The 71,705-nt window shown below is 46.9% G+C and overlaps 1 protein-coding gene and 2 long non-coding RNA genes across 3 annotated transcripts; 1 reads left to right on the top strand and 2 right to left on the bottom strand.

The window, feature by feature from the left end:
* Positions 1–14,176: 14,176 nt before the first annotated feature.
* Positions 14,177–32,488, bottom strand: LOC129633032 (uncharacterized). Its single transcript, XR_008704844.1, has 3 exons — positions 32,284–32,488; positions 20,888–21,143; positions 14,177–14,390 (listed from the first exon to the last, which is right to left on the bottom strand). It is a non-coding gene; the product is annotated as an uncharacterized LOC129633032 (long non-coding RNA).
* An 8,025-nt stretch (positions 32,489–40,513) lies between these two features.
* LOC129632976 (uncharacterized) lies at positions 40,514–59,479 on the bottom strand. Its single transcript, XR_008704780.1, has 4 exons — positions 58,446–59,479; positions 54,560–54,693; positions 41,404–41,573; positions 40,514–41,253 (listed from the first exon to the last, which is right to left on the bottom strand). It is a non-coding gene; the product is annotated as an uncharacterized LOC129632976 (long non-coding RNA).
* Positions 59,335–70,962, top strand: STC2 (stanniocalcin 2). The gene is made up of 4 exons (XM_055554736.1): positions 59,335–59,789; positions 61,826–61,968; positions 64,401–64,612; positions 69,814–70,962. The coding sequence occupies exons 1-4, from the start codon at positions 59,639–59,641 to the stop codon at positions 70,214–70,216; spliced, it is 909 nt and encodes a 302-aa protein (XP_055410711.1). The 5' UTR covers positions 59,335–59,638; the 3' UTR covers positions 70,217–70,962.
* The last annotated feature ends 743 nt before the right edge of the window (positions 70,963–71,705 follow it).

Below are 71,705 nucleotides of genomic sequence, written 5' to 3'. Positions count from 1 at the left end.
TCCTGGTTGAAAATGCCTGACTTGAATCTAATCATCAACCTAATCATGAGAAAACAATAGAAAACCCAAAAAAAGAAACAGTTCATTTTATAAAAAGTGACTGTATTCTTCAAAAGTGTCCATATTTGGACTTCCCTGGAGGTCCAGCAGTTAAGACTCCATGCTCCCAATGCAGGGGGCCTGGGTTCAATCCCAAGCCAGGGAACTAGATCCCACATGATGAAACTAAGACCTGATGCAGCCAAATAAATAAATATTTTTTAGATGTGTCAATATCATAAAGTACAAAGAAAGACTATAAAAAAATGGCCAATATTAATAGAAGAACAAAAAAGACATGACAATTAAAGGCAATATTTGATCCTAGATTGGAGGGGGAAACTCTACAAAGGACATTAATCACTTAATTGACAAAAAATGGAATATAGATGGTAGACTAGATCAAATTAGCAAGTCAATACCACATTTAGAGGAGCTGATAACTGCTATGCCTATGTAAGAGAATATCTTTACTTTTATGCATTGAAGAATTTAGATGAGCGGGGACATGATGTACACCGCTGCTGCTGCTAAGTCACTTCAGTCGTGTCCGACTCTGTGTGACCCCATAGACGGCAGCCCACCAGGCTCCCCCGTCCCTGGGATTCTCCAGGCAAGAACACTGGAGTGGGTTGCCATGTCCTTCTCCAATGCATGAAAGTGAAAAGTGCAAGGGAAGTCGCTCAGTCGTGTCCGACTCTTAGCGACCCATGGACTGCAGCCTACCAGGCTCCTCCATCCATGGGATTTTCCCTACTTACCTTCAAATGATTCAGAAAAGAAAATTACATTTTACCTGTATAATAAGATTACATTTCAATGGACATGAGTTTGAGCAAACTCCAGGAGACACTGAAAGACAGGGAAGCCTGGTGCCATGTGGTTGCAAAGGATCAGACACAACATAGCTACTGAACAATAACAAAGATTACATTATATCTATAACGTGTATATACATACATACATGTATATACACACATATATAACAAATATTAAATCTGGAGAAAGGTTATCTGAAGATTCTTTGAACTACTATTCTTGTAACTTTTGTGTTTAAAAAGAAGTTGTTGCTTCAGACTAAAAAGTTGGAAAAAAATTATGTAGCTATACGTAATAGCATAGAGCTCCAAATACACTGCTGAGCGCAAAAGGAAAATTTGCAAGATAACTCACTCAGTGTGATGAGTTCCCGTATTATATCCATTTGTACATAAGTAATTCATAAAGAAAGGTCTGGAGAAATACCTACCAAATTGATTATGTAGTTTACCTTTGGGGAAGAGACTAGGAAACCAGGATAGCTCTCATAGAACAGTTCATCTGGGGACCTCCCTGGTAGGCCCAGGGGCTAAGACTCTGCACTCCCAAAGCAGAGGGCCCAGATTCGATCCCTAGTAGGGAACGAGTCCCACAGGCCACAACTAAAGATTCTGTGTGCCACAATGGAGACAGGGCACAGCCAAATAAGTCAGTCAATAAAATTAAGAATAGCTCATCTGCAATATCTTTATTTTTTAAAAGAATTTGTGAATTGGGCTTCCCTGATAGCTCAGTTGGTAAAGAATCTGCCTCCAGTATGGGAGACCCGAGTCTGAAGCCTGGATCAGAATGATCCCCTGGAGAAGGGATAGCCTACCCACTCCAATATCCTTGGGCTTCCCTGTGGCTCAGCTGGTAGAGAATCCACCTGCAATGCAGGAGACCCCGGTTCGATTCCTGGGTCAGAAAGATCCCCTGGAGAAGGGAAAGGCTACCCACTCCAGTATTCTGGCATGGAGAATTCCATGGACTGTATAGTCCATGGGGTCGCAAAGAGTTAGACACAACTGAGTGACTTTCCACTTTCATTTATGAATTGCTTATGCAATTAGAAATAACTTTTTTAAAAGGCTAAAGTTGCCTTGCTCTCAATTCCCACTGGTGACAAGGGTCATGGCTCAAGTTTTCTGAGACAGTTCTCATTTAAATATTTGAGCCCAGTCTCACATACAGCAGTCTCAGAAAACCTCCAGCTTTGGGGTTTGAGAAATCTGGTCAGGAAATGGCAGCGGCATGGAGTGTTTGGAAAGACTTCAGAATCAAACAGAACTAGTTTGCACCCTTCCCTCCATCACTCACCAACAGTGCAGCATTAAGCAAGCTTCCTCTAGGAACCTCACTTCCCTCACCTGAACAAGAGCAAAGAACGCTTCTAGAGCAGCGACCAGGCTTTATGTACAGTGTACATAAGGCATGTGTCCTGGGGCTGGTGAGCATCTGTTTATTGTTACTTACTCCACCTTTCTTAGTGAGCTGCTTCTTGTCCTCTTCCCCTGTGAGCCCAGTGGCTCTTTAAAGAAGGATCCATCCCCTTACTCATTCTCTACTCCCAAATGTGCCCCACAGGACGCTCTGTACATTGTCACCTGACTAACTCTTGCTGGCAGGGTAAATAAACCCTAGCGCCACAAATCTGGAGCAACATGAAGTATGCTGAGGCCTCAGGTTCACAATGATCACATGTATGGAAACACGGCTTCTGAAGTCACTGTGAAGAAATCTGTAAGTGCCAAGAAGATGAAGACATGACCAATGACCTCATATGTTCCAGAGGTGAAAGAGCAGAGAACATCCCCCCAAACCAGACGTGTAACAGGTATTCAGTAACAGGTATTATTTTTAAATATTCTGTGGTCAAAAATGTTGAGGAAATGCCAAACTAGGTAAAACTAAATGGGCTATTTACTGCAGGACTTATCAGCTCCTTTTATGTGCTAATGTGTGCCATGAATGTCCAACAGTGTAATTTGCATTACACTACAAGCTTATTTGACACCCCCCCCACAGCTTTTTCTAAAGGATCTCAGTGTTTAGATCCCATAAAATATTCTTTATGACTGTGGCTCACCTCAGTCAGCTGAGCTAGATCTGACTGAGGCTCAGATCATGAACTCCTTATTGCCAAATTCAGGCTTAAATTGAAAAAAGTAGGAAAACGACTAGACCATTCAGGTATGACCTAAAGCAAATCCCTTATGATTATACAGTGGAAATGACCAAGACATTCAAGGGATTAGATCTGATGGAGTGCCTGAAGAACTATGGTTGGAGGTTCATTACATTGTACAGGAGGCAGTGATCAAGACCATCCCCAAGAAAAAGAAATGCAAAAAGACAAAATGGTTGTCCAAGGAGGCCTTACAAATAGCTGAAAAAAGAAGAGAGGCTAAAGGCAAAGGAGAAAAGGAAAAATATACCCATTTGAATGCAGAGTTTCAAAGAATAGCAAGGAGAGATAAGAAAGCCTTCCTCAGCTATCAGAGCAAAGAAATAGAGGAAAACAATAGAGTGGGAAAGACTAGAGATCTCTTCAATAAAATTGGAGATACCAAGGGAACATTTCATGCAAAGATGGGCACAATAAAGGACAGAAATGGTATGGACCTAACAGAAGCAGAAGATATTAAAAAGAGGTGACAAGAATACAGAGACCAGATCAGATCAGTCGCTCAGTCATGTCTGACTCTTTGCGACCCCATGAATCACAGCACGCCAGGCCTCCCTGTCCATCACCAATTCCTGGAGTTCACTGAGACTCACGTCCATCAAGTCAGTGATGCCATCCAGCCATCTCATCCTCTGTCATCCCCTTCTCCTCCTGCCCCCAATCCCTCCCAGCATCAGAGTCTTTTCCAATGAGTCAACTCTTCTCATGAGGTGGCCAAAGTACTGGAGTTTCAGCTTTAGCATCATTCCTTCCAAAGAAATCCCAGGGCTGATCTCCTTCAGAATGGACTGGTTGGATCTCCTTGCAGTCCAAGGGATTCTCAAGAGTCTTCTCCAACACCACAGTTCAAAAGCATCAGTTCTTCAGCGCTCAGCCTTCTTCACAGTCCAACTCTCACATCCATACATGACCACAGGAAAAACCATAGCCTTGACTAGACGAACCTTTGTTGGCAAAGTAATGTCTCTGCTTTTGAATATGCTATCTAGGTTGGTCATAACTTCCTTCCAAGGAGTAAGCGTCTTTTAATTTCATGGCTGCAGTCACCATCTGTAGTGATTTTGGAGCCCAGGAAAATAAAGTCTGACACTGTTTCCACTGTTTCCCCATCTATATTTCCCATGAAGTGATGGGACCGGATGCCATGATCTTCGTTTTCTGAATGTTGAGCTTTAAGCCAACTTTTTCACCCTCCACTTTCACTTTCATCAAGAGGCTTTTGAGTTCCTCTTCACTTTCTGCCATAAGGATGGTGTCATCTGCATATCTGAGGTTGATATTTCTCCCAGCAATCTTGATTCCAGCTTGTGCTTCTTCCAGTCCAGCATTTCTCATGATGTACTCTGCATATAAGTTAAATAAACAGGGTGACAATATACAGCCTTGATGAACTCCTTTTCCTATTTGGAATACAGAGAAGAGCTATACAAAAAAGATCTTCATGACCCAGATAACCACGATCACTTACCTTGAGCCAGACATCCTAGAATGTGAAGTCAAGTGGTCCTTAGGAAGCATCACTATGAACAAAGCTAGTGGAGGTGATTGAATTTCAGCTGAGCTATCTCAAATCCTGAAAGACGATGCTATGAAAGTGCTACACTCAATATGCCAGCAAATTTGGAAAACTCAGCAGTAGCCACAGGACTGGAAAAAGTCAGTTTTCATTCCAATCCCAAAGAAGGGCAATGCCAAAGAATGTTCAAACTACCGCACAATTGCACTCATCTCACACGCTAGTAAAGTAATGCTCAAAATTCTCCAAGCCAGGCTTCAGCAGAATGTGGTCCATGAACTTCAAGATGTTCACGTTGGATTTAGAAAAGCCAGAGAAACCAGAGATCAAATTGTCAACATCTGCTGGATCATCAAAAGAGCAAGAGAATTCCAGAAAAACATCTACATCTGCTTTACTGACTACGCCAAAGCCTTTAACTGTGTGGATCACGACAAACTTGGAAAATTCTTCAAGAGACGGGAATACCAGATCACCTGACCTGCCTCCTGAGAAATCTGTATGCAGGTCAAGAAGCAACAGTTAGAACCCAACATGAAATAACAGACTGGTTCCAAATTAGGAAACGAGTACATTAAGGCTGTATACTGTCACCTTGATTATTTAACATATATGCACAGTACATCATGAGAAATGCTGGGCTGGATGAAGCACAAGCTGGAATCAAGATTGCTGGGAAAAATATCAATAACTTCAGATATGTAGATGACACCCTTATGGCAGAAAGCGAAGAACTAAAGAGCCTCTTGATGAAAGTGAAAGAGGAGAGTGAAAAAGTTGGCTTAAAACTCAACATTCAGAAAACTAAGATCATGGCATCCGGTCCCATCACTTCATGGCAAATAGATGGGGAAACAGTGAGAGACTTTATTTTGGGGGGGCTCCAAAATCACTGCAGATGGTGACTGCAGCCATGAAATTAAAAGACACTTGCTCCTTGGAAGAAAAGTTATGACCAACTTAGACAGCATATTAAAAAGCAGAGACATTACTTTGCCAACAAAGGTCCGTCTAGTCAAGGCTATGGTTTTTCCAGTGGTCATGTATGTATGTGAGAGTTGGATGGACTATAAAGAAAGCTGAGTGCCTAAGAATTGATGCTTTTGAACTGTGGTGTTGGAGAAGACTCTTGAGAGTCCCTTGGACTGCAAGGATATTCAACCAGTCCATCCTAAAGGAAATCAGTCCTGAATATTCATTGGAAGGACTGATGCTGAAGCTGAAACTCCAATCCTTTGGCCACCTGATGCGAAGAACTAACTCATTGGAAAAGACCCTGATGCTGGGAAAGATTGAAGGCAGGAGGAAAAGGGGACAACAGAAGATGAGATGGTTGGATGGCATCACCAACTCGATGGACATGAGTTTGAGCAACCTCCAGGAGGTGGTGATGGACAGGGAAGCCTGGCGTGCTGCAGTCCATGAGGTTGCAAAGAGTCAGACACGACTGAGCAAGTGAACTGAACTAAAAGTATGCTTTGAAAAATACTGCTTAGAGTTGTTTCTCCACTGTCAGTGCATAGTAAGAATACTACTTAGTGGAAATTTAACAATATAACTTGCCTACCTAACCCAAGAGGGCAAAGGGGTAAACTAAGTTAAGAATTAACCAGGACATTTTTAAGGGTCACTGTCAATTTCCCTCGTATTTCTCCTGTTCCTTTGCCCTGCTGGTCCAAGAAACATGTGCAAAGAACCCTGACCAAAGAAAAACAAAAGGTTATATTTATGACTGAAAAGACAGACCCCAGTATACTTACGGCTTCACTTAATCTTGTTCATTCCAGGCTACCCAAACAGCAGATAGGACAAACGACTGAAATAGCCAGGATTTTGCACTACGGTCACGTCATGGACCACACGTAGAAATGCTTGTCCCTACACCAGCCAACTGGAATAGTTAAGCAAATGTTCCATAGGGTGGGGCTAGGAAGGCCAAAAGTCATACTCATGCTCATTATGACCTCAACAGATAGGCAATGTGACAGTCTGAAGTGTCACCTTTTTATTTATTATCTCTGAGTAAGAAAAATCTGTTACATTAGCCCATCCAGCATTTATGCCCCCCTTTTCGGATAACAACACACCTTTCTTTTGGGGCGTTGTTCTTCCCCTTTTCTCCCTACCCACCCCCCAACACTGCATGTCTTGATGGGCCTGTTAATCCAGGCACCCTGTGCTCCATTGCCCAACGAGTGTGTACTGCACCCAAGATACAGTCAGTTAGACCCTAGGTCACCCAGAAATTTCAAAGCTAAAATAGGACATGCCCTCATGCACTCTTTCATGTCTGACTCTTTGCAACTGCATGGACTGTAGTCTGCCAGGCTCTTCTGTCTATGGAATTCTCCAGGCAAGAACACTGGAGTGGGTTGCCATTTCCTTCTCCAGGGGATCTTTCTGACCCAGGGATCAAACCTGCATTTCCTGTGTCTCCTGCATTGTCGGTGGATGGTTATCTGGGTCAACTTTGCAACTAAGCAAACACCCAGGTCCCCAGAGCTGTCCTGGGTCCCCTCCTTTGCAGAAATTCAGCTTCTCTTCTGATCCTCTGAGATGGGAGTGAGATGAAAGACCCCAATTAGAGTAACAACCTTTTGCTTTCTGCTTCTGTTATCTTGCTTTAACAGCTGCTGCTCATCATTCCCTGCTTTCTCTTCTGTGATCTGGCTTGCTTGGCGGGAACTTGGGCTGCCTGGGGAGGGGAAGAATCTGAGCTGTTTGAGCGGGAAAACCCTAAAGACTTGGAAGTTTGCGGTGTATAAAAGATACCCAGAAGAAAGTGTGGGCACTCAGCCTCTGGAGGCGACCCCACTGAGCCTGCATCGGTGCTGAATAAACCCTATTGTTCTGCACCTCCAAGTGGCACTTGTATCCTTCCATGGTTCCTACAATATGAGCGCCCCCAAAAGCCTGCCAACAAATTTCCAGAGAGTTTCCGTTGCTTGCAGCTGAAGAACATGGCTCAATACACTGAGCAAAATAATCTCAGCAAGTTATGTCCAACTCTTGGCGACGCCATGCACTATAGCCCACTAGGCTCCTCTGTCCATGAGTTTCTCCAGGCGAGAATATTGGAGTGGGTTGCCCTGCCCTCCTCCAGGGGATCTTCCCAACCCAGAGATCAAACTCACATCTCTTATGTCCCCTCCACTGGCAGTCAGGTTCTTTACTACTAGCGCCACTTGGGAAGCCCCTACCTCTCCTTTCCTTGGACTAAAAATCTGAAAGTGACCTGAAAGCTCCCCTGACAGCCTAACCTCCACATTCCTCATAAAAAGGATGCTTGGGCCTCACAGTTCACTAGTGATGGTCAGCCTGCCTGTGTGTCCTGAGCAGATTTTCACACAACTTCCATTTTCCACGTAGATACAACCTAAACTGCTCTGGGTAGAAGGTCTGAGTTGTGACTGTTTTTCCTCCCCTCCTGGGCCAAACTGGCCCTCCACCACCATTTCTCAAATGCTGCGCCAGAGTGTGTATACGCTGTAAATGGTCCAGGGAGCCTGAGCATGCCCCCACAGCCTGTCTCTCAGCACAGCTTTCGGCTCCGTGTTCTGAAGGCTCTTGCCCTCGGTCAGGAGCTCCAAGTACGGAGTGTGGCAGTGCCCGCTCTCCGGCTCCTGTCAGCGGCTCACAGGGGATCACCGGGCCAAGGACATTCTATTCTGAGTGTGGCCCCAGCATGTTTCATTTCATCAGCAAAGCACGAGTTTATTCTGGAGCAAGATGTTTTGGGCATATTCACAGAGGTCAACGAGCAGTAGTACTTCCTTATATGCAGAACACAAAATCATCACGTAAAAATCTGACCCAACTGGCAGTATGGGGTTTAAAGTAAACAAACTCAGCCTGAAAATGACCTCGCTGGGCTGGCCAAGTTTGCACCTCAGAGTCCCAGGCTGCAAGAGTGGTACAGAGTCTGTAAAAATCAAACTGCAGTGATCTTCGGTTCTCTGGCAGAATGGCTGGGAACCAAAGCGTCCATTTTTCTCTTAGAATGGGAGGCCGTCACTGGCTGCTGAGCATACGCTGCAAATCCGTGTCCCTTAGAAAGAGCAACAACAAAGGAGCGTCAGCTCAGGTTCTTCCCTGCAGGGCGGCCCAGGGCTTTCCGAGCAAGGGCAGGAAGGGAACCCAGACTTGCCCAGGCTTTCCAAGGGAGCTGAGAAGCAGCTGCCCTGCCCACAGCCAGCTGCTCCGCCCTGTGTCTTCTCAACCTACCTTGTAAGATCAGGCCTCAGGCCCCTCATCTGTAAAATGTGAGTAAATAAGAGACTGCACAGAGAAATGCAAATCAAAACTACAATTAGGTACTACTCTGCACCAGCCAGAATGGCCATCATTAAGAAGCCTACAAACAATAAATGCTGGAGAGGATGTGGAGAAAAGGGAACCCTCCTACACCGTTGCGGCACTAGTGGTAAAGAACCGCCTGCCGGGGCAGGAGACGCAAGAGACATGGGTTCCATCCCTGGGTCAGGAAGATCCCCCGGAGGAGGAAATGGCAACCCACTGCAGTATTCTTGCCTGGAAAGCCCTATGGACAGAGGATCCTGGCAGGTTACAGTCCGTGGGGTCGCAAAGAGTTAGACGCAACTGAAGCAACTTAGCTTACTTGCACGCACCTACAGTGTTGGTGGGAAAGTAAATTGGTATAGCCATTGTGGAGAATAATATGGAGGCTCCTCAAAAAACTAACAATAGAACTCCCATGTGATCCAGCAATCCCACTCCAGGGCACGTATCTGAAGAAAGCTGTAATTCAAAGATACATGCACTCCTATGCTCATGGTAGCACTACTCACAACTATGAACTGTGACATCAAAGCAATATAAATGTTCACCGACAGATGAATGGATAAAGAGGATGTGGTAAATAAATACATATGTATATATAATGGAATACTACTCCGGCATTAAAAAGAATGAAGTAATGCCATTTGCAGCAACATGGATGGACCTAAAGATGATCATACTAAGTGAAATAAATCAGAAAGAGAAAGACAGATGCCGTAAGATACCACTTACAGATGGAATCTAAAATATGACACGAATTAACTTATCTATGAAACAGACACAAATACAGAGAACAGACTTGTGGTTTCCAGGTGGGTGAGAGGTGGGGAGGGGTGAATTGCGAGCTTGGAATCAGCAAACCATTACAACATAAAGAGTAAAATATAAGAAAACAAGATTCTACTGTACAGCACAGGAAACTATATCCAGCATCCTGTGATAAACCATAATGGAAAAGAGTATGAAAAAGAATGTGTATATATGTATATATATAATTGAATCACTTTGCTGTACAGCAGAAATTCACACACCATTGTAAATCAACTATACTTGAATAAAATAAATTTTTAAAGAGAAGAGACTGCATTAAAAAAAAAAAAGTCCTAGTCAGAGGACTGGAGTTCTGGTCAGAGGATGGATTGAAGATGTTCTGAAACACAAGCTTGCCCCAGATCACCTGGGGTGCTTGTAAAACTCAAGATTGCTAGGCCCTACTCCAAGAGACTGATTTAGTATGTCCGGAGGAGGTCCAAGAATATGCAATGCTAACAAGTTCTGAGGAGCTGATGCTACTGCTGGTCTGGGGACCCCACTTTGAGAACTCTTGGATTAGAGAGAATAATAAAAAACTAGGGGATACCATTGGGATGCTATTGCAATACTGCAATCATTAAGAGCTGATGGAGTAAAATGATGTCAGTGAATGGAGATAAGTGGTCCAGAAGAGTTCTATCCTGGAGGTACCACGGAGAGGACTAGCCAATAGCTTAGATGTTGGGGATGAGGGAAAAAGAAACATCAGACACTCTTAGATCTCTGGCTTGATAGTGGCAGACACTGAAATGGAATCCTTAAGCAGGGATGGATTTGGAAATAAGGGCTGGGATATTATAACTCTGAGATCTCTGCAACTACAAAATAATGTCAAGCAGGCAGGAGGAGCCTTCTGGAGGACAGCATCCATATCTATCTTGCTTTCCATTATATTCCCAGATCTGAGGCCAGGGCTTCTTGGTATGTAATAAATATTCAGAAAACCTTTGTTACAGGTTGAAAAATAATAAATGGAGGCTGAAGAATTAGGTTAACCAAAGACACTGGGGTACCAGATGGCACCATGTTTGAGGAGGCTATAAACAGTCACTCTTAAGGCATCACCACTGGATCAGCGGCACCATGGCTCCATCACTTCCAAACCTTGGCATGTATGCTGAAGTGGGAGGTTGGGGGCAGAAGAAAAGACAGAAATGAGCTCCCCAATTCACTGTAGGGGTATTTAACAGTCAGATATATCACATTTGAGTCTTTCTTGGGTGGGTTTTGAGATGGAAAGGTTTGAACTGTGAACTTAATGAGCATGAAGGCCAGAGGAATCTAGCTAACATGGGTTTTTTAGAAAATAAATCATGGGAAAATCAAGCTGTGCAACTCACAGAAACGAGGCGGGAGGGATGGGGAGATGGAGGAAAGATGGAGGACAGAACAGGAAAAGGGGCTTAACTGAGACTACCTACCCACCAAGGGTGAAGGGGCCAGTCTGGATTCCCTGGTGGACCTTGACCCTGAGGTCCTCACCACATCTGAAACATGGATGATGGACCCTCAGCCTCCCCTCTTACCAAGTTGTAAATTAAAAGGCTGTAATTCCAGCTAGGGGTTCTGGTGACATCATAAACCACAGAACCACAAGCTCAATTCACCAGAAGCCCCAAGATGGAATTACAGCCTTCTTTCCTAATCCAGGCAGCTCTGGTCACTGCCATTTTTTCATGATATAATAGAAGCGAGCAATATTTTAACCATTTGCTCATGGCCTTCATCATCTAGCAGCTGGGGGTCCCTCTCTCCTCTCCTCTCTCCTCCTCTCCCACCCTGACACGTGCCTTCCTATTATGCGGTACCCTTTCCCCTTAAGGGAGCATCCCCTGCTTTCCGAGGCTGCCCCTCCCCAGACCCGCTCCCCACCCCTCTCTCCTCCACCTCTCTTCTGTCTTCTGGCTCCTCTAATGGACTAGCTACATCCTGACTTCTACCTTAAATTCACTTTTCAAAAGAAGCCCCATCTCCTCCATGTCTAGGACAAGGTCCTGGAGAACAGATCCCAAACTGTCTGGAATAAATTCCCCAAAGCAGCCTAAACTGGAAGTTGTGAATGAATGAGGGAAGTTTTTAGTTTAAAGACGAATCTTTCTGAAAGCAAATGAATGCTTCCAGTATCTGTTTGTTCTTGGTGTGGGTTTGAGTCCTAACTTTGATCAACGTTTGATGACACAGTGTATATCTGGGTACACATTACATCTACCCCTGCTTCCCCATCTTAAGCCAATGGTTGGTACTTAAGTTCTTACGGGAATCGCATGTAAAGGGAAAAGCCACAAGGAAGGGTAATAATAAAAGCAGTTATCTGAGGGGTCGGGGAGGGAAGGATTGGGACTTTGGGGTTAGCAGATACACACTATTTATACACAGAATGGATAAACAACAAAGTCTTACTGGATAGCACAGGGAACTATATTCAACATCCTGTGATAAACCATAATGGGAAATAATATTTTAAAAGAGAATTAATACATAGGTATGACTGAATATTTTTGCTGTTCGGCAGAAACTAACACAATACTGTAAATTAACTATGTGTCAATAAAAACAAAAAAGCAATTATCACTTAATGAATGATTCCTATATCTCAGATGGGCTTCCCTGGTGGCTCAGTGGTAAAAAATTCGCCTGCCAATGCAGGAGACCCGGGTTCGATTCCCATGTTGGGAAGATCCTTTGGAGAGGGGAACAGCTACCCACTCCAGTATTCTTGCCTGGGAAATCCCATGGATGGAGGGGCCTGGCAGGCTACAGTCCATAGGCTTGCAAAGAATCTGACACGACTTAAGAGACTAAACAACACGATCTCAGATACTTACATTCCTCATCCCTTGCACAGAGGTATTATTTTCCTCATTTTATAGGAGGAGGGAAACTGAGGTTCAAAAACATTGAGTATTTTGCCCAAAGTTTCACAACTACTAAGAAAACCCCTTGGATTTGACCTTCATCCAACTCAGAAGTCTCTACCGACATGCTTGGTCAGTATCCCCCCACGCAAAATATTTTGAGAATAAATGTTGCATGGGTCTCTAAAAGGGCTTAACAATTGATATTCATGAACAGGGGTTTTTTAATTCACAGGGGATGAAAATTCTACACAATTTTAGGGTACAATAGGAAGCAAAAAACACATTCCACTGGTCTGTGCATTTTGCAAAAAACAACAAAGTAAATTATTTTAAAAAGACTATGACTTCCCCTAAACCAAAACCAAACAAACAAAAAAACTTAATTCCACACTGATATAATTTGGCAGGAATAAGGTGGACCAGTGACTCTATAGGGGTGTCAACCACAAAACATCAGTATTTGAGACGGAGCTTTCCAAAGAGCTCATATGCACGGGTCTGCCTGCCCACGCTGTGTGCGCCATGCAGTGCAAACCCTGGGCACCTAGGGGCTGGCCCCCAGCAGGAGAAGCAGGCCACCTGGGCATCTTGGATGTCCTCCAACGGCAAGAGGGAGATAAGGTGCAGAGAGTCAGTGCTTCAGGGGTTAAAGAACTGCACTCAGTTGCTAAGTCATGTCTGACTCTTTGCAACCCCATGGACTGCAGCCTGCAAGGCTCCTCTGCCCATGGGATTTCCCAGGCAAGAATTGGCTGCCATTTCCTTCTCCAGAGGATCTTCCCAGCCCAGGGATCAGACCCGTGTCTCCTGCTTGGCAGGTGGATTCTTTACTACTGAGCCACCTGGGAAGACCTTTAAAGAACTTTCAGTTCAGTTCAGTCACTCAGTCGTGTCCGACTCTTTGCGACCCCATGAATCGCAGCATGCCAGACCTCCCTGTCCATCACCAACTCCCGGAGTTCACCAAAACTCATGTGCATCGAGTTGGTGATGCCATCCAGCCATCTCATCCTCTGTCGTCCCCTTCTCCTCCTGCCCCCAATTCCTCCCAGCATCAGGGTCTTTTCCAATGAGTCAGCTCTTCACATGAGGTGGCCAAAGTATTGGAGTTTCAGCCTCAGCATCAGTCCTTCCAAAGAACACCCAGGACTGTCTCCTTTAGGACGGACTGGTTGGATCTCCTTGCAGTCCAAAGGACTCTCAAGAGTCTTCTCCAGCACCACAGTTCAAAAGCAACTTTATAAAAAATATAATGATGCTACCATTAAACAGAGGCTGCAGCTCACCTACTTCACAAAAGAAAAAGAAACACATTGGGGATCATTTCAAAATGCTATCTGCAAACATTTGAGAACACAGCAGTCTTGGTTTTAGAAAAGTTGGACTAGAAGAGGAAAAAATAAAGAAAGAGAGCCAGTTCTCGTCTTCAGAAAATGCATCTCTGCCTAGAGAACCACGTGTTTGGATGGTTAAAGGAAGACGTGTGAGGTAGTGACCTAATTTTTTTCCTCTAGCATCAGGGATCATAAATAACATCTTCCCAGAGACTACAAATGGGGAAAGACCGTCAGCATATATTATATGAGGTTACAAAGTGGAAGTGAATGCCATGTGAACAAGCCGGCGCCCTGCTTCTGCAACTTCAAAGTGAGATGACCAAATCTGGTGATGAGAACAATTTATTCATTCCCAACAACAAACATTTGATTACCAAAATAATCCCATAGCATTTTGCTGAAGAATGGAAAATCATCATCAGCTTCTAAATGTAGAAAGACAATGAATCTGAAAACACCATGTGGGTTTTCCTCATAGACTGAATGTCCAAGATCGCACTGGCTCTGCACACAGACCTTCAGGCAAAGCCAGCCTTGATCAACTGCAGAGAAAGCAACAAGAGTTCTGATGAGACAGTAGTTAAGAGTACAAGCTCTGGGGCCAGGCTACCTATGTCCAAACTTGGCTGTGTGATCCTGAACCTTCAGTTCCTTCAGTTTCCTTGTTTGTAAAATGACGATAAGATTGGCCTATCCTGAGACTTCCCTGGTGATCCAGTGGTTAAGAATCTGCCTTCCAATGCAGAGCACACAGGTTCGATCCCTGGTCAGGGAACTAAGATCCCACATGCTGTGAGGGGCAACTAAGCCCACATGTCACCACAAAGAACCCAATGCAACCAAAAGAAACAACAGTACCCTACCTCATGGGCTTGTTGGGAGGATTAAATGAAATGCTTATAACAGTATGCAGTAAACACTCAAAAGTGACAAATATCATGAGCCTTTTCTACCCTATTACTACGCTTTTGTTGGCTAGAACTCTTGCCAGAGGTAGAAAATCAGTCTCAAACTTAGCTCACTTAACTGAAAAGTCCAGAGGAGTACCAGTCGCAGGTGTAGCTTGATCCTGGGACTCCACTGGTATTGTCAGGCCCTGATCTCTCTCTCTATCCCCCTCTCCATCTAGTCTCTCCTTCCTCTGGTGTAGCTCCATTCTCAGACAAGCTTTCCCTTCATGGTGGCAAGATGGTAACAGCATCCCCCTATATCCGTCCAAGTTTAAGTCCAGCAGGAGAAGATGCAGCTTATACCTCAGTAGAGCCTGCACAAACTTGAGAATTCAGTCTGATAACACCAGTACAAATCATTGCTCTTCATTTTACTGATTACTGACAAGGTTGAGCACATTTTCATTTTCATGGCATTCATCTCACTAAAGGGTGTTAAGCTCATCATTTACTGAAAAGCTTCATATTCATTATGTATAATACGAGAAAAATGTGTATTTTCTGGTTTACTGAAGGGGGTGTCCTGGATCTGCCAAAATTAGAGGCTTCTCCCTTTTGAGTGGCAGAGGATGAGATGGTTTGATAGCATCACCAACTCAATCAACATGAACTTGAGCAAACTCTGGGAGGATGCGGAAGCCCGGCATGCTACAGTCCGTGGGGTAGCACACAGTTGGACACAACTTAGAGACTGAACAACAACAACCCTTTCCTGCCCTTTTTTGGGCAGAAGACTTTCACTCTGATGATCTGTTGGTCTCCTGAAGCATTCTGTTAAAATAGTAATTTCAATGTTGCCGTACCCACACTCAACTCCATCTGAAAACTGAAACCACAGCAATGCCCAAGCCCTTTCATCTCCCATAGTCTTCACCCCCAAGTCCCCACCTGACACCCTCTTGACTGCTGGGGCTGTTAGATTTCCTCCAAGCACCAAGGAGAAAGTCTGGCTTTAGCTGTTCCTGTTCATTTTGGCATCATGTTAGAGCAAGTCCCTGCTCTTTTCTAAACACTTGATGGAAACTTGCTTCCTCAGCTGCCCAAATCCCCATCCCTCAACAACAAAGTGCTAGGAGAGCTAACCTACCAACTTTTCTGCACAGATTTTCTGAACACCACGGTTCCTGGGGGTTTGCTGTTTAATGTGCCTGGGAAGCTGGAGGCCAAGAATTTTCCCCACCAACATACGTGGTGCCCTTGGCTTTGCTCCCAAGCTATTTTGGACCCAGGTAAGTCCTGCTCTCTTTAATGACTGGACTCAAGTACACCCGAATCTCCAAGACTGGGCTTAGTCATTCCTGCCTTTCTACTCCCAGGCCATTTGGCTCACATCCAGAAGAGTGCTGGGCTGAGATTGTTGGCTTTCTCACCCACATCTTTTCCCACCTGCCTACACCTAGCACAGCATCCAACACCGAGTTCCAGCTCGGCACATGCTGGCTGAATGAGTCCCCCCTAGCGTGATGAGATACACGTCTACACTCAAGGACCTTGTCATCCTCGTGACCCCACTTCAGGACTTCCTGAAGTGTGGTGTACACCCTCATGACCCTAAGTAAGAAGCAAGGACACAAGATTGGACTTTCCTACTCTTGTTTTACCAAATTCTGTGCCACTGAACATGGCCCACAGTGCTATCAGAGTGCCAGTGTGGTAGTTGTAAATATGAGGAGGAAAGTAAGCAACTTAAGAAATCACTTCCTAAGTGCTTCCAATGTGCAAAAAGCTGAAAGGACTGTGAGTATATGTATCAGTCATATTAGCCTAGGTTTTGCTGCAGTAACAAACAATCCCTAAATCCTAGTGACTCTTAACAACAAAAGTTTATTTCTTGCTCATGGAACATGTCCACTGTGGGTTTGACAAGGGTACCCAGGCTGAGAGAGCAGCTGACCATCTCAATGGTCAGTCAGCATTCAAGACGGCATAAAAACTCTGGGCCATCAGGTACCGGCAGTTCATTGCACAAATCAGTTCCACCCACAACTCATTTGCTGGAACCAGGCCCCACCCAATCATAAGGGGACCAGAAAATACAATCCTGCCATGTGTTGGAAAAGGTGGAACTGGAAATATGTGGTAAGCAGCACTCATGTGGCCCATAATAGGTAAGTTATGGGCCTTAGACTTTGATGGAGGAAGAATTACATTTAGGGGAGGAATTAAAACATTATCAATCATGAAAAGGAAGAAAGAAAGGTGAGGGTGGGAGATGCTAGCATGGAATAAGCAGGTCCCAGCATCCCATGAAGGAGAAGGCAATGGCACCCCTCTCCAGTGTTCTTGCTGGAGAATCCCAGGAACGGGGTAGCCTGGTGGGCTGCCGTCTATGGGGCTGCGCAGAGTCGGACACGACTGAAGCGACTTAGCAGCAGCAGCAGCAGCGTCCCATGAGCATGTGATTCAGTCACTGAATCTAGAGCTATTGTCTGTTACATGTGTCATGTGTACCTGGTAAATGCGTGTGCTAAGCTTTTGGTTCAATTAGAATGCTCAGGTTAGCAAAGACATCCACTCTGGCCAAAGATGGGTGATAACAGAAGGCTCCAGAGGAGCTCACAGAACTGGAGGGGAAGTAGATGAAGCAGGCTTTCCAACAGAGATCAGACCAGCTCCAGGGTTCTCAACAGCAAGACCAAACCACAGCCTCATCAGCTCCAAGTGTGTCCTGTCCTCATGTCAGGCAAGAGAGGCTATGGCGTGGCTCGGGTTCTGGTGCAGATCAGAGAGGGAAGGCCAGCCACATTAAGGCGCCGTGAAGTAGGGACCCCAGCGAGGGAAATGAAGGTGCTGCTTCCAGAACAAGGGGGGTGATCAATGATGGCTCAGGCAAAGCAAATGTTCCTAACAGCACTTTAAATCCAAATGGATTATCACAACCATACATGGGTACTGCCTCCCCGTTTACACAAGAAGAAGCTGAGCCTTAGCGCATAAGGAATGTCCCAACATTACACAGCTAGTAAGTGTCAGAAGCCTGATGCTGTGGGGACCCCAGTGTCTGTACCTTTACCATCATTATCTACTATCTGACACTGATCTGGTGGCTTTTTTTGTTGCCATTTATCATGACACATCAAAATGAGAAGGAGGACAAAACGGTCACATTACCACTAATCATGTGACCATCACATCTGTAGAACACTTTACTATCCACAAAGTGTTTTCACATATATGACCTCCTTGTTCTTACACAGTGTGAGGTGGGCAGACCCTCTATCACCCATCTCATATATTGGATAAAGATGTGGGGTCCAAGACTGCATTTCTAGGTCTTGTTTCCAGTTGGAGGGGATGGCTTGGATCTTTCCTGGCAGGTGTGGGACTTTGTCTGCTGGTCTGCGGTGTAGGGCTGGCAGGTTATGGTCAGCTTGGGGCCAGAGGGCAGGACCATGGTTGGAAATGACCAGGCACATGAGGTGCGTGGGAAGCCAGAGCCTCTGAAGAAAGAGCTTGGTCTCAGTCTCTCCAGGAGACTCTCAGGGGAGTTCTCCACGTCAAGTGCATGTAGGTCTTACTTAGTGGTGTTAGTGGAATTAGGGAAGCGCAACTGTAAGGAAGCTCGGCTCCTAACCCTTCCTGCATCCCTAACAGACTTGACTCAGGAGGCCCCTAGCAAATGTTCCATGTTGTAAAACAAAGCAAAAAGCTAGTCTTCATAGCCTTCGGGGTGTCTGTAGAAGTGAGTTAACAATAAAAGAAGAAAGGAGCTATGGGTATTAAAGCTTCCCTGTCACTACCTTCATCTTCCTGCCTGCATGTAACCAGTCCCTTCTGTTCCTCAAAACTTGGAGGCAGTACGATATACGGTGGTTTGGGTTGACCAGATGTCTCTAGTATCCCATTATCTGGCTCCAAATTTCAGTATCATCATTTTCTGTTCTGTGATTTTGAGTTATTCATTTCTCTGAGTCCATATCCCCATTAGTAAAACATACCTACTTTATGGGCACAAAGATAAAGTGAGCTAATCCATGAAAAGAACCTAGAACAGTGCTCAGCACATAGCAGACTTTTAGAAGCAGTCTAAATAATAAATCAGAGACTGACTGACTTCTCCAAAGGTAGACAGCTAGCCAGTAGAGGAGTCGGGATCCAGACCCAGATCAGAGTCTAGATTCTAAATGATTCTTCCTGCCATGCCATGATGCCTCTCAGAGCCATGCTACTTCTCACAGGGTTATTAATCATACAAAGGAGGGGCTTTGAGTTTCTGGTAGATACAGGTAAATTCATGTCTTATTTCACTTTCCACTGAAGCTCTCCTATGATTCATACCTTACCTTCAGTGGACTTTTTACCTCCATGAGGCAAAAGCATGATCCTTAATTTTTTTTTCCTTAAAGTCACCTAGCCTTGAACTTGTCAGATCTGCCTTGACTCCTTAAAGGATGCTCTGTAAGCTTGGGAACAACAAAGGAAATAGTGTTTTTACACAGCATATGCCCACTTACCTAGAGGAGAAAATTCTTCCACAAAAAATCTCTAGCTTGACCCTGACACAAACTTATTTGAGTAATCAAAAGACACACTACTATCTCTTATAACAGGGAGTCAAGAGATGGTATAGGCTGCAGGTATGATATGATCAGGACTCTATCTGAACTCCTCGGGCTCTCTGGGCTCAGCCTTCCTCCACACATTGACTCTGAACTTCACGCGGGCATATGGCAGCCTGTACAAAGGGACTTGCTTACTCTCCATACCCAGGGAGAGAAAGAAGACTGTGCCTCATTCCATCCTGGGCCACGCACCCACCCCAACCTAATAACAGTTGCTGGGGCAACATCATGTGATCATCAGATCAAATTCAAATCCCTCAATCAGTTATTGACAATCACCCTCAGGCCAATCAGGGCCTTGAGGTGAGGATGGACTCAGATTCTGTGGGACCCAGGGGCCTCAGGGGAGGAGTGGAAACCAGAAAGCCAGGCTCTATTGGGCTGGAGAAAGGAAAAGTAGGTGCTAAGCACTCAGGCAACAAAGCCCATCCCACAAGGATGGTGGGCAGCAGGGGACACACAGTAAGAAAGTCCTGTGCCCAGGAATCCAGGGGGGAAATCTCGTAAGACGTCACAGCTCTTAAGTCAAAGGTCTAATATGAGATCAACACATTGAGTTTAAGGGAAAAGTATCATAATAGTTACTATTTACTGAGCAACATCAATTGAACATGGAGATAGGTACTTTCCCTGCATCATGCCGTTTAACTGTTTAACCCTCACACCAGCCCCTAGAATTTGGAGTTTATACTCCTATTTTATAGCTGAGAAACAAGGCTTTGAGCAGTACCGTGCACACAACTGAGAGAGAGAAACTAGGACAACAAACTCGGATTTCTGTGTACAAAAAGCCCCAGCACAACATCTTGCTTATTATACTTCGAGAAACAAAAGTAGGATGTGTGAGTTAATTTCACGTGGCTCTAATACCATTGTCAGAAAGCAGGAAATAAATGACCTTCAGCCTCTGGGCCCATGGGGAAACACACACACACACACGCACACACACACACAAAACATTGTTAAAATTTAAAAATAACGTGCAAAGTGGAACCAGAATAACTGTGGTGATTAGGAGGAAGCCACCATACATTCTTCCTAAACACAAAATCCTACTTAGATTTGGGGCAGGAAGGTGGGAATCCCTCTCCCCCATTCCAGGGCTAGCTTGTCATGTGTGGACACTACTATGAGAGTGACTTTAAGAGGTTGTTTTATGCTAACATAAAAAAAAAGCTACCTCCTTTGAAAATGAGGTATCTTTTGGTCCAGCCTGTCTGTCATCCAGGTTGGCATTTACAGCATTTAAATGAACATGTACACTAAAGTGAGTTTTGCTCGTGAAGGGCACTTGACTGCACAGGTTATTGGGTGGGGCAGGGGAGCAACTTAGTCAACAAGACTCATGGGATAATAGCCATCGGGGGGTCTTAATAGAGAAGGTGTCCTGTGGCCATCCCTACAGGCTGCTGGAGTCCACACCTACTTCACTACCCCTGCAGTGAGGACTGAAGTGAACTGGCCTGCTCTTGTTGCTAGAACAAAGCTCCATGACCTTAGTGGCTTCAAACAAGACAAATTTGTTACCTAGCAGCTCTGGAAGTCAGAAGTCCAAAATGAGTCTTATGGGGCTAAAAGCGAGGTGTCATCAAGGCTGTTTCTTCTGGAGGCTCTAGATGATGACGATGATGTATGGTTTCAATGGACCTGGGTTCTGTGACGTTGGACTTGTGCTCGGAGGCTCTAGGGGCAAATCTGTTTTCTTGTCTTTGCCAGCTTCTAGAGGTTGCCCACATTCTTTGGCAGCTTAGCGCACGTGCACACACACACACATATTCAAAGACTGGGAAAAAGAAGACATTACCTGTATGATTCAGGGCCCTAATACATATTAGTCCTGATATTTCAGATAAACCCCTCTCCCACTCAGATGTTGACCTTTTCCCCTTCCACACACAGACTAGAGGTGTGTCTTTGTCGTGTCTCTCCCTACCTCTGACTACTAGGAGGATGCCCCCTGGGAGCTCTGCAAGCAGACAGGGAGCTGAGTAGGGCAAGAGAATTTGGAAAATGGGGAGTTGGGAACATCTCCAGTGGAGCAGAGTTTCCCAGACTTCAGGCATCCGGGTACCATCTTTAACACTTTGTCCTATATTGGCATCTTACCTGTGCTACTCTTAAATTAATACTTTCTTAAATCGACTAACTTTTGGTGAAATAAGTTGTTTCATCTGATATTAATTCCATAAAAAAATAGAAAGAATGCAATAAAACTAAAAATCATCAAATATTATTAAAACAACTTATTGTTTAAGAATTATTAAGATAAAAGTATATCCATATGCCACCTAAAATTGTCATACATATCAGAGCTTTTCAAACTTTAAAAGTCGCTCAGTCATGTCCAACTCTTTGTGACCCCCATGGACTATACAGTCCATGGAATTCTCTAGGCCAGAATACTGGAGTGGGTAGCCTTTCCCTTCTCCAGGGGATCATCCCAGCCCAGGGATCAAACCCAGGTCTCCCACATTGCAGGCGGATTCATTACCAGCTAAGCCACAAGGAAAGCCCAAGAATACTGGAGTGAGTAGCCTATCCCTTCTCCAGGGGATCTCCCAATCCAGGAATTGAACTGGGGTCTCCTGCATTGCAGGTGGATTCTTTACCAACTGAGCTATCAGGGAAGACTTTAATGCTTATAAATCAGCTGGGGATCTTGTTAAAATGCAGATTCTAACTCTGTCCAGTCTGGGATGAGATCTGAAATTCTGTATTTTTAAGCAACAAATGGCAACTCAAGTTTCAGAAGACCGAATCACACACTCATGGGACATTTAGGCTTGTTCATTCCACCCCAGCATCCTCTCACCCCTATCTTTCTTTCCACCTCCCTGAGACTGGTGTCCTTTTTATTCTCCCTCTACATTTTATTCCCCCATCCATCAAATACAAGGCTGGAACTTAGCTACCATGGACATCAACAGTGCTGTTTCCCCAAGTACTTCCAGTTTTACCCCTCCAACACATGGTAAGATTGTACAATCTGGTCCCCTATGGTCGGGTGGGGTCTAGATCTGGCCCATGAGTTGTGAGTGAAAGTGATGAGTCATTTAATTTCTGTTTCCCATCTGGGATGGTGACTGACCATAATGAAGATGGTAGCTGTTCTATCCGCTTAGGAGCCCTTCCCAACCCAACAATGAACATGTACCATGAACAAGAAATCAACTTTTGTTGTTAAAAGCCACTGGGATTTAAAAATTGTTCATTACTGCAGCAAAGCCTAGCCTAACCTGTCTGATACATATGCCCGAGTTTCATCTACTTGAACCCTCAGCACTCTGGCGGATGGAAGAACTTGACAAGTGTTTTGTCAAATTGCTTATTTTCTCCCCCAAACCTATGACTAATATGTTAGTGTTCTTCTGTCATTTCTGGTCATGTTCAGTGGCACAGAATTTGGTAAAACAGGAAAAAAGAGAAAGAAAGGCCAAATGTATTTCTTTGCTTCTTACTGAGCTGCATATGAGCTGGTGTGGGATCCATGGAGTAGTTCCTCTTCTCACACTCTACAAATACCTACACTTTTCCATACCACTTCTAGTTCCCAGTCACCTTCTGCTATGAAGTTTCTTTTTGAAGGTATTATGCAAGGCTACTGATGGGGAGTGAAGTTTGGTCCACCCTTCTATGGAACAAATGTTTTCCTAGATATCTAGCTTGGCTGATGTGAACAAGTTTCCATCAACATAGAGGGCAAATTCTAGTCTATCACATCCTTCCACATGTGATAACATACCTCTCACCAGACCACAAATCCAGAGGCAAGGTAAACTGAATAAGTTACTGTGACTAAAGCACCCAAGTAGAAAATACAATGAACTAAGAATCCAATCCCAATTCTGATATCATATTTGTCCACCAGCCTCATTGGAAGGCAAGTGAAAGAATCCCAACTCACGCAATTTATAAGAACACTAGAAAATAAAAACCTTTCCAGATTCTCAAAAAATGTCAAGAAGAAACTATCCCTTCCATGACAGCATACTGTTGCCTTTTTGCTGGCTCTATTCTCAGCTCTGCTTTTCCCAAGTGGCAGCAAAGATGACCACAGCCTGTCCAGGCTTACATTTCAGCAGCTCAGCAACTCTGGGAGAAAGAGACACCCTCTTTTCCAAGGGCTCCATCAAAAGTCATAGAATGAAATTTCATTGGCCTCATTTCAGTCACACGCTCACCTCTGAACCAATGTTTGTGGCCACGGAAATGCAAGTGTTCTGAGTGGCCAGTCCTGGGATCATGCCCACCTCTGGAGACAGAGGTTGGAGCAGCCTCAGTCAAATCACATGGACTAAGAGATGGGAGGGGTAAGTCTCTGCAAGAAAATTAGAATCCTATGTCCAATAGGTGGAAATGATTGCTAGAGAGACAAAAGCAGCTGGAAGCCACTCCAGCTGCAAACATGCTTTCATCACTCCAATCTCAATTCTAAATGAAATCTTTTGTCAACATCCAAGGGAACTACAAAGGCACTCCAGTGCACCATCATTTCAGTGCAAACAGATCGCAAAGTGACACGAACAGTCATCCCAAAGACGCAAGAAGTCATGAATGACAGATGAGTGATGATGGAGCGCTGCTCAAGCCCAGTGCAGGATTATTGGCAAGGGAGGATATGGCCAAAATCAGACAGCTGATAACTGAAAAGGGAAAGTCTGCAGGGATAACGCCAAAATAAGAGTTTCAAAAAGAATGATTTAAACAGAAAAGTTGATGTCCTCAATTGTTTTTTGTCAACATTGATCCTTTTTACAATAAGATTCTGGGTATCCAGGAATGCATTGTATGAGTTGAATTTTTTTTTTAATTACACCAAAAAGATAAACATCTGACTTGTACCTTGTACATTCCACCAATTAGTGCACAGTTGCAATTAAAAACTAAATATGGTTAAGTATATGGTTCATTTTTCCGAATTAAATGGGTGTGAAGAGGAATTTCATTGAGATTTTGACCCTGACACAAATAATACAAACAAGAATTAATAAATTTACTGACTTTTTGTGCTTCCTCTTCTGAGAAACATGTTCATGTCTTTGCCATGTCTCTAGTTTCTTTCTTATTGACTTGTAGGTGTTCCTTTTATAAGGTTGATACTAATCTCTGGTTGTATGTATTGCAAATATCTTCTCCTATTAAGTTATCAGTTCAATTTACTGAAGGTATTTTTTAATTAACAAAGCATATATCAAAGCGCTTTGTTTGTTTGTTTTAGACTCAATAAGAAATATTAACCCCTATTTTAAGCAGATTTACCTGAAAGGTTGTTTCCCAGTATAATTAGCTTTGAGGACTTTCTGCAGTTCAAAATCACTTTCCTTTACATCAATGCAAGACACTGATAAATTTTCACTCTGACTTTTTTCTTCAACTTTCTAAATCAGCACTAGGAAATAACCCAATATCTTTCCTTGGGATGGGCCAGATTGGATAAATTTAACAGGATGGGTGTTTCTCTGACATGATATGGTCTGTCTGAAATTGATAACTTCTGGCAAAGATCTGCATGCTATTTTAAGTTCTTTCTTGGAAATCAGAGAACATTCTGGTTACATTAATATCACACTTAAAAATCATCAATTAAATTAGCCCTTTTCTAAGACATTTTTAAGAAAACAATCTTGTCATATTAGTTTTCAATGCAGAAAATATAATATTATCTTTATGAAAATTCTATGAGTATATTGGATTTCATTCACCATCATACACTCAAAAAATTATTTCTCCATCTGGAAGAAAAACAAAGTTAGACCCTTACTTCATACCACATAAAAAATTAATTCTTAATAAAGTTCTAAATGAAAAATAATATTAGAAGAACATTTTTATAAAATCTATAGGAGGCCCTCCTAGTGAACAAGCATAAATATTATAGCTCCAAAATAAAGAATAGGCAGATACAACAATATAATATTTTTTGTGTGCAAGCTTCTTAATCCAATTAAAAGTGAATAAGCAAAAAGGTCATTTAACCACCAAAAAGAGCAAGATAGATCCTGGGTTGATTAATTTGGTTTTCGGTCACTGAGATCCTAGGCTCTGTATTTTTTTCACTCTGCAATCCTCAACTTTGGCTTTTGCCCTAGGGCTTGTCCCCAAATGCTCCCCTTGATCCAAGTGCCACAGCTTCCCTCAACAATGTCCAGAGACAAAAAAGGAAAAACAGCACTCCTTGGGTCCCTTTTGCTCTGGTTTTTTGTTGTTGTTGGGTTTTGGGGGGAGGGGGCGGGGGTTGTGGTTTGACTCTGCTTTCAGGATCTTAATTCCCCAACCAGGAATCAAACCCATGCCCTCAACAATGAACACACAGCATCCAAACCACTGGATCACCAGGGAATTCCTCCATGGGTCCTTTTTGAAGGATGTGAAACCATCCCTTAGGATTTCCCTTCTCAGGAACCCCCAGTAGAGTTCAGTCATTGGAGAAATCTACACTTCCTGCATCTCAGTGGCCATAATCCCATCACAAACCTATGCCTGAAGCACAGAATTAGTAGGAGAAGTGGAATAACCATAATTGGCTTGAACTAACCAAAATTCACCCTCTGGGACTGGGGAGAAGCCAATACCCTACTCTTAAAGCCCAAGGCTACCCCATTAGCAAGGAAGAAGAGGGAAACTGCTGCTGGGAAAACAACGCACAGCACCTGCCAGAGATAATATAAAATCTCCTCCTCAAAGTAAACAAGTTTACATTATTGAGTTTAGAATATGTGCCAAGTTGCCCTCTAGAAGCTCACAGTCTAGCGTAAGAGATGGCAAACTTTTTCCGTAAAAGGTCAGATGATAAATATTTCAGTCTCTGAAGGTCATTTGTTCTCATGCAACTACTCAGCTTTTCCAGTGAAGCTCAAAAGCAACCACAGATAGTATGTAAACAAATGGACTGTGCTCCAATAAAACTTTATTGATAAAAGAAAGTAGTGGGCCATATTTCACCCAAGGGCTATAGTTTGTGAACCCCTAGTCTAGTGGAAAGATAAGTATGTAAACCGAGATCTCACACTGTCCTGCAGACCTGTTTTGTTTGGCAAACCCTGGGTCTAAGAAAGACATTCACTTTCTAACTGACCACAGTCCCCACTAGTCCCTATTGTCTCACACTATACCACTCTCACTTTTACAGTCGTAACTCTCAAGTAAAGGTAAAGACTGTTTCATCCAGAGTTCTAGGGAACACCCACTTGCTTATTTATGGCATCTTTTGGGACAAACTTTTTTGTACATAAATTTCATTATTTACCATGCAATGAAACTGTTTGTTCCACTGTGACCCTTGGTATACTTTGGGACCACACACACACAATTTAACGGAATTATCTGGGCACAAATCTTTCTAGGCATGCAGTCCAGAGGAGCCCCATGATAATTCTTTCTCAAGAGTGATCAACAGCCCTGAGTGGTCCCTGTTGACAAGCTCCGTGGTAACCCAATCTCTACATTCTGCTGACGAGCCACACTCCCGTGGTTTATGAGCTCAGTGGAATCCCTGAATAGAATTATACCCTTTTATTGAGTCCTAAACCATATATTATCATGAATACTAAACCAGTTCAAATGGTCCATCCCCTCTGCCTTAACATTAGACAAAGCCTTTAGCAATTACCCTTCTCTTTAAAGAATGTGTTTTCTTTGGCACTGAATCCTGCTGAAACCTGATGTGCCCAAGCCTTCTGCATCAGGCTCCAAGTTAGGCTGCCTCTGGCCCCATCGGTGTCTGGGGTCATTCAAAGACCACAAGGAAGCTAAGTGTCTTCCCTTTCCATAAAGAAAGGATCAGCAAGGAGAATTACAAGCATGGGCTCAACTTGAGAGGGAATGGTTACAACCCTTACAAAGAACAGTAGCTCTTTATCATCTGACATCTTCAGGTGATGCAAGCCCTTGAGAAGCACGCTTTCCAACCTCAACAAGTCCAAGGCTCTCCAGAAGGTGGTACCTTCTTTAGCAATTCTAAAAAAGGAGTCATGTTCTTTCTTTTCATTCATTCAAGAAATATCTATTCGGCATCTGCTGCGTGTCAGCTACTACGCCAGGCACTGCAGATAGAGCAGGAAATGGAAAAGATCCAAATGTGACAGCAACAAGCGATGTTGAGGAGGAGTTGGAAGTAGATAATCAATAGATCACCAAGTTCACGATGTGGAAGCAACTTGTCGTAAGCAACATGATGGAAAAGAACAGAATGCTGTGTGTATGAGTTCCCTGTGGCTGCTGTAACAAAGTACCACTCACTGGGTGACTGAACACAACACAAATGTATTCTCCCATAGTTCTGGGGGCTACAAGTCCAAAATCAAGGTGTGGACAGGGCCACGCTCCCTCCAAAAGCTCTAGGGGAGAATCATTCCTTGCCTCTCTCATCTCCTGGTGGCCCCACGTGCTCACTGGTGCATGGCTGCATCATTCCAATCTCCCCCTCCATCTCCATGTGGCCATCTCCTGTTCTCCCCACGTGTTTCTTTTCTGTGTATCTCTTAAAGGACATTTGTTGTTGGATTCAGAGCCCACCCAGATAGTCCAGGATGATCACACTTTGAGATCCTTCATTTAATGACATACATCTGCAAAGACCATTTTTCAAAATAAGGTCACATTCACAGGTTCTCAGGGGTTGTGGAACCCAGAACTTGGGAGTCACCATTCAACTATAGGAAACAACAATGGGATAACTCATTTTAGATCAGAAGGTGGAGGGAGTCAGAGAAGGTTCTCTGAGGAGGTGAGATTTAATCAAGACTTGAAGGGTGAAGAGGAACATATCACGCAGAGGAGAGGAGAGTATGGTATCCACATACCGTGCATAGGGACAAGGAGAACGGCATTGCTGACTGAGCGCCCAATCTATGCAAAGGCCCCCAAAGCTGCTGAGCTTACAGTCCTCTAGAAACTGAAAGAAGGTTAGCAGGGCCAGAGAAGAGTGAGGATGGCCTGAGGTCTCCTGGGAGGGATTGGCAGAGGCCTAGCCTGAAGTCACAGTAAAGAGATGGGATTTCACTTCACGTTTAAGGGGGATCCCTTAAAGAGTGTTAAGCATAAGAATAGCATGATTAATTTACATTTCACCCTGAAGGTATTTTCAAAAGCATAGCTGGCATCAGTTTAAACTGGGAGTTCCTATCTTTACTGGAGTCTTGGTAATAACAAATGCATCCTATTTTATCATTTACACCACTAGATGCCTTGATTCCTTTAATTAAAAAAAGCATATAACTCAAATACAAACCAGAGTGCCGTGTAGTGGTGCCAGTGTCTGTCTGACAGTCCATTTTAGGAAGCACAGTTTAGAGATCAAAAATAATGAGAATTCCAATCTTTGCTGGCATCTCTTCTAGAACATCACAGGGGATCTAATTCTTAATCTATACCAACACTTAATCAAACCCTCTTTCCCCATTGCTCTCCTTCATCTCTCTTATCTCTTCTAACCCACAGCTTCCTCTTGCCCAGTCTTGACTAATTCTCCATCAAAATCTCTCCCCAACACCTAGCCTAAGGTTCTTGACTCCTTCACCACTGATCCAGCGTTTTAAACAGACACAGCCTCCCTTAGCAGAGAGAGGAGGCAGAACCCAAGCAGCCAGGGACAGACTCCAAAATCCAGTTTCTCTCTCTCTGAGGAGGTGTTGGCGCTAAATACAGTTTTATGCCTTCTTTCTTTTCACACACAAACTTTTAAATTTTTAATTAAAACCTCCGTGAGGATGGAAACTACATTTCACACATTTTGCATCTCCTACATTGTAGAGTTAACCTCTTTGCAGAAAGGTGAGACAGACTGATAACAGGAGCTTGCCGGAGACCCTGAATCCTTGTTCTGCGATCAAACATTCTTCCCACATCATCTATGAAGTTCCTGAGCTGAAACTGTCTGGTCTTAATTAAGCTGTGGCGACATCTGTCATAAGTGATTAGTGACATTTTTCCATCCACTCATCACCCCTAAAAATGGACTCAAACCTGCTAAGGAGGAATGAACAGACCAAGGCAGACGGGAGCATAGGTGAGGGAGGTTGCAGGGGTCACCCAGGGGGATGTGAGAGGCAATGGGGCAGGGAGAAAAGCAGCTGCCACACTGGGGACCCTGCTCCCAATGGCAGGCGTGTGGACGGCCCAATCCCCTTCTACCAGTAGCATCTTCTACCAGTGAGACATGACCCGAAAGGATAGCAGAGGACAGCAGACAAAGATGGGCAGTTCACCATGGACTGCAGGCTCCTCCAGGCCAGAAACTGTGCTTAATTCAACTTTGTATCTCCCGCCTCCCCTCCACCCTCCACCTCCTGGCTCCTAGGCTCCTAGCCTCGGATCTGGCACACTGTGAAGTTGCTGGGGTGGCTGGGTGGTTAGTTAAGTGAGCAGTTAAAGTCTCTAACAAGAGCCTTCCCAAGTGCTATTCCTCTGAGACTTGGCAAAGGCCATAAAGTTACACTTGCTTCTGCTCCCTTAAGCCAACCCCCGAACTTCCCAGACTGAGAAAGATTCCTGATTTCTAAGAATGACAATGTGGTATAATAAATATATATATGACATGTATTATATATATATACACACACACACACACACACATACAGTAGTTGGTCTTTGTCCTGGGTGACTGGCACAGAGCTCCCAAAACCCTTGGAATTTTCTGAGTGATGAGAATGTCTTTTGTTATTCATAATGACTTCCTTTGACAGTACCAGAAATTATGCTAATGACATGAACTTTGGCAGACCCACTGGATACTTTCAGGATGGCAGCAGAATGCCAGAGAAACCAGCCGCAGGAGTGGACCACAGGTTGGAAATTTCAGCACCGCCCCCACTCTCTGCACAGCCCTAATCTCTGGAGAGAGGAGAAAGGCTAGAGACTGAGCCTAGTCAACAATGGCCAGTGGTTTAATCGACTGTGCCTATATAATGAAGCAACACGAAGCTGGGGGAGCTTTCAGGTTGCTGCACTCACGGATGTGATAGCAGGCTGGCACCCCAGAGAAGGCACGGAGGTTCCCTCACCCCTCAACTTCAGCCTGCGCATCTCTTCTGTTTGGCTATTCCTGAGTTGTAGCCTTCATAATAAAACTACTATTGCTAAGCAGAGCACTTTCTGGAGTTTTGAGTCATTCTAGCAAATTATGGAACCTGAGTGGGATTGAGGGTCATGGGAACCCCCAATCTGTAGCTGGCCAGACAGAAGTGTAGGTAGCTTGGGGACCCTATTTGCAACTGGCATCTGGAGGGGGGAAGCAGTCTTATGAGACTCAGATCCTGACCCGTGGGCTCTGTGCCAGCTCCAGGTACTTAGTGTCAGAACTGAATGGAACTGTAGAACAATTGGTGGCAGGGAAGGAAATAAGTAGTTGCTACTGGAAAAATGAAACCGAGATCCCAAAGATGCTCACTAGCTGTCAAAGGGTGCACATCCCAGCCATCCATCAGAGGATCTTATTCATGAAAACGTTCTCATTTTAAACGCGTATGACCACTTTAACTGTACTCTTTCTAATGCCTGGAAATCCCACGGACGGTGGAACCTGGTAGGCTACGGTCCATGGGGTCGAAAAGAGTCAGACACGACTGAGCGACTTCACTTTCATTTTTCTTTCTTCTTCTGTTTTACAAACTCTACTTAAATCCCTCTTCAAATATAAACATTTTTAAGCACCCATCATGTGTAAAGTGCCATAGGGTAGATGGTCTTCAAACTTTTAAGCGCATACTACTCCTAAAAGAATTCTGATGCTGTATATAAGCCCCTGCACATTTTCATTGTAAATTTAAATAGTACAAACCATGCACTTCCCACTGTATTGTAAATATTGACATTTTATAAAATATAAAACTGTTACATCACTCTTTTAAAGTTTCCAATGGAATCCAAATGCCATAGCAATTTGATACCCACCATCAGCTATTTTAAAAGCTACATAAACAAACTCTTTATGAGTCAGAAAAGTTTACATTTTTCCTTTTTCCTCCTTGAAATTATATTTACTTAACATAATTTTACTGTACTTGTAATTTTTATGCTATAAAGTCTTTTATTAATCATCCTATCAAAATTTTATGCAGGAAAAACATACATTGAAATTGTAATTTACTTTTTGATTTCTGCATGTTAGGCTCTGAATGTTAAAATATCTTCCTTTGGAGTCTATACATTTGATCAAAGCATTGTAGATATATTAAAAATATTGGTGTATACATGTTAAATATACATAATACAATTTGTTGAAAATACAAGTCTTAATCAATATGAGAGTTCCACAGAGACTTCCCTGGTGGTTCAGGGGCTAAGACTCAGAGCTCCCAATGCAGGGGGCCTGGGTTCAATCCCCAGTTAGGGAACTAGATCCCACTAGATCCATGCTGCAACTAAGACTTCACATGCCACAACTAAGATCTGGCTCAGCCAAATAAATAAATATGAGGGTTTCACAGACATGGGTATTTTTAATATCTCTGTTTGGCACTTTAGGGTGGGGAAGAGCTGCCACTTCCTCGGAAAAAGTGAGAGAAAAGCATCTGGAAAGAAGAGGAGCAAAGGAGAACGGGCCTCCACAACAGGTGCGCTCTCAGGCAGACGTGTTCGAGCAAAGGATGCTGGAGTGGATTCATTTCGAACTACCTTTGCTCACATCCCCATGGAAAGTTCTTCCATACCCCCAGGGATAACAGAAACCTGGGTTTAAAATGCAAGTTATAGGCAATTCATGGAGGAGCAAGACATAATTTCAGTCTTTGAGGAGTTTACACCTGGATAGGGTGATGAGATTAATCTCCACCTGAGATTCATAACAGCAAACGATCTAAAAAAAAAGAAATCATTCAAGTGGGCAGCAGAATGACCCCCAAAGATGTCCACAACCTAATTCCCAGAACCTATGAAAAATGTTACTTTCCATGGCAAATGGGAATGAAGGCTGATAATCAGCTGACCTTAAAATAAGGAGATCATTCTGGATTTCCAGGAGGGCCTAACGGAGTCCCCGGCATCCTTACAGTGGAAGAGGGAGTCAGCAGACCAGGTCACAGTGATGCTCTCAAAGGAAGGACTCAAACCGCCCCTGCTGGCTTTAAAGGTGGAGAAAGGCAGCCTCCCTAAGCTGCAAGAGGCAAAGCAACTCATTCACCTTTAAAGCCTCCATAGGGAACAGGTGGCTCAGTGGTAAAGAATCTTCCTGCTAAGGCAGGAGGTGCTGGAGACGTGGGTTCAATCCCTGAGTCAGGAAGATCCCCTGGAGAAGGGAATGGCAATCCACTCCAGTATTCTTGCCTGGAGAATCCCAAGGATAGAGGAGCCTGGTGGGCTGCAGTCCATGGGGTCGCACAGAGTCGGACACGACTGAGCGACCAACACACGCAGGGAACACAGACATGCTGACACCTTGACTGTAGCCCAGGGAGACCCATATTGGATGATAAGCTGGTGCTGTCTTAACCCACTGAGCTTATGTTAGTTGTTACAGCAACCGTACACATCTAACACAATAGCAATCCGTTCCACATACAGAAACAGGAGCCTTGGGGGCTCAGAAAAAGGCACCTCCTCTTGCTGGGAAAGGAGGGTGTGGTGGTCAAGCACTGGCCACACCTGAGCATGAATCCCACCCCATCTGGCTTGGCCTGGGGGCACTGCCAGCCTGAGGACATGGGCATGCGGCCTGCTCAGCCGCTGGCCACCACTGTCCCCACATCCATCCTGTCTGCTGTCTGGAGAAAGGAGGGGTCCTCGCGTCTCTAATCCTCACAACAACCTTGCAACGTGTACTGTCATCCCCACTTTACAGCCGGGGAAACTGAGGCTCAGAGAAGCAGAGGATCTGTAACTGGCAACTGTTAGTCCGTCCATTATCCTGGACGCTTTTCAAAATCTAGCTTCCTAAGCCCTGCCACAGACCCTCTGAATAAGAATCTCCAGGAATCTCCAAGTTCAAATCAAACCCAAGAATCTCTGCTCCCAAGTTCCTTGGGGGTAGGCTTGAGCACCACCACACAGGGTCGCTTAGAGCTGCCAAGGGTAAATCCTTACGTCTGCAGAGTGAGAAAAGGTAAACTGAGACGTGTGAAATTTTGAAGGCTTTATAGGAGCAAGGAAGGCAGGGGTGAGGGTGGAGGCTTTTATGGTGAAGAGACAGAAGCAAAGCAAAGCAATCATTTAATTGGCTGTAGCTTAAACAGTTACCTTAATTGGACAAATCTATTTGGCCAACAGGACAGTTGCTCTTGAGTTTCATTTTCTCAGATTCGAGTAAATCTAGTTGGCTGTTTATAATTAGTCATTCTTGAGTTTTGTTTTCTTAGATTTGAGTGCACTGACTCTGGCTTAGGCTTAGGTTTGCTTATACAGGGTGCCAGGGTCACTAGGGCCACCCCCGTCTAACAGCCTCCTTGTCTGACTACCTTAGCCACAGGCAGATCCCAAGTACTGTCACCTGCCCTCATTACCAGTGAAGTCCTGTAGTCCGTCAAAGACTGGAGGGGCACCAGCTCCCCCTCCACTATATGGTTCTCAGCCTTGGCTGCACATTAGAATCACTCGAGGAAGAAAAAAAAAAAACTCTCTGCCTGAGGCCCACTATGTTGACAAAGGTTCAAATTCCATTGATTTGGGTGAGACAGAGCAACCAGTGATGTTTTAAGCTCCCCCCAAATGTGCAACCAAGGTTAAGAATCACTCCCTACAACAGTAATACCCGCGAGCAATGTTCACAGTGCACTTACAGATGAGACGCGAAGCGTTTTGTCTGTGCATATAACTTAATCCATATAACTGCATTAAGAGAGAATCTTCATTTCATAGCTGAGGACACTGAGGCACAGAGAAAGATCTGCCCAACATACAAGCAGCAGCAGTGGGACCTGAATGCAGACAATTTGGCTCCTGCATCTCTGTGAACCACCGCCTGCTTCCCTGGGAGGCGAGCCCTACATCCCTCAGCTCCATGGCCAGGTCCCAAGGAGTCCATATTTCCCTGTAACTGCCCTGGTGTCAGTAAATGCCAATGGCAGCAGGCTGTCCATCCGTCTACTCACACCAGGGCTGAAAGCCATCTACAGTTGCAAGAACAGTCAGGAGGGGGAGGTGCTTTCCCTGCCCACATTCTAATTGCATCCTCCCTGCCCTTCCCACAGGAGTGCACAGCGGGGCCGCTCCTGGATGCAGCCAATCCAGCTCACTACCACCACACAGCCACCCTCTCTCCGCTGAGCATGTACACGGGAATGGTGCTTCTCTTGGAGAAGCCACATTTCATCTGATTTAAAATACTATCTTTTAAAAAAAATCATATTAAAGTGGGGGAGGGATGCAGTGGGAGTTTGGGGTTAGTAGATGAAAACTATCATAGATAGAACAAATAACAAGTTCCTATGGTATAACACAGGGAACTATATTTGGTATCTTATGATAAACCATAATGGGAAAGAATATTTTTTAAAAAAAGAATGTCTATGTATGTATAACTGAATCACTCTGCTGTACAGCAGAAATTAACACAATGTTGTAAATCCACTATACTTCAATACAATACAATTTATACTTCAATACAATTTATATAATAAAAGACAATTTTAATTTAAAAAATCATTTAAAAACATGATGGACAGATGAACATTGTGAAATGGAGGTAGGGGCTATTTGCAAAAAGAATGTGTACACCAATTCCCATTTGGTACAAATATATACATGTTTAAAACTGGAAGGATGCTGACAGAAGGGTGATTTTCGTTCTGATTATCTGAGCATTCTAAATAGTTTACAATGAAGTCGCATTACTTTTGAAATAATGTAGGAAAAGAATCAAAGTAAATATTTTTTAAAGCAATGGTCTGCAATAAACTAAGACGTTTGAAATTCTAACCAAAAGTATTTTTGTACCTGATCTTATATTAGTGATGGTTGCTAAGGAACCATGTGATGCAAATTAGGAATAATCCCAACTATAGCTCAAAAGGGTGAAAACAGAGACAGTCAGGTACACAGAAGCCTATGGATTAAAGAAAGGAATCATGAAAAAATGTGTCTAATCATGCTGGCTCTTTCTCTTCCAGCTCAGGTGGAAAAGAAGGACCGTTTGTTCCCACAAAGCACAAACACTTAGGTAGTTGAGTATCAGAGCCCAAGACAGCCAAGAGACTCTCTGAAGACTAGTCAGGGGCAGGAGGAAACAAATCATCATTACTATTTATCGGATATATCTATGTGCCTGCCACTGGGCTCAGCGTTTAAGACACCCCCGAAAGGTGGTGCTGTGACGATCCCCATCTTCCAGAAAAGGAAACTGAGGCACAAAGAGCAGCTTGTTCCAGTTCACACAGCCAGGAAGAGTCAGAGTCGCCCTACAGCCCCAGGCAGCCCGATCCCAGAGGCCACGAATCGCCACCACACCCAGAAAAGGCAGAGTGAGCGCTTTCATCCTGGTCAGAGCCGAAAATAAGGCTCAAGGGCATCTTTCAAAGCCAAAGCGTGGGAAGAAGCAGCGGCCTCTCAGAGTGGAATGAGAAAGAGGGAAGGAAACAGATGAAGCATTCCCAGTTAAAAAGAGTAGAGAGAAAAGTTTGCGATTTGGGGTTGGCATGGATCATACTAGTTTCTGCTGGGTTTACTGCTTCTATAAATAGAGTGTTGTTTGATGTTTATGTTCTCCTGCTTAATAAAGGATCTGTGAAGTGAGTGTGTGTCCACATGTGTGTGTGAGTGTGTGTTCAAGCGCCTGCATGAATGGCGGGGGCATGCAGGGGGGGAGGGGGCACAAGGGCCTGTAAGTGTGTACATGTGGAGGTATGGGTGCACGTGTGTGTCCGCAGGGACAAGGATGTGTGCATGCGTGTGCATATGAGCACCAGACCATCACCAACACACTTGTGTTTTCCCAGCGGCAACCTGGCCTAATTGCCAGCAGAATTCCTCAACAGAAATAAACAGCCTCCCGGGGGAGTCGACCCTCCACCCTTTGCTTGAAGCAGCAACAGATGGCACCTCCTCTGTCTGCCATGCACCTACAGAGCCCCAAGACAGAGCACCTCAGCCCGAGCTGTTGACAAACTGGCAGCAAGCAGTGTGGCTGGGGAGGGGCCAGGAGAGCCGGCTGGGGCAGCGCGTGGGGGGCGCGGGAGTGCCAGAGGCACCGTCAGCGGCCACTCCTTTCTGGCTGGACACTCTTGCCTTTCACACATTCCTCGGATTTAAAGAAGAGAAAGGCCTGCTTAGTCCACTCTCCCTGCAGACGCACAGGGTGTCAATGACCAGCACTGTACCGCACTGCACAGGCAGCGCCGTGTGGCCCACCGCCCGAGCTCCGAGAAGGCAGCTTACCGCCCCAAACCCTCCTTCTGGCGGGGCGCACGGGTTAACCCACACATTCTTGGGCTGGGCTCTTCTGGCTGGGACAATGACCGCAGTCTCAAGTGTGTCTGATAGCTGGTACGGTTCTTGCCCCCAAGGCGGTGGTGGAGGGTGGGGAGGAGGTGTCTTACTTTTTGAAGTTTTCTTGAAACTAGGAAAAGAGCAAAAAAAGTAAGCCTTGATGGAAACTTCTTAGCAGGCAGGGATCTTCCTTGCCTAAGGCTAACACCATCAATACCCTCAGAGCATACTGCAAGTTCTAGAAGCCAGCAGGTTTGCAACTGCTTCTCAACGCAAGACAAAAAGCAGAGCCCTCCCCGGGGACAGCTTGCACGATACTCCACCTTGATGTGAGAAGGATAATCAGGAAGAAAACAGGTCAATAATGGAGGTGCCCTGAAGAGCAGCCTCTCTACCGATTTGGGGGAGGGGCAGCAGTAAAGAAGCTGCAGTCCTCCAGGGAGACCCTTGTCCCTTCCGTAAAGCCAGAGAGCTCCCGGATGGTTTCCAAAGCAAAGGGGCAAGTGTAAGAAATAGGAGGCAAATTGCAGGAATGGAGCCTAGTGAGCACTTAGGTTATTTTTTGAAGCATCCAGAAGAAAGATGTCAATTCCCCAAGATGAACTGCAGGATTATGCTGGCTAATGCAGAGGGAGCCTGGGTGGAGGAGCTGATTATCAGGCCGGAAGGGAAGAGAGTACTGTTCACGAGTGAAGGACTGTCCGAAGTGTCACCAACAACACAAATCATTTCTTCAATCCATGGGCACCGGACTGGGGTCTCCTGTGGACCAGGCGCGGGCGGCGCATGTCCCGAACGCGAGCAGGCGCCAAGAGCCAGGCAGAGGGGCAAGTAAGGAGGCCCTCCTCCTCCCCCTGATCGTGTCTCTCCACCCTCTGGAGGGAAGCCACGCCCCCATCCCGACAGGCCTCCTCCATTTCCACAGAGACCTAGGAAGCCAATCAGGTCCACCCGCAAACGAGGGGCAGAGGCAGGACCGGAACCCCGCTCTCGTCGGACCTGACTCCTTGGTGGCACCATATCACACGCACGGACCAAACCCAAGCAGGAATCTGGAAGCAGAGAGAGCTGCCTGGTTCCTCAGTTCAGTTCAGTTCAGTCGTGTCCAACTCTTTGTGATCCCATGAATCGCAGCATGCCAGGCCTCCCTGTTCATCACCAACTCCCGGAGTTTACCCAAACTCATGTCCATCCAGTTGGTGATGGCATCCAGCCATCTCACCCTCTGTCATCCCCTTCTCCTGCCCCCAATCCCTCCCAGCATCAGGGTCTTTTCCAATGAGTCAACTCTTCGCATGAGGTGGCCAAAGTACTGGAGTTTCAGCTTCAGCATCAGTCCTTCCAATGAATATTCGGGACTGATTTCCTTTAGGATGGACTGGTTGGATCTCCTTGCAGTCCAAAGGACTCTCAAGAGTCTTCTCCAATACCACAGTTCAAAAGCATCAATTCTTTGGCACTCAGCTTTCTTCACAGTCCAATTCTCACATCCATACATGACCACTGGAAAAACCATAGCCTTGACTACACGGACCTTTGTTGGCAAAGTAATGTCTCTGCTTTTTAATGTCCCTCAAATTATGCACAATAAGACAGACCCCAAACAGCACCCAGTCAGAAGTGGGGTTCCATCCCAGACTGAAGCCCACACCACTACTCATCCCATAAAATGGGCATGGTGCCTGGATCCCTCATCCCTTACCTGAACAGCTAGCACATTTCAGAAACCTCCAAACACTTCTTGGAGCCTGTGTGCCAAGTACAGGTCCATTGGGCAGGAAGTTTTACATGCCATGCTAGTGAGCCAGGCTTCATCCTGTAGGAATGGTTTAGGGGCTGGGGGGCACTGTGGAAAGACCCCAAAGGACTGACAGAGATCAGATGTGCATCTTAGAAGGACTAGTCTAGAGCCACATACAAATTAGATGGAACAGGAAGCCTGCTACCAGGTCATACAGAATGAAGACGAGTAGTATTTTTTTTAGGGTTTTTCTGTGTTCAGGTGTTATACTAAGTACTATACCAAGTACTAACTGATCTAACCCTCCGAACAACTCTACAAGGTAGATACTGTTACTACACTCATTTTAGAGATGAGAAAACTAAACACAGAGAACTTAAATAACTACCCCATAGCTTATATATCGGAGAAGGCAACGGCAACCCACTCCAGTACTCTTGCCTGGAAAATCCCATGGACGGAGGAGCCTGGTAGGCTGCAGTCCATGGGGTCGCTAAGTCAGGCACGACTGAGCGATTTCACTTTCACTTTTCACTTTCATGTACTGGAGAAGGAAATGGCAACCCACTCCAGTATTCTTGCCTGGAGAATCCCAGGGACAGAGGAGCCTAGTGGGCTGCTGTCTATGGGGTCGCACAGAGTCGGACACGACTGAAGCGACTTAGCAGCAGCAGCTGCAGCTTATATATGACAACGTAGAATTTGAACCCATCTAGTCTGACTTCAGAGCTTGCATGTTGACCTACTAAACTAAATTGCCTCTGTCCAGATAGATGCTAAATATCTAAATAGGAACCCAAAAATGTCTGCTGACCAGCTAGTTCCACTATATGATTATCTGGCTTTATAGAGAACAGAAATCAGAGAGATGAGTGAACTTTTTTTCCATTTTCATCCAAATGTTTGGCATCCATAATATAGTACGTCCGTGAGTGGGAGCCACTCGGGAATTAGAACTGTTACCGGTAGAAACACTGTCTTAATGCAAGGTTGTTGTTTCAAGAATTAACATCCTACCCAAAAATGTCTGCCTAACTTCCCAAAGCCTTGCACTTTTTGAGAAACTGTTTTTTCAGCAATTTTACTCCACTATGGGTTCGAGCAGCAGTTAATAGACATACCTTGCCCATTTCTTTGTCTTCTACCCGGTATTAGCTGAAGTCACATCAGATTTTTTTTTCTACACCACAAATAACAAAAACCATGCATATTTTAACTTCATCTCTAGGATTAAAGTAAATACATAATTTTGGCAAATTACTTGGAATTACCGGCTAGCAGCATCTGGTTTGGATATTCTCGAGTAAATTATTGGCACAATCTCTGCCACATTTTTAATTTTAACCAAAATGTTCTCAGAAACATGTGTTTTCTGTCCCATTTGCATGGAATCTGTTTTAGAGGGCCTTGGAGTTTTACACTGGGGTTTCAGACATTAGCTGCAATACCTGAGCACTGCTCGTGGGCCCTGAAGAGCCCTCCTCCCTCCAGCACCATTCTGTCCTGACTCCAGCTCTGCAGGGTGAGAGGCCCGCAGGTACTGTGTGTACGCGTCACTTGCCCTTCCTTCTGCTCCCAAATTACATACCTCACTTTTATGTCAAGTCCAATATAGCTTCCTTACCGTTATTTTTTTCCTCCTTATTCCACATCAAGAGTACCCAATTACTTTTATAAATACTTGCTTTAAAAATATCACAGTGGTTTCCTGCTACTTCAAATTCTGAAGGGCTATGCAGGATTTTAGACTCTTATAAATCTTTCAAACAGTTCATATTTTATCAACAAAGTGTGCTTTTTTGTAAACCCTAAGTATAACTCCTCATCAAAAGTTTTTTTTCCCCCAATTATTTGACCTTTCCTTAAAAACAACAAAATTAAAGGAATTTGGGTCATTTCAAAAGTTACTTGCCATGCTGTCCATGGGCTCATTAACTCCACCTCACTCACCAACAGGAGTGGAGTTTGGTTAAAAGAGAAAGCAGGAGGGCTGTCAATTTCAAAACATCCCAGCAGACATACAGCAGGGTTATGTACTAGGTCCATAAAAGAAAAGTCCAGGAAGGCTGTGGCTTTTGTTAAAACTGAAAAGCTCAAGGAGCTTATTGAGTGAATGTGGTGTCACATCACCAGGGACACAGAAGGACTGAGCTGGATGGTGGAGGCTGGGCCGCCGGTCCTGAGGCTGCACCCGTCCTGCAGGTTACCCAGCCATCTGAATGCATACAGCCACTTCCGTGGTTTTCCACTTGAAACTCCTTAGAGATACCCAAGGCTTGGCCACCTAGGAGACAAATCCCAGAATGATATTCAACCACCAGCAAGATGCAGTTCTAAGCAACACAAAAACCAAGGTGTATCCACCAACCAAATGATCACCTGGACACTCAGGAGTTCCAAGGCTTAGTCTCCTCTGCTATATTTGAACTTGTACAATATCTTATGATCTGGAAACCACTGCTGGGCATAGAATCAGAGAACAAGGCGGGAGAAATGTAGTCTGGGTACGTTTTAGAGCCTCAGGTCACAAACACAAAAGAATAAACTAGGACATCCCTGGTGGTTCAATGGCTAAGACTCCTTGCTCCTAGTGCAGGGAGCCCCAGTCCGGTAACTGGTCAGGGAGCTAGACCCCACATGCCACAACTCAGAGTTCACACGCCACAACTAAAGATCCTGCATGCTGTAATTAAGACCTGCTGCTGCTGCTGCTGCTGCTAAGTCACTTCAGTCGTGTCCAACTCTGTGCGACCCCACAGATGGCAGCCCACCAGGCTCCCCCGTCCCTGGGATTCAAGACCTAGAGAAGACAAATAAATATTAAAGAAAAAAAAAGGAATAAACCAACTCTTTGAAAAATGACCTTGGGTTAGAGACCCTTGATTACCCCCACCAGAAATCCAGGAGAGTGTTTGCAATCAGCTTAGAGCCATCCCCATCCCCAACTCACCGGTTCCCCACAGGCATCCAGCGAAGACCTGGTGGCCACCCACTATGTGCCCAGTTCTTCTAGGAGCTGAGGCAGGGCCAGAGAAGCATGAAGTGGACCCAGAAATTACCATACTCAGCAAAGCAAGCCAACCAAGACAAGCATCACACCATACTGCTTGCATGTGGAATCTTAAAAAAAATGATACAAATGAACTTAAATACAAGACAGAAATAGACCCACAGACATAGAAAACAAATTTATGGTTACCAAGCGGAAAAGGGAGAGGGGAAGGGACAAATCAGGAATTAGGGATTAACACATACTCTCTACTATAAATAAAACAGATAACCAATGAGGTTCTACTGTATAACACAGGGAACTATACTCAATATTTTGTAATAACCTATAAGGTAAAGGTTCGTCTAGTCAAGGCTATGGTTTTTCCTGTGGTCATGCGTGGATGTGAGAGTTGGACTGTGAAGAAGGCTGAGCACTGAAGAATTGATGTTTTTGAACTGTGGTGCTGGAGAAGACTCTTGAGAGTCCCTTGGACTGCAAGGAGATCCAACCAGTCCATTCTGAAGGAGATCAGCCCTGGGATGTCTTTGGAAGGAATGATGCTAAAGCTGAAACTCCAGTACTTTGGCCACCTCGTGCAAAGAGTTGACTCATTGGAAAAGACTCTGATGCTGGGAGGGATTGGGGGCAGGAGGAGAAGAGGACGACAGAGGATGAGATGGCTGGATGGCATCACTGACTTGATGGACGTGAGTCTCAGTGAACTCCGGGAATTGGTGATGGACAGGGAGGCCTGGCGTGCTGCGATTCATGGGGTCTCAAAGAGTCGGACATGACTGAGCGACTGATCTGATCTGATAAGGGAAAAGCACCTGAAAACAATAGGCATATATGTATGTATAACTAAGTCACCTTACTGTACTCCTGAAACTAACACAACATTGTAAATCAACTATACTTCAATTTTTTAAAAAAGCACAAAATGGATACCTCTCCTCAACAGTGGAATTGTGGGTGTACAGCCTTGGAGCTATATAACCCTATCAGGCACTAGGTGAGCAAAACCACAGGGATCCAGTCAGGGCACTCAGAGTAGGTGGGAAGGCACGGCTTCTGAAGGCTGGCTACTCAGAGAAGGGGTCCAGAAAGTGAGGTCTGGGCCAAGCCACAAGAGGTATTCACAGTCAGGGTTCACAGAGAACAGAACCAGGACTACACACATACGTATCTGTGTGTATGTATGTTTACACACATATACACACGCTTCCCAGGTGGCACAGTGGTAAAGAATCCACCAGCAATGCAGGAGACGCAAGAGACGTGGGTTTGATCCCTGGGTCGCAAAGATCCACTAGAGGATCCCCTGGAGGCAACCCACTCCAGTATTCTGGCCTGGAAAATCCCATGGACAGAGGAGCCTGGTGGGCTATAGTCCATGGGGTCGCAAAGAGTCAGACATGACTGAACACACACACACACACCCAGGATGATTTTTTGTAAGGAATTGGCTCCTGTGATCATGGGGGCTGACAAGTCTGAATTTTTAGGACAGAATGTGAGCTGAAAACACAGGAGGGGTTGATACCGCATTCTGCAGGCACAGTTCCTTCTCTGGGACACCTCAGCTGACTGTATGGGAACAACCCACATCATCCAGGGCAATCTTCTTTACTTACAGTCAACTGACTGTAGATGCTAACTACATCCACAAAATACCTTAGCAGCAACACTTAGCTTCCCATTTGATTGACCAGCTGGGCCTACAACCCAGCCAAGTTGACACATAAAACTAAGTTCCCAGGAGGCCTCCGGAGAGGAAGCAAGAAGGGGCAGGCTGTGGACTGTGGAGCCCAGCTGGGCGGAGAAGAGAATGGTGGGTCAGAGAGCTGAAGGCAGTGAGCTGAAAACAGGATCACGGGGCAGGAACTGCAGCTTGGGTGTCAGCTCGGAGGTTCTGCACTCTGTGCTCAGAGGTTTGGGGCGCATGTCCCAGCCTCTGGATTCACTGAAGGTTTCCCATGATACAGGCAGTTCTGCAGTCTGCAGGGAGCCTGAGGATAAACCGGGAAGAACAGACCACTGAGAAATCTGCATGAATCCACCCAAGGGAAGGACCAGATCCCAGACTGGTGAGAGGAGAGGAGCTGAGCGGAAGGATGAATGGCTACAAGAGGCAGGCAGCCCAGACAGATGCAAGGGACAGACACAGTGCTGGGGCCTGAGCCGCGAAGGACACCCCCATCCCCACAGGCAGCAGTGGGGATCAAGAGCAGCAGCCAGCTTGGAGGTCAGGCTGGGGGTCCTGGGTCTTGAGGGTGTGCTCACTGAGCCCCCAGGGGACACAACCACACGCAGAGCAAAGCTCAAGGTGACCACAGAGAGAAACGGGCCAGTGCTAATTCGTCTGGTGGCATCTCCCAGGGAGAGACCAAAAAGAACAGTTTGGAGAGTTGAGCCTCAGAGGATGGCTCCAAAGAGCCCAGAAACCAAGGGGACGGAACCAGAAAGTCAGACGGGCCATCAACAGATGCCAGCCAGGCCACAAAGGGAGTGGAAGCCATCGTGCAGACCAGGGTATAAGCAGAAGCCTTCCAAATGGCAGAAGCAGGACAGCGACCAGGCAGCTAGGCATAACCCCAGGAAGAAACATGACCTGCCCTCAGGGCCTCTCTCACCTGCAAGGGGACCTGAGAGAAGAATACAGCCTGGGGCACGGGCCATGTGATCAAAGCGGGAGGCTGAAGGAGTTTCTCCCTGAAATTCTCCCCAAGCCCTTCTGAGCCCCGGAGGGGTGAGCAGAGGACCCCCAGGAGACGATGGGTAGACATGCGCTGGACTTCAGTGGAGGTCTACTTAGCACCCGGACACCTAATAGGGTCAAGGTGGGGACCGGCTACTGAAAGTGGAGGAGCAGGTAACAGAGACAAAGGCCACTGAGAGAGCGTAAACTGGGGGAAAGAGGGGGTAGCTGACCACGGGGGAGGGCAGGAGGAGCAGCACCTTGTTCCTTGATAGACAAAGTAGATGATTCACACCGCGGTTCACAGGACACTAAGGCTCAAGACAAGGAAGAAGGTTAGCGTGGTGGTAGTGAATGGCACCCCACTCCAGTACTCTTGCCTGGAAAATCCCATGGGCGGAGGAGCCTGGAGGGCTGCAGTCCATGGGGTCGCAAAGAGTCGGACACGACTGAGTGACTTCGCTTTCACTTTTCACTTCCATGCATTGGAGAAGGAAATGGCAACCCACTCCAGTGTTCTTGACTGGAGAATCCCAGGGACGGGGGAGCCTGGTGGGCTGCCGTCTACGGGGTCGCACAGAGTTGGACACGACTGAGGCGACTTAGCAGCAGTGTTAGGATGGAAGGGCTAGCATAGCATCACTAGGTGGGCACCAACCAGCACTGCTTCAGACCCCTGCCTGGCACAACAGGGGTGGTGGAAAAAGAGGTACAGCTGGATCTTGAGAAAATAAAAGACTACTTTAAACAAGAGATGGTAGAGGCAGCAGCCCCAGATGATATCAACAGCTCACACTTCTCCATGGTGCTTACTGACCATCAGACACAACTCAAGGAGCTCTGTATGCTAATGTATGTCAAGTCTCTGGATCACCACAACCCTAAAAAGATGCAGTACAATAATTACCACCATTTTACAGAGAAATAGAGGAACAGAGAGGTTAAGAACCTGCCAAAGGTCACACAGTTAGCAAGTGGCAGAAATGGGATTCAAATTAGACCGTCAACTTAGGTGTGGAGAGGCTAAAAGCCCTGTCTGAAATAAAGCAAGAAGAGAAATGCAGAACTCCACAAGCATACACATACGGTGGCTGGTTTACCCACCCAGATGCACAACAGCCTGGAACATCCTCTGAGTACCCTGATCTGGAGGGAGAAGAAGAACACTCGCCAGGAGCTTGCAATGCCCCCTCCAGTCCTTAGCCAGGCACACTGGTTCCCAACATCCTTGCAAAGACTTGTCCTAAACCACCATGATCTGTGCCCAGGAGCCAAAGGTCCAGGGTCCAGAAGACAGGGGCTGGCCAGCATCACAGCTTGGATGCTACTGGAGGGGCCCTGAGAAGCTAGGGCTTCACCTGCCAGGCAAGTCCCCCACCAGACTCACAGTCAGATTCCAGAGATGCTGAGTATGCTGGAAGTAGCTCAGGAGATGCTTCACACCAAGGTCCCTGTCGGCTCTAGGAGCCTCGTGTCTACGCTGAGCCAGAACACAGATTTGGAATCTGGAGGTATACTGATGATCTGCTGTGTCACTTGACCTCTTAACCTGCCAAAATCCAAACTGGTAATTAAGGCAAGTCCAAACATCCAACACAGAGAGAGACCATATTTGCCCTAAAAAATAACCTATTGCTTTTACATTTGTTCCTTGCCTTTTACTTCCCTGGTGGCTCAGATGGTAAAGCATCTGCCTACAATGCAGGAGACCCGGGTTCGATCCCTGGGTCAGGAAGATCCCCTGGAGAAGGAAATGGCAACCCACTCCAGTACTATTGCCTGGAGAATCCCATAGATGGAGGAGCCTGGAGGGCTACAGTCCATGGGGTCCCAAAGAATTGGACACGACTGAGCGACTTCACTTTCACTTTTACTGATAAAACCTTTCACCCTACAGAAGGGTTACCCATTGCAACACAAGAACCAAAATGTTGATTTTGTGCTTGTCCACCCAGCCAAGGCCTTAAGACTCAAGAGACAAATATACATTGTGCTATTTTCTCCCTCTCACCCAAAACCATTTTCTTGCTGCAAAGTATTATGGCCAACCCTCCACCCCTCTCCTCCATTGTCCAACCCCTCACCCCATTCTCTCCTCTCCAAGACAATTGCCCAGGCTTTGTTCCCTAAGCCCACACAGCCTGGCCTCTTCCTCCTCCTCTCTCATCTCCTCCCCCTCATCCTCGCCCTCCTCCTCTTCTTCCTTCCTGTCCTCCTCTGTCCCCTCCCTCTCCTCATTCCCTCCCCCGGCTCCTCTGTCTGCTTCACCTCCTCCACCATAGCTGTTCCCATGATGGGGACAAAAGAGTGGCTTCTACTCTGCCAGGAGGAGCCTGGAATAGGGCAGGAGGGCAAAGAGCAGAGGGTCCCCAGAGACGAGAGAAAGGCACCACAGCCCTTTCATGGGCCCTCTCAACGGTCACCAAAGCTGCCTTTTCAGTGAGACCCACAGCATGTGGCAGCGCCTGGCTGCTGTGACCACAGATCACAGAATGGCAAGTCGCCCAAGATCCAGAAGTGTGCCTAGGGCCAGCGGGCATTCTTCTGAATGCATCCTCACCCATCATATAAATCAGAATTCCGCAAAGTGTGACGTGTGTGCTACTCAAGTGCCCCTGGAGATCACTCACTGGGTGATGGACACATGCTTTCTACTGAAGAGATGTTTATCTTCCATTTCCAGGAAGATAAAAACTGGTTTTAATGCATGGGTATGGAATAAAGTTTCCTGTTAAAATTAATTTTCTAAGTGAAAAACATAAGCCACTTTAAAGAAAAGTAGTAAACACATAAGTAGAAAGCAGGTTTGGTAAAAGCCACAAAGGCAATAAGCAAATGACTCATGGCTGGTGATGCTGACATTAACTGTGTAGATATGGACCCAGCCCACAGGCCCGCTTCGGTCCTTGGTTAACTGGGAACAGGTCAGACTCACAAACCGCTTTCAATTCAGTGGACAAATATTCACCGAGACCCTTTGCCATGTCCAGGATTGTGAGTCACAGAGAAAAGAGAACGCCCACAGCCACCCCTGACTTCAGGAAGTTTTCCATTAATTTGTTGGAAAGAACAAGGAAACTGGGAGAGAATGGAACGAAAGTCTGTAAGAGAGACAAGCTGACTTCAGCACTGGGGAGACAAGAAAAGGGAGCCCGTGACTGACTGGAGGGACCCCAGGGTGGGGCTCAGGAAGAGTCATGGAGACCCTAATCAGTTCCGAGGTGCTTAGAATGTTCCTTCCACTCTGACTTCATTGCCTGGATCCCAAGAAGCCACTCCAGACTCCAATGACTTTACGGCACCAAAAGTCACCAGAGGACCTCACTTCTAGAGGCGCTGAGAAAGGAGCAGATACCGGCAGGTCACGTCCTGGGCAGCTCTGTCACCGTGACAGCCACCCCCCAAAGCCCGATGGCAAGGCTCTTCTGCCGAGGACCCTGGCACCCTCCAGCCGGGCTCCACGTAGACCCAGTTCTAGAGCTCTTCAGTTCTCTGCTTCCTGGTCCGGCTCTCCTGCCTCCCAGACTCTTGGTGCGGCCCTCTCTGTGGTGGCTGGGAGAGCCATCTCCCTGCCCAGTCCTACGCTGACCTAGGAGCCCAGAAAGCTGGACGTAGCTGAGTGGGAACAGAGGCAGATTCACAAGTGCCAAATTTCCCTCCAGATCTCTAGAGCTGACACTTTTGGGTGTCTCCTGGTGACCTGTCTACCATGAGGTCCTATCTTAGGGAACTGCTCCCCCCTCACCCTGCCCACAGAGTCCCAGGATGGGCCCCCATCCACAGGATCACAGCACATGGCCCCACCCTGCTGACCACAAAGCATCAGAACTGGGAACTATTCAGAATTTGGAATTACAGCAGAGAGACTCCAGCTTACTCTGGGCTGGTCTCTCAACTGAGCCTAGGTCTCCTGATATTGCAGGTGGATTCTTTACCCAGTGAGCCTCCGTGAGTCCAGACAGAGAGCCGCGCCGTGGGTGGAAGTGGGGGAGGGGTGACACTGGACGAGGACCACCCCCCAGCCTGGCCTCAGCAAGCCAGCTCACACAAGGCCTCCTGAGGAGACACGGCCAGCGCAGAGCTTGGGGAAGTGGGGTCCGGGGCTGCTCAAGAGACAGCCACATGCTAAGACACACACGACCAGATTTTGTGCACTGCGTGTTTTATCTTTGACCGTACTTGTGGAAACATTATTCAAGAACATCGTGAACACACAAAAATAAATCTCTAAAAATATCATTTGGCCGACACACACATACGAAGGAAAAGATTTTTCTCTTTTTACTATAGTGGTCCATTAAGGCATTTTGAAAAAGCAAATTTGCTAAGTAACGGCACACAGTAACCTGTGAATATAAATGGATCCACTTGCCACCTACACAGCAGCCCCCAGATGAAACCCACCCCAATCTCACTATCACTCAAGGTAGGAGGAGGGGGCAGCTCACCCGACTCTGTTTCCTGCTTCTGAGGATCTGACAGTGTCCCAAGCAACAGAAGGTCATGGTTCTTACTCACACCCGGATGTGGGCCAGAGAGTGGCCACAGCCCCCACCGCTAGCTTTGACGGCCAGGGAAAAAGCCGGGAGAAGCACGCACGGAGCAGTCTCGGTTAATCCTGCAGCAACCTGTGAAGCACACAGCATGATCCTGAAACAGGATGAGCAGACTGAAGCACAGAGAGGCTAAGGACCTAGCTGAGGAGACACAGCAAATGAGCACAAGGCTAAGATCTGAAGGCCGCAGCACCTAAATCCCCACCCCCGAGAAGCTGCCCCAACCTCCACACTCCACAAATTAGCTCTCCTTTCCCGTCTGCTTCTCCACCGTCTGTGATGACGGTGTCTCTGTCTGTGTCTCTGTCTCTCCTAAACACCCGCCAGCCTTCAGTGAACGTCACTTGGCTGCTAATGATGAAACCAGGCTGCTTGCAGAGCATCCCCCTCTGGCCTCCCTCTCCCTCCCTCGGCCGCCTCCACACACATATACATGGGGGCTCTTTTCTTGTCACTTAGCAGCCCTCTTGCTTTAGTTTTGTATGTCTAGTTTATCTTGTCAGCCGCATCTTTTTTGTTTGTAACCTAGCCAAAGAACAAGAAGAGTCTAAAACACATTCTGTGACTTTCTTTTAGATTATAATCTTATCTTAGTTGTTGTTCATTTCTTTCTCCTGAGGACTTTCTTTTACTTTTCTCTTTGTTTTTCTGGAGGCCTCTGGAGTTATGCAATAGAACAGGAGGGTGCTGTTGAATTGTGCATTGCATATCGCACCTTGATGGCCCACTAACCCTTTACAGCCATCGTCTTTCCCCAAAGGTTTTAAGGTCTTCAGGAGAAAAAAATGCATATACATATATGCACATACATGGCCGCTGGATTCCTCTGGCCTTCAAGCTAAGTTCACTTTGCTCATCATCAAAATGAAAATGTTCTGCAACACAATCTACAAGTCTTATTGTCACTGCTGGGGATGGAGAAGTAGATTATGAACTCAGAACAACAATAAAATACAAAGATCTAGAAATCTGAATACCTACATTCAAATCTGGACAGGAAGCCTTCCAGCTATATGTGATTTTTGGATAAGAATCTCTGAGTTTGAGAGAGTTACAGTTTCATCTGTACAGGAATAATAATGCTACTCCCTCCCAAGGTTGTAGAGAGGTTTAAAGGGGCCCTGTATATGAAAATACTTTTAACCTAGAAATTATCTCAGCATAAAGCAGTATGGAATCAGGGTCCTGGCTGAACTATGAAATGCAGAAGAACAGGAGGGTGTTGTTGAATTGTGCATTGCATATCACACCTTGATGGCCCACTAACCCTTTACAGCCATCGTCTTTCCCCAAAACTGGGTTTCCCCCTGGAAGTCCTAGTTCTGCTAATGGAACCAGGAGGCATTTCATCATGCAACAACCACACACACAAACATACACACACACACACAATCTGCTGTGAGTCAGGGTAGTGGGTGCTGGGGACTGAACATTGAACATGCTGGATAATACCCTCTCCTTCAGGGCCCTTGTAATACATTTTGGGTGGGAGAAAGAGTAAGACAACAAACAATGAAAATAAGGCAACAGTGTAATAACTGATCAACTGTTCCTAATTTACAGGAACAGCCTGTATGAAGGCCCTAAGGCAGGAGAGAGCTTGGCCTAATAGTAGCATAAAAAGAAGGTGCTGGAACGGAGCGATTGAGGGAGTGAGTCCCCTGAGGTCTGCAAAACCAGCAGGGCCAGATCTAACCAGGCCGTCCAGTCCATGGTCAGGAGTGTGACCTGGATTTCAAGGAGGCCTCTAGAGTTATGCAATAGAGTGACAGGATTGGGTTTGGGGTTTATTTTTGTTGGCTACTTGTTTTGTTTTATTTTATCAGTCTGGCTACAGTGCAGAGAATTAGGACTGGATAGAGTGTTGGTGAGCAAAAGTGGAAGCGAAAGAGCAGATGGTCAGCTCCACAGTAGGACAAGACAGAGATGACTGAGGCTTGGACGGGAGACACATAAAGAGGTGAACAGAGCTGACAGTTATTTTGGAGTCAGAAACAGCATGAATTGATGATAAGTCCCACACAGAGGCATGCAAAGGGAAGGAGAAAATGATTCGTTTCCATATGGAAGATTACTCCTGGGTTTTTGTGGTCAGACAGTAAAAGAATCCACCTGCAATACAGGAGACCTGGGTTCAACCCCTGGGTCAGGAAGATCCTTTGGAGAAGGGAATGGTAACCCACTCCAGTATTCTTGCCTGGAAAATTCCATGGACAGAGGAGCCGAGGGGGCTACAAGCCCACTACAAGCCTAGTGGGCACAAAGAGTTGGACACGACTGAGCGGCTCACACACACACACACACACACCCAGAAGAGTAGTGACAGCATTGATTGGGAGATGTGGGTGGGGAGTGGAAGAGAAGTGGGGAGCACAGGGCAGGAAAAGGGAGGCTTAAGCTGCCGCCATTTTTCCCTCTTACCCCTCAAGTGTACAAGTTGATTATCCTGTCCATTTGCCCCCCACAAGCTTCTCAAAATCACCTCTACACTTGCCACCTGACTCCGCAGTGTGTTCCCCCCTCGGAGGTTTCCATCCCCAACCCACTTTCTGGAATGGGGAGTAACACACTTGCCTTTAATAAGGTTTTTGCTTAGGGTTTTCTATTACTTGCAGATGAAGACAGACACAATAGGCCCTCAGGGTCTAATCCCACTCAGTGTCCAGCCGAGAGTCCTCTCCTCCACAAACACCATCCTGCCCAGCCACACCAGACCACCCAGCTCCCCATCTTGCCTGGTCTCTCTCACTCCTCTGGGCCCTGCTGCCTGGAGGCTTTTTCTCCCTGTTTCCACCCTCCAAATGCCTCCTAACCATTCTCCTCTTCAATTCCTGTTTTGTAAATGAATGTAAAAACTAATAATGTTCATCTTTAACACCTTTCATAAAGCGTCAACCACTGAGGTGTCAATCGTTGAGGGCAACCATTCTCTTAGTTCCCAGGATACCCTGATCTCCTCTCCATAGTAATTCTGACCACACAGTGCTCGAAAAATTATTGCTTCCTCCTCTCTAGATTGATGCTGCTATAAGGGCAGTCGTGACAGTCACTCAGTCGTGTTCGACTCTCTGCAACTGCATGGATAGTAGCATGCCAGGCTCCTCTGTCCATGGGATTCTCCAGGCAAGAATACTGGAGTGGGTTGCCATTCCCTTCTCCAAGGGATCTTCCCAACCCAGGGATCAAACCCAGGTCTCCCGCATTGCAGGTAGATTCTTTACCATCTGAGTCACCAGGGAAGTCAGAAGGGCAGTGCCTGCGTTTAGCTCTTCCTTCCTGCCCGGTATGTAACACCAGGTCTAAAACATACACACACAAAAGTTTACTGAATGAATCAATGTCAGAGTGGCTTAGTGCTATAGACTGAATGTCTGTGTCCTCCCTGAATTCATAAGTTGAAAGTCTAACCCCCAATGTGATGGGATTTGGATGTGGAGTCTTTAGGAGGTAATTAGATAGTTTATGAGGGTGAGACCCTCATGATGGGATTAATGCCCTTATAGAGATGGAGCTCTGTCTCAGCATCTCTCTCTCTCCCTCTTTTTATGTATAATCAAGGAAGCAGGCCTCCACCAAGAACCCAACCAGGCTGGCGCCCTGATCTCAGGTTTCCAGCTTCCAGAACTATGAGAAATAAACATTTGTGGGAACTCCCTGGCAGTCCAGTGGTTGGGACTCTGCACTTTCACTGCCAAGGACACAGTTGCAATCCCTTATCAGGGAACTAAGAACCAGGCAAGCCGTACAGGCAGGCCAAAAGAAAATTGTTGTTTAAGTCACCCAGACAATGGTATTCTGTTACGGCCACCTCAGTGGACTAAGACAGGTCGGTTGTAAAGTCTTCACACAAAGTAAAAATTCTTGAATGGTCAAAATGAACCTTACAAATCCTGCCTACCATACACTAAAATGCAGTATCCATATTTTATGTCATATACAGTGATTCTTATCCCCATTGGATTTTGAGAAATACTGAGTTCCACTAAAGGGGAGAATAAACGGAGAGGCTATATGACAATGTCTTTCATTCAAAGCACCCTGCTGTAAAACAGTCATTAATCCTTGAGTGAGTGAGTGAGTGAAGTCACTCAGTGGTATCCGACTCTTTGCGACCCCGTGGACTGTAGCCCGCCAGGCTCCTCTGTCCGTGGGATTCTCCAGGCAAGAATACTGGAGTGGATTGCCATTTCAAGCTTTAAGGAAAGTGGGGTGGTGGAAGGGCTGAGAATAGACAGATGGACAGAGTCTCCTACACTGGCTCCTGCTTACCTGAAGGAGTTTATTTGACTTTTTTTAAATATTCTATGTATGTAACCTCAGGCCCTGCTGTATGTACAGCAAGAAAAAGCTGTCATCATCTGGTCCAATGGAAGTCTTTTTATTTTTCTGAGTAATTTACAGAAGTAATAATAAAGGGATAGTTTTTACATTTTTACTACAAAATTCGTTCAATCATTTAAATATAGCACATTTTCATTCCCTATTCTCCTGACTTTGAAGGTATATAAACTCAAAATGAGCAATATTCTCTACATGCAATTAACTATTCACGAGCTGTCAAATGTGAACCTGGGGCAGATCCATCTCACAAATACTAATTCCATATTTCAAGTAATTCTCCAATAAGTCCTAATTTATTGTCATTTCTGGTTCTTCTTGCATTATAAAACTAGTACTTTTGAAACCTCTGATGGGTCATAACTTTGCTAAAGAGAAGATGGTCATCTTTCTCCATAATTGTAAAGCCTTTTCATTTTTACATTTATAAACATTGGCAAGAATATTCTCTGGATCACTTTTGCAAACACACCTGATTTTGTCATTTGTCCCCTTCAAACTGTGTCAAGAAAATTTTGTTAAGCAAACACCACAATAGGTAAAAGAACATTGGTTCCTGCTTCTTTGAGCAAAACAGGATGGTCCCAGTTCTTGTTGTAAAATATTGGGTGATGAAATCATTCTTGTTGAATGACTAACTGGATGAGAATATATTTTCTCTTTGTCCTCAAAAATATATTGTTTATTTGTCGATTCTAGAGTATGAGAAAACTAGATTATTGTATGGTAAAATTCAGGGTCTGAGACTTTGCTTACAAAGTGAATTTTACTATCACTATTGTTAGCTACTGTAAAAAACATTTTCCTTTGTCACTTTTCTTCTCTTCACCATTTTGTGCAGGCAATGAAAAATTCTCTATTCTCAATGGCATGCAATGAAAGCAGTAATAATAAAACTACAAAGATGGTATCTTCTAGCCTCTTTTAAACTTTCTTGAAAGATGATGTAATACTCTAAGCAATGTAATAAGAAAACTGAAGAGTGATGCAATCATGATGATTTATTTCACTATTGCATCATCTTTCTGGGTGGTGATGCCATCATTCTTTCATTTTCTTATTATTTTAGTATTTTTTAGTCTAACTGGTAATAATTGATGGGTAATGATAAAATAATTCCAAGGATGATAAAATGAAAAGTGTTTCAAGATGTAAGAAAAATCAGATTCCATAAAGTCTTAGATTTATACATGGCCCCAATGGTCCTACATGGTACATTCAAGATAGAATGGGTTTTATTCTGTTTTTGTTAAAAAAGTAAATGTTCTCTTTGATCTTTGCAAGATTTATTTTAAAAAGAACCAAAATCATGAAATATTAACCTTTACAAATAGTTAGAACTCCTCAGGAAAAAAAAAAACAAACTCAAAAATGAAAATTTAGTTCCATGGACCCTGATGGCATACTGCTGGTTAAATCACATGAACAGATTTGATCATTTCATGAAGATTTTCAAAATCTGGCTCCCTGGAAAATTGCCCCCACACACACACAATAAAACAACAACTTGTCCTTTACTCACAGTTCTCCGACCAAACCCATCGTAAAGAAAGAGCCGCAGTGCTCTAAGGCCAGAGGGGCTCCCCTCCAGGCCCCACGAGCACTCCTCATAGAGATCCGGCAGATCCTGGGACACTTCCTCCTGGAGTTTTGTCTCTGCACACAGTGAGGAAGCAAAAATCATAACCCGAGGAAAACAGAGATGCCAAGTGGAATACTATGCAGGCTTCAGAGCAAGGCACAAACAAAATTCAGACCATGATCAGACGCCTGATGATTACGGCTTTTGATTCTTTATGGTGAGGAGACAGTGTTATTATTCTCTTAGGGTTTTTTGAATTCTCATTTATCTTTTGTTTCCAGTCAGTCCACAACTATGGTTTGACTATTAATCTACTACATAGAGGAAATGTCCAATTCACAAAAGTGGTGTACTCCAAACCTTTGGGAGTTGGTTATTTTGGGAACTTAGAATAGTTTTTCCTCCAATAAACAATACTATAAATGATGGTGAGGTTTCCAGAGCAGCCCCACAAAAGTCTTCTTAACTCAAAATGTTATTGAGGCCCTGGACTTTTACTGTGAAAATGAGTAGAGAGCAATTTTGTTGTAACACCAATACATAGACTCAAAGATGGATGATACAGTATCCCTTCTCTTGAATTCCATTTAATGAAACAACCCGATCAATGAAAGAAAACAAAGGGAAGGATAGAGACTTTTTAGGGAGAGACCTCTACTTATTTTGGAGGCTGGTAGCAGCACTTTATTGTTATTTTGTCTGGCCGGTTTCACGTGGACATCTTTTTTGCCATTTTCCGTCACAGACATGACACAAAGGAGCCATGATAAGAACAGATTTGAGGCTCACATCAACGGATGAGGGAGGAAAAGCAAAAAGTCTGAGTGAGATTTCCTTGATGGGGTGATTAAAGCATGTGGTTGCAAGGAGGAGACTGTCTAAATCTGTATTAACTTATTTGCTAAGGAAATTGAGGAGAAGGTGGAAGACCCGGTGTTAGTGTCTCAGGTCTTTGAGCCTGGAAGAGAGTCCACTATTTGGACAGGCAGTTCCTTCTCTGACCATAAGGTGGTGCCATCAGTCCAGACAGTCGGGCCCCCAAGGGGGCGTGGCGTGCAAGAGGAGGAGCTCTACACGTGGAAGCCACGTTTCCCACTCTGGCTTTGGAACTCAGACAGCCTGGACCAGCCACCAAGTATTAACATCAACCTACACAACACTGCCTCATCATTCAACGACTTCCCATCCTCCAAGGCACCACCTGCTCACAACCAAGTAAGAACATCCTTCTAGGTACAGCAATCCACATCAAGATTCCAACTAATTACTTACCATTCCTCTCATCCATCCCTTCCTTCACAGTGTCAGCTCTGGGCCGCTGACCTTTTCCTAACTCCAAAAGGGAATCTAGTCTAAGAGCATCCTGGAGTTTCATCCCTAAATGCCACCAGGATGAGATAACAAAATCTTCTCTGGTGAGCACAGATTTGTTCACAAAGGCCCTGCAACAAGGCCCCAAACGCTTTATCTTGCATTTGAACACCAAACTGGGCAACTCCTATTCCTCATATGAAATGCACCACGTCCCCTCTGTTCATTTACCCCTGATGGTCTTCCCTCCTATGATACCCTCTGTTCCTTTTCCACTTGTCAGTATCCTCTCCCCTTTCAAACTTAAACCCAAATTAACCCCCTCACTGTTTGGTTTTAATTGGTGAATTAGAGTGAGAGAGGAAAACTTGGGTTCCACGCATTAACCACAGAAGCCCCCAGATGTCACGAAGGGAGCCTGCCTCATCCTTCCCACTGCCAGTTGGGTCTTAAACTGAGAAGGAGGGCCCATCCAGCCAAGAACCCTTGCTGAGTCTCAGGGCAATACCAGCTGGACTGTCCTTACATCTCCAAAGGCTCAATTCCCACCTAGTGAGAGACCAAATCTGCAAGCACAGTGCATGGCCCAGTGTCTGTTCCCCATTCATGTTTCCTTTACAGTAATAATAATACTATCATTATTACTGCCCCTTACCTATTCCCTACTGTCACCAGTCACAGGCTGCCAAACCAGGCCTGAGTTATAAGGCTAGAAGGAGAAAGGGAAGATCACAGCATAGTCACCAGCCTGAGCTCTTCTCCCTGCTCTGACCCCAGGCCCGTGGCCTCGACTGGTAATCCCAGTACACTGCCTCCTGCTTCTGCAGAATTTTCTCAGCCCTGATGGGACAGACTGGGATGGGCATTCTTCTCTGGATGTCTGGTTCTGGCCAAGTGGTCTGAATATAAAACTCTTAAGAACTGGTAACTGTACTTGCTATACGGCAAATACAACTACTGCTTTTTTTTTTTTTTTTTTTTAGTTCTAAAAGGGGCAGGTGGCTCAGGTAGGAGACACGAATGTCCCCTGTGAAACTGGAGCAAATAGCTTCAAGATGAATTTTTCTATGATGCAGGTCCTCTAAGGGCAGTCCCAGGGCCTTGTGGTGGCAAAAGGCTGCCCCAGCTCTGGGATGCAGGAGCCCATAGACCTGCATCTGCCTGGCCCCTACTCCAGGTGGTGGCCCAGCCTTCTAACAAGAAGACTCAGAGTGTCTGCATCCCACAAAGGTGAGCTTGCTCCCACCTGCTAGACGGCTCCTGTTTGTGTTGCTTAAAGAGCCAAGAGACCAGATGCCCTTTTTAATGCCAATATTACTCATATTCTCACCTACAAAAGAGGCTCTCCAAGGAAAGAAAGCCTACCCAGGAAATTCAGAGGCTTATGGACTTCGTGGGAGGCCAGACTGCCGTTGGTTTTTTGTTATGTTTTGTCTCTTAAGAATCTACAGGAGATGGTGTTTCATAAACTAATAAAGGAAATAAATACCCTAACAAAAGCAGAGTGGGAAGTGCGCACCATCTATTATTAATATAATGGACTTGTACCCCACCTCCTTCCCCCAAAAACTCTTCAGGCTGTAAGAGGTCATTGTTATTGGTATCACGGGCATGAGTGATCAGTTTTTTGTCACGACGCAGACTCAGACCTTCAAAGTGACCCTTCCTTGGGGTTTTGAAATCGGGTGGGCATGGTGGACAGCAGCTAGCTCCCAGGCGCTGCAACCCCTGGGAGGGCCTACTCGAAGGTGCCTTTCCCACCCCCTCCTATCATTCCTCCCACCTCTGGGCCGCTGGACACTGGACAGCCGCAGCCACTGGTGCCCACCCTGCCCCCATCCCCGTTTCTAACGCCCTCCTGCATCCGGGACCTTGGGAGGGGAGCTTGGGAAGTCGAACGGCTGACAGAGGACGACCTGGCCCCGGCGTCTCCGCACCCCTTCCCCCAACCGTGTCACAAGGCTGCCCCAACGAGGCGCTCGGTGCGCCCCGCCGCGGAGACCCAGAGCCGCGTCGCCGCGGGCATGGTGATGAAACCTCCGGGGCGCATTACCGCAGAGGGCGCGGGCTGGGAGCGGGGCGGGGGCGGGGGGTTGGAGCTGGTACCCAAGCTCACCTGTTCTCCAGCAGGAGGGTGGAGACGGAGGGGGAGGGGCGAAAGCGCGTCACCCGGGGTGAGTGGCGCTGCGCTCGCGTCCCCGCCCTCCCCCTGCCCTACGAGCCCCCAGAGCTGCGCCGTCGGACTGACGGTGCCCGGAGCAGTTCCTGTCCCCGGCCTCGGCGCGGGGGAGACGTGAGCGTGCACACGTACACACACAGCGGGGGAAGAGGCGCTCCCAGCGGCGCCCAACTTTCTCCCTGCTTCCGCAAGCCGGGGGGGAGAAAGCAGTCGAGGGCGATCCAGCCCCGGCCGTGCTTGGGGAGGGAGCTCGAACAAGAAAGGAGAAGAGACGGAGAGAATTTCCTCGGGTTCTGTTTTTAGGGTTTAGGGAGATTTTTTTTTTTTTTTTTTTACCTTTTCCATCCGATGAATGAAGAGTAAAGGGAACACAGAACGCGGCGGCGAGTAGCGCTTTGGGAAAATGGAAGAGTATGTTTGGAGACGCGTAAAGTTGTCTTTCAAGCTCCAGCCTCTGGGGCACGCGATGCTCCGCCGCGGGCTGACTCAGGGCTGCCGGGCCTCCCTGCCACCCGCCTGTAAATGATGCAAGTCCAGTCTCTCACCTGGATCCCTGCAGCCCAGCCCAGAATCCGTCTGGATTGAGGGAGGGGCAAGAATCTGACACCTAAGGTGTGGCAAGGCCCACCACCGCGGGGCGAAAAGAAGATGGGGCAGCCGCTCAGGCAGAGTCCTGTATCTAGTGCTTTCTGCTCCTATCTTAAAATAGTTTGGAGGAGTTTTTGTTTTTAATGCAAAGCATCACACCGTCAGGAATTCCCATCTGTGCCCAGCTTGCCCCGAGCAGCACTATGTCCAGGAAACTTCTCCAATCTGTCAAGGCCTCGGGGCTGGGAATCTCAACTAAATTACAAAAGGCAGAAAGAGGAAACTTTCCCAGCCCGTTGCGGGTGTGATGCGAGCCAGGAGCCTGAGGGGGTTGGAAGGGAGGGGGAACGCTGTCCCAGCGCAGACCATCCCCTCTCGCCTTTCTTTAGCTGCAACCGGAGCTGGGATTCGCTTTTAGTTAAGTCCGTTCGGCCATTGCCTTGGAGCACCCGCACACGCGCATGTATCTCCGGCCGCGCTCTCACACACTCACACACGCACGCAAACGCGTGGCCGTCGCCAGGTCGGCAACTTTGTCGGGCGCTCCCAGCGGCGCTCGGCTTCCTCCTGTAGTAGTTGGGCGCAGGCCCCGCCTCCCGGCCGTGTTGTCAAACGGGCGGGGGTCTCGGATTGGTCCAGCCGCTGGGACAACACCTGCTCGACTCCTTCATTCAAGTGACACCAGAGCTTCCAGGGATATTTGAGGCACCGTCCCTGCCATTGCCCGGCACTCGCGGCGCTGCTAACGGCCTGGTCACATGCTCTCCAGAGAGCTACGGGAGGGCGCTGGGTAACCTCTATCAGAGCCGCGGCCGCGAGGAGGGAAAAGGCGAGCCGGGAAGAAGAGTGGGAGGAGGAGGGGAAGCGGCGGAGGAGGAGGAAGAGGCGGAGGGGAGCACAAAGAATCCAGGTCTCCGGGCTGGAGGTTTACACCAAGAACCATGTGTGCAGAGCGGCTGGGCCAGTTCGTGACCCTGGCTTTGGTGCTGGTTACCTTCGATCCAGCTCGAGGGACCGACGCCACCAACACGCCCGAAGGTCCCCAAGACAGGAGCTCCCAGCAGAAAGGCCGTCTGTCCTTGCAGAACACAGGTAAGTGCGTGCGCCCCCGAGGCGGGGAGCTGCTGGGAGAAGACATCCCGCACCCACGCAGCGCGCCCCGGGCGCTTCGCCCAGAACTGGGCGCCCAACCTGGGCCGCGCAAACTCTTGGGGTGGAGCGGGGCGTGAAGAGGAAAGCGCGCGGCAGAGCGAGGTCCACACCGGGCTCCGCGCTCCCGGAATCCGCACGTGCTGGCCGGGTGATGAGATGGCTGGGGCAGGACTTGTTGCTGTCCTCCCGGGGTCGAGGGTAAAGGAAGCACCGCATTACGCGGCCAGGGTGGCTCCAGCGTTCCCGGACCGGTTCAAACCTCCCTGCTCCATCCTAACCGGCTTGCAGGAGGCACGGAGCGTCCCCGCTACCGGGCTGCGCTCTGAACCGAAGAACTTCTCTTCCCAGCCGGCGGGCCGCGGCAGGACTGTTTCTCCCCCTCCTCAGAAGATGCCCGACATCCAAGAACTTTGTAGGCGAGACAAATTGCATGGCGAACTTTCCCCCTTGTGGGGCATTCCTTTCGGAAGGGGCAGGGGCGGGTGCACTAAAGCGTACCTCTGCGGTGCTGCCTCCGTCCCCGGCTCCAGAGCAGGTCAGCAAGAGAAGAAATGGTGACATGGCCCGAACCGTGCGCCGCAGCTGCTCGACCGGCTCTCCGTTTACCCGAGAGCTGCCAAGCACAACCAGGCGTGCAGGGCACGGGGCTGGCCCTTTTCCCAGCCTCAGGGAGAGGAAGAAAATCTGCCTAGCGCTTCTTCGCTCTTCACGGCCCTCCCTTTTTTAAGGGGGCCTGCGAACCCGGCGGTGCCGTGCGTGCGTTCACCGCACGAGCAGGAATGCACGAGTGCCCATTAGGGGCGCCGGGAGCGAGTGAACCGCGGCCCTGCGCGCTCCGGGCCGGCGCGCCGGGGCCGCGCATGGGACCGTCCGGGAGCCTCCCACCTCCATAGGCGGATGCCAGCGCCTCCGGCTCGCGCCCCGCTCGTCTCACCCACCTTTTCCCCTCCCAGAGCTTTCCCTGAGAATCAAACGTGATTTTCGCTAGTTGGTGACCCTCAACAAATACACGCCCCTCATTCTCTCGGCAGATTTAACCTGAATGCGGATTATCTCCTCCGACCCGCCCTTCTTCCAAAATATACTCTTCTGATGTAATTTTGTGGTTGGTTTAATTGGGTAGGGGGAAGGAAGGGAGAGAGGCTTTGCAGCCTGACAGTTAACTCCCTCTCAGCCTGTCCTTTCAGAGAGGCGAATTGGGGCCACATTCTGCGAAGGAGGGCAGCGGACACCCGGGTCGCGAGAAGTCTAGGGAATTAAGCGACATCTCACCCCAGATCTCTATTAAAAAGGAACCTCGAACTGCAAAGGTTGCGTTTCTGCAGACTAACCCCCATCTGACTCGACTCCTGAGCCTGCTTGCAAGCAAACCGCAGTTTCCCTAGCCTGGTATTTTTAATGCGAATGGTTTGGAGGCGCTGCCTTAATAGGAATTTTGTTTTGATTTTTAGGTGTTGAATCATAAAGCTAAATTGAAACTGCTTTTTGGAAGCTCTCATTTGGGGGTCAGGAAGGAAATGGCCGTGATTTAATAGCAGCAGCTTCATCCAAGTACAGAAGAGTATTTCATTGATGAAGGACAGAAGGGAAAGACCAAGCTAATGGGTTGAAATTTTATTTTTGTCAGTGGGTTTAGAAAGCTGAAATATCTTCAGCTGTCAAACCAAGTATTCCCACAAATACTTTAATAAGATGAGAAGGATGAAAAAATGGAGTGTTCTGACCTAACTTCTCTTGTGACTTTTGTAATGTAGGTCTGGCTAATTTTTACAAAAATTTACAAATACTAGTTATCTTTATAAGTAGATTAAGTGATGAAATTTTCTTTCCTTGGTTTTTGGATCCCAAAACAATCATTTCTAACACTTTTTCTTAATTTTCCTTTTAGTCATTACTTTTATTTCAACCACCCTCTCTCTGCATTCCCCAGCATGGCAGAGAATTTTGTATATGATTGTGTGTAATTCTCATTTTAGCGGAAATCCAGCACTGTTTGGTCAATGCTGGCGATGTGGGGTGTGGCGTGTTTGAATGTTTCGAGAACAACTCTTGTGAGATTCGGGGCTTACACGGAATTTGCATGACTTTTCTGCACAACGCTGGAAAATTTGATGCCCAGGTAAAAACCATATTGAGCACCAAGAATGTTTTGGGTTAGCAGAGCATGACTGAAACGTTCATTGGAAAAAACTGTTAACAGAGTTTCCCTAGTTGATCGTCATGGTGGGTTTTAGTACTTGCCAGAGACCTTCCAGGTGTGCAGTAGGGTGCCAGTGACTCCCCACTCCACTCCTGGGGTTCAGCTTTCTGGACCTGTCATATCGGCCGAGTCTTCCTCCACTCGGAGGAAGTTTGCATGCACAGAATGGGATGGAGACCAAGCTGAACAATTATTTGAGGATTCTTAGCAGAGAAAACTCATAATAAATAATAAACATCCTGTAAGGGACACACCGTGTCTGGCTACCCAGAACCCAGTCTGCGAGGACCATAACATTAAGCTGGGGGTAGGGCAGGGAAGGTCAGGGACTCCAATTAAACATGCCAAAAGCTATTTTCACCTAATAGGTAAGAATAAAAGAGACATGAAATTCGTAGAAATTTGTCATCTCCTAGAGGACATGTGGGCAGGCAGCATGGATAAATCAGGGCCTCCAGAGAGCAGACTTTTCTTCCTCCTAAGTAGCAGATCCTCCTCTCCCAACCTGAAAAGTTGGAACCTTGAATGAGTCCCGCTCTATATAATAAGTATAGTCAGGGCCTGACCCACTTCACTTATCCCGGGGTCCCTAGGGTAAAAGCCTAGATGCCGCATGAGTAGGAAAAGAACCCAACAAGTAACCTTATGGCTCCAGTACACACCATACAAACACATTTCAGGTGGAGTGGACCTTTAGGCTCATCTCCTTAGTGAAGTACCCTGTTGTCATTTCGCTGGAGAGCCATGACTGTTTGGATGAGGCCAACAGTTGAGGTGTGATTTATGAACATCACCAGTTACCATGTGCTGACATCCTGTAGACAGCCTGACAAAGCAACGCCTGGGAACCAGAAAGGGATGCGAAAGGGCTGGCAGCCTCCCCTACAGAGGATGTGGGGTGCCAGCAAGGGAAACCAGGGAAGGAAAGAGGAGCAAAGTGTTTGAACTCCTTGAGATGCCCTAATAAAGCATCCCTTCTGGATTAACGGGAATTAGGAAACGTATAGGAAATCCGGAGGAAAGATGTGTATTTCAGGGCAATCCCACAGGATGTCAGGGAAGAATACTGAGAACAGATTGCTGCAGCCCTCGCATAAATTCATCTTCCTTTTTTTTCTCAACCAACAGGAGTACGTTCTCAAGTTAGAAGCATCCCTTTCAAGTCAGGTCTCAGCCCATAACTACTTAGTCAACCGGCACACCCTACCCTCCATCCTATTTGGCTCCCACTGGTGCGTCAGAGGAAAGGGAATCACCATGAGGTGGCTTTTCAGTGATCAGACTATCTGTAGACCTTTCAGCTGCTTCTACAGGAGAGGACAAATAAACGTGCTGGCCGGCGTCCCACTTCCAACCTAAACCCATTTACTTTCTCAACTCCTTTACTCCCAGGCCTGTCTAAAACACAGGGGTGACCTCTCCAATAACAGCTCGCTTCTGTAGAAGAGGGGGTGTGAGGATCCCTGGGTGGGTATCCCACTGTGCCTCTGTGCCCCGCGAGGTTGATAAGGAAGCTAACAGCCCAGGCTCGCCCCCACACCAACAGCTGTCTCCTCTCTAGGATGAGAACAATCTCATGGGGTTGCCAGGAAAGAGAACTGCAGGCCAGATGTATGCCTGGCTGCCTTCGCCACTCGGAGGCCTGGGGCGAGGGGGAGGGGCCATCAGCCGGGCAGTTCAGGCTCCAGATGCTGGCAGGCAGTGTGCCAGGCGGGCCTTTTAGAGGCAATAATCCGAACAGTTTAAAGGAGTCGAATTGCTTTCAAAAAGGAAAAGAATGCTCCTCCTTGAAGGCTAGGAGGAGGAGAGAGAGAGTACGGGTTGGGGTCGGCGGGAGGCACTGAGGCAGGAAAGGCAGGCCCAGCTAGCACCCGACCTTCACATCACTAGGAGGAGCAGGAAAGATGCGAGATCTGCACAAACAGGCACCTGGGAAAAGCTCTCGCCACGCACTGCCAAGGAGCTCTGGGCTCATGCCTGCCCAAATTTCCCTTGGGGTTTCAGAAACCTTGCCACCATACAGTCAACACTGGGCTTCCTTGAGGACAGAGGGCCACGGGAGCCGCAGGACGAGGGAGGCTAGTAGAGGAGTTTAGGAGGAAGGAAGCAACCGTGTCAGTCTCCCAGGTAACATCCTTTGGGGCTGAAGGCAGAGGTCTCACATCACTCTGGACAGACCTCCCGATGTAGCCTCAGCCTGTCACCTGCAAAATGTCCATCTGGATGAGGCCTTGAGGTTTGGTCGTCAGAAAAATCCCATGTAAGCCCAACAAGGGTCAGACTGTCAAAGCGTGTCATAAGGACTGGTCTCTTCCACCCCTCTCTCCCTCCCCTGTCCCCTCCGCTCTCAGGGCAAGTCGTTCATCAAAGATGCCTTGAAGTGTAAGGCCCACGCTCTGCGGCACAGATTCAGCTGTATAAGCCGGAAGTGTCCAGCCATCAAGGAAATGGTGTTCCAGTTACAGCGGGAATGCTACCTGAAGCATGATCTGTGCTCTGCCGCACAGGAGAACATCCGAGTGATGGTGGAGATGATTCACTTCAAGGACTTGCTGCTGCATGAGTGAGTGCTGCCCTGTGGGGGTGGGGCGGGGGTGGGGTGGGGTGATGCAACGTGGATGGAGGGAGAAGTCTGCTGTGGTCCAGAGACAGTCTTCTTCAGTCTGATGGGTTGACTTGTAGAGGCTGAACTCTCCTGTTAAATGGGAGGTTGTGGTTTACCACGGAAAGCTGCACTGACTCCCCTGAGTGTCCCTTTCTGGCTGGCCTTCAGGAAAAGCAAAAGAAATTTCCACTATCAGTTTCAAAATTCAAAGCAATAGCAACAGGAAATCTTTTTCACTGAGCGTGAAATGTGTGGAATTCAGGAATACCTTTTGTCTTTCCTTCAGCCAGGATCCCAACAGTTCTGAGTGTTCCGAGTTGCCATGTAGGTGCCCCAGCAGATGGCCAAGGGCTGGTAATATATACTGAGTATGTACTGAGTGCCAGGCATTGTGCTAAGGCTTCATATGAATTTTTCACTTGATCTTCATGACAGCACCATGAGCCTAGGTACCATTCTCATCTCCATCTTACAGATGAGAAAACTGAGATTCAGTGTGGTAAAGGTCACACAGACAATGATGGAGGAGCCTGGCAGTCCAGCTCCACGACTTATACTCTTAAATACCAATAGCTTTTTCCCTTGCCTCCATAAGCTCTGCTTTCCCTTAGAAGGTCTAATTTGCCTTCTCCAACATTCATGCCCTCCCAGAGAAAATGCAAAACAAATGATAAAATCCTTAATCAGCTAAACACCTTTATGCCAAAATGAGGGGATAGGAACATACTCTTTGGAAGACTTGCAATTCAATCATAAACCCAGGACATCCTCCTTTAAAAGCATACAATGGCTCCTTTCTTGGGGACTCAGGGCAGAAAGTAAGGTACTAGCTAAGCAGCCCAGTACAAGTCACTGCGCTGTTAGTCTTTGCCCAGTGACTCACTGGGCCAAATCAGTACAATTTTATCAATCCTTGCTCCTTAGTTCATGCCATAGCCTCCCTCAACTACGTCACTGAACAGGCCACTCCCCAGCCCACCCACACCACTTAGACCACAGAGAATAGCAGCCATCACCTGTCACTTTCCACTTGGTTATAAGGCTCTAGGTACCTTGCAACACCCCTGGTGCAGTGTTAGAATTATTAGATACACCATGAATCTCTATAGGCAGCTCTTGCCAGGAGCAAGTGTAACTTGAGTTACACTGTGTTCTCAGTCGCTCAGTCATGTCTGACTCTTTGTGGCCTGATGGATTGTAGCCCACCAGGCTCCTCTGTCATGGACTTTCCAGGCAAGAATACTGGAGCAGGTTGCCATTTCCTACTCCAGGGGATTTTCCTGACCTAGGGATCAAACCCACATCTCTTACATCTCCATCATCGGCAGTCGAATTCTTTACCACCAGCACCACCTAGATAGCCTGAGTTATACTAATACCCAATAAAATATTTTCTATTCTTCCAAATCTCTGTAAAGAATCAAACCAAGAATAGCATCAACAACAATAGCAATACAATAACTGTCATTTTCTGAGTGAGCCAGGCCCTTGGCCAGGGACTTGGCCTAGATTATCTCATTTACCTTTCCCAACAGTGCTACAAGCCAGAGAATACTAACCCCACACAAGAGAGAAAGAACGTGAAGCTAAGAAGTTAAAGATCTTGCTCTGAGGTTCAGTTCCTAATTTCCAACTTGGGAATTGGTGCTTCTGAAGCCAGTTGTCAGGAATGGACCTCAAACCTCCTTGTCCTGGCCTCCATTCTCCCCACTAGACCAACTAAAGGCTCATTGGTCCCCAGGTGCAGCAAGATTTTTTCCCTTTTTTCAAAAACAGCCCGTTACACAAGCAGAACACTGAGATTCCCTTCCTTCAGGTGCCCCTGCAAGAGGCAGACACTCCACTGCTGAGAAACTCATGAAGTTCATTTGTTCTCAATTCACTCTCCTCCATCAGAGATAGTTTGTTGGCTTCAAAAATGGGTGACAGGGCACTAGTTTTTAATTCTGTAACACATTCCTGGAGCCAAGAAGACTTTTGTTTCTTTGGAGAAAAGTCTTTGGGAAAACTGAAGGTTTTGAGGGGTTTTGCCACCTCACCCCACCTTTGCATTTAAGAAGACAGAAAGCACTATGGCTTTCTGATGTCTCCTCCATGGAAACATTGTCCATGGGACCCTTACTTTCAAAAGGCTCCATGCATCATTTAGAGCCCACATAGCCCCTACCCCAGCCTGCTCTGGAAATGCAGGTGGTCTACCCCAAAAGCAAACCTGGGCCTTTTCCTTAAATACTCAGTGTGGCTACATGCAATTCCTCTTGCTAAGCCAGCAATTCTAGCTCCCCACAAAATCCCACTGCCTTCCCTTTTGAAGCTCCAACGGCACTCTGTCAACTAGTATTTAAAGCTGAACTGAATTTTTTTTTTTTTTTTTTTTTTTTTTAGTTTTTCTTAACTATCTTAACTGATTTGGGCACCAAAGATCCCATCAGTCCCTGAATATCAAGAAGGCCATTTAAGAATGTGTGACCTTGGCCACAGACAAGAAAATGAAAACTGAATTTACTCTTCCCTCTAGAGAGAAGGAAATCATAGGCATCCTAGAATCCACATCACCCCCATCCCTCAACCTGACCCTCACCTAACCCCTAAAACACTCACATTCAGTTAAAGTGACTTCCTTCAAACGCCCTGCTCCCCTCACCGCTTCCCATCCCACTTTCTCCATATCACCCGCTTGGCCATCAGACACCCTGTCACTGGGTCTGGCAGCCTCCAGGCACATCCCCCTCCAAGTATTTTTAAAAACCCTTTAGCCTTGCTGACGCCCGGTGGAGAGAGCTGGGCTTTGTCATTAGACACGGGCTGAGCTAGCAGCCTGAGAAGGCACCATGCCAGCTTGAAACACAGCTTAGATGAACACACCCCTCCCCGTGGTTCACAGCTTTCTCCTCGGCAGAGAGTGCCAAGGGCAGAAAAGAGCATGGGGTAGTCCAGCCTTCTGGGATCCGCCTTGGGATTCAGCAAGTTCATCTGGCAGGCAGGATGCCCTGCTGAAGGAGGCCAACAGGCAGTCCATGGATTCCCAAGAGGGCCCTTCCTCTCCTTACTCTAGGGAAAGAAACTTCTCCAGAAGCATCCCCAAAGACAGATGCTTAGTCTCCGTGATCTGCTTATCTAGCCGCAGGAGGTGGCAGGCAGGATCAGGTGCTAAAATCCCAATGATGCTCTAGCAGACACTCAGTGAACTTGACCTCCCTGAGGCTGTCAGTGCTAGTTTTCAAAAGATGGAAAGAAACGGACATGCAGGGAGCACGTCCCTCGTGTGCCCATGCCCTCCTCTCTCGGCTGAAGTCAACTTGGGTCATCGCTGTCCTTGTCACGGTTAGGGGCCTGCCTTCAAGACTTTCCGCACCCTGCCCATCAGCTGTGCCCAGACTCTCCGACTCCAGAGGCATCAAGTAAGCCTTAAAAGGCAGCTTGATCTCTGTCAGCCGGAACATTCCTCCTCTCCGCTCTCAGCCCAGCCCCAGGCCTTCTCGGCCCAGAAGCTTCCAAAAGCCACTTTCTCTGTTTTTCTCTGTTCCTCTATGACATGAGAACAGTTCACTCAATTACAACTTGAGGACTAATTCATAAAAATGGCAGCAAACTGCTTCACAAGTCTTCAAACAGTCTGCCCTTCCTGCTGGGCAACAACGGCCAACATGCAGAGAAAAGATTCAAATGGTCTGTAGGGCAGCATCCCAGTGGTGCGGGCTCACTGAGGGAAAAAAAGGCTTGTTCCTATAAATGAGCTCACGTGCCAGAGTGGTTTCCTGCCCAAGGGAATGGCCCAGTGCATGCACAGAAAGACCCAGAAATTCTGCCAGTGAGGGCTGCTTAAGAAAGCTTGTTAGCCACCTGGAACATGCCATACTCCTCCCCACACCTTGGATTTTAAGAGTCTAGTGAGATGTAAGAAAGACTTGGTGAATTGGCCAGGAGATCCCATTGCTGAGGGCACCTTTTGCCAGATGGGCCCCAAAATAGGCATACTGCTCCGGCTTTCTGCACACACCTCCACCCCCAAGAGGAAGGTACGTAGTCATTCCTCCTTCAGCACTTTTCCTAAAGACGGCCTGAGCAACTGGTCCTCCCCCTGGGAACCAAGCATGCTTATTTCACAGACAGCTGGCTCTCGTCCCAAGCACAGAGGCCCCTGTCTGCCAGGCCAGCTCTCACCTCCCTTTGTGGGGAAGCCCAGAACGAAAGAATAGAGCTGTTCAGACAGCCACTCCCCCGCCTCAGCCTCTGCCACCAAGGAGGGGATATCTTGGTTGGAATCTACACCCCAGCCCCACCCTTCACCTGTTCCAGATGCCTCCAGATACAAAGGAGAATGCATCCAGAAACTTCCCCAAACACCCTTCATTATCATGAGCCCAAACCAGGGGCAAATACACACATGGGGAAAGTGGTTTTGGGGGAGCCTAACTTAGATTAGGCTTATCGAGGAGGACACCCAGTGAAAGCCAGCCAATCTCTCTTCCCTGCCATAAAGACTCCTCAGTTTAGTATTTAAGGCCCTTCACCATTTGCCTAAGTATTATTCCACTGGCTCCAAGACCCATTTCCCCTCTTGCTAAAATCCTCCTAGTTAGCACACCCTGAACATGCCCGGGGACTTCCCTGGTGCTCACACAATAAAGAATTCTGCAATGTGGGAGACCTGGGTTTGATCCCTGGGTTGGGAAGATCCCCTGGAGGAGGGCATGGCAACCCACTCCAGTATTCTTTCTTGCCTGGAGAATCCCCATGGACAGAGGAGCCTGGCAGGCTACAGTCCATGGGAATCGCAAAGAGTCAGAGACAACTGAGCAACTACACAGAGCACAGCACAAACAGGCCTGGAGCTCCCCTGCCTGCCTCGTTCCCACAGCTGTGTGCCTCACTCACCAGGGCTTCTTTCTAGGCTTCTAGCACAGACACCTGTGTATTGTCAGGGGCCCTTTTTCTTGTGGCGGGCTCCCTCCCCCAGGCTCCAGTTCCCTCCAGTGCCTGGCAGGGAGCCCAGTACTCCACAGAATCCAGGTAAAGGCTTGCAGTAATTCCAGGAACATCTTTTGCCAAACCAAACCCAAGTCAAGCATTGGCCAGGTCTCTCCCCTCCTGTGGGTCCTGCCCTCCTTAGCCCACAGGAGGCGTTCTCCAGCCCCGGTCTCTGTCTCAATCCCCAGACCCTACGTGGACCTAGTGAACCTGCTGCTGACCTGTGGGGAGGAGGTGAAGGAGGCCATCACCCACAGCGTCCAGGCTCAGTGTGAGCAGAGCTGGGGAAGCCTGTGCTCCATCCTGAGTTTCTGCACCTCGACCATCCAGAGACCCCCCACGGCGCCACCCGAGCACCAGCTCCAGGGCGACAGGGCCAAGCTCTCCAGGGGCCACCCCGCGGAAATGGGTCACCACCTTGCAGAGCCCAGCAGTCGGGAGACCGGCCGAGGTGCCAAGGGTGAGCGAGGTAGCAAGAGCCACCCCAACGCCCATGCCCGGGGCAGAGCGGCCGGCCCTGGGGCCCAGGGAACTTCTGGAAGCAGCGAGTGGGAGGATGAACAGTCTGAGTATTCCGATATCCGGAGGTGAAATGAAAGGCCCGGCCGGGAAATCTTTTCCTCCACGCCGTCCATTTTCTTCTCTCTGGACATTCCAAAACATTTGCCATTAAAGAGGGGGGCGATCATTCGCAGGATGTGATGGGGATTGCGGACTTGATTGGAGCTGTGTTAGCGGCATGAACAGGTGAGGCGGAGGCTCCCTCGACAGCGAGGGCTCGGTTGTGCCTGGTGTGTCTCGCACCCACACATCCCAACGGGAGGTCGTCCTCCTCGCAACTTTGCCTTCTTTCCATCCGCGGAGACCCTGGGCTATGGCTTGCGGCTCCCTTGGCCGTGGGAGGTGACGAGAGGGGAGGGGTGACCCGCGGGGGCCAGACTGTGCGCTTGGTGCTGGGCCACGCCCCCAGCTTCTGTGCCGACCGTCCTAGCGGAGCGCAGCTGGATTCCGGCGCAGGAGTGGGTGTGCAAATCTCCCTGGGAATCGGGAGAAGGGTGGAGCGGGGGCAGGGCCGTGTGGGTGCTTGGTGCCAAACAGAAATCCAGTTTCTTGCATGGGACCTTGAGGTTGGAATAACTCGGGACGGGGCGGGGATGTGTGGGGGCGGCGAGGATTCTAAGTGTAATTTCTGAGCCATTGTTCTGTCTAGGGGACCCTGCTGCAGGGAGTGGCCCCTGTGTGTCTGTATTTTAACCACTGCTTCGAGTCTCGATTTCACTTTTTTTATTTATCCAGTTACATCTCCGTATCTGTCTAAATAAATAGCTTTCAAACAAGCAACTGGGTCATTAAAACCAGCTCAAAGGAAAGCATAAAGCAACCCATCTTTGGGGCCTGAATTTTTTTTTTTAAGTGCTATTTTTAAAGTAATCAAAAAGTGATGTAGCTTTATGTCTGACTGCCTGACATGGGCTCATTGCCACTAGCGCAAAGCCCACCCTGGAAAAAATGCACACAGGAGTGCATTTGACAGAATTCCCTTTGCCTTTCGGTACCTCGCCTTGACCCTCAGCCAAGACGGACCCTGGTTCCATCGGGCGGAGTTGGAAAACTGGCCTGTCCATGCTAGAGGCTGGAAAAGGGGAACACAGAAGGACTACTTGGTAATTTTCACCAGGGAATGCCGACCTTTTATGTAAATGGAGGAGACTGCTGCACATCACTGGGGGACAAGATTTCCCAGATCCAGAATGAAAATTTAGCAATGAGAAAAGGAGTCAGAGTGGACAAAGAAAAGCAGGGAGGAGAGACAGAACTGAGAATACAGGGAAAGGATTAGAACAGAAAGCATTGGCAATGGATGTCTTGTGGTTACTGAAGAGGTCTCAGAGGTAGGCCTTTTCTCTGTTCTGACAGAGCTTGTCCTTTCTTGCAGCCAGTACTCAAATAGGAGCCCAGTATTGCAAGGAATGGATGGATGTTCTGGGCCAGGTCCTTCTAGAACAGGGGTCGACAAACCTTGTCTGTAAAGGTCCAGATAGTGAATACACTGTTTTCTGTTTGGCAGGTTATATGGTTT

The sequence above is a fragment of the Bubalus kerabau genome, chromosome 18 (assembly GCF_029407905.1).
Source record: "Bubalus kerabau isolate K-KA32 ecotype Philippines breed swamp buffalo chromosome 18, PCC_UOA_SB_1v2, whole genome shotgun sequence".
NCBI lineage: Eukaryota > Metazoa > Chordata > Mammalia > Artiodactyla > Bovidae > Bubalus > Bubalus kerabau.
Note: the sequence above shows the minus strand (reverse complement) of the source record. Positions and strands in the feature narration are given on the sequence as shown.

Excerpts from the sequence above, each read along its gene's own strand:
- STC2 (XM_055554736.1), top strand. The coding sequence starts at position 59,639 with ATGTGTGCAGAGCGGCTGGGCCAGTTCGTGACCCTGGCTTTGGTGCTG. Across the intron at positions 59,790-61,825 it reads TCTGTCCTTGCAGAACACAG|CGGAAATCCAGCACTGTTTG; the intron begins GTAAGTGCGTGC and ends TTCTCATTTTAG. Across the intron at positions 61,969-64,400 it reads CTGGAAAATTTGATGCCCAG|GGCAAGTCGTTCATCAAAGA; the intron begins GTAAAAACCATA and ends CTCCGCTCTCAG.